Source organism: Nicotiana sylvestris, chromosome 9 (assembly GCF_000393655.2).
Source record: "Nicotiana sylvestris chromosome 9, ASM39365v2, whole genome shotgun sequence".
Classification (NCBI taxonomy): domain Eukaryota; kingdom Viridiplantae; phylum Streptophyta; class Magnoliopsida; order Solanales; family Solanaceae; genus Nicotiana; species Nicotiana sylvestris.
In genome coordinates, this window is record NC_091065.1 from 179,959,950 (window position 1) to 180,032,038 (window position 72,089).

The 72,089-nt window shown below is 39.7% G+C and overlaps 2 protein-coding genes across 2 annotated transcripts; both read left to right on the plus strand.

Annotated features, from left to right (window-relative positions):
* Positions 1 to 25,597: 25,597 nt before the first annotated feature.
* Positions 25,598 to 35,267, plus strand: LOC138878664 (uncharacterized). Its single transcript, XM_070158351.1, has 6 exons — positions 25,598 to 25,744; positions 25,858 to 26,313; positions 26,774 to 26,974; positions 27,192 to 27,311; positions 34,296 to 34,493; positions 34,614 to 35,267. The coding sequence occupies exons 1-6, from the start codon at positions 25,598 to 25,600 to the stop codon at positions 35,265 to 35,267; spliced, it is 1,776 nt and encodes a 591-aa protein (XP_070014452.1).
* A 2,685-nt stretch (positions 35,268 to 37,952) lies between these two features.
* Positions 37,953 to 38,510, plus strand: LOC138878665 (secreted RxLR effector protein 161-like). Its single transcript, XM_070158352.1, has one exon. The coding sequence runs from the start codon at positions 37,953 to 37,955 to the stop codon at positions 38,508 to 38,510; it is 558 nt and encodes a 185-aa protein (XP_070014453.1).
* Positions 38,511 to 72,089: the final 33,579 nt, after the last annotated feature.

The following is a 72,089-nucleotide window of genomic DNA, read 5'->3' on the forward strand; positions in this document are numbered from 1 at the left end:
CCCATCCCTCGTACCAAAGGATGGCTATATTTCGGAGTCGAAAAACTACTAGTTCAACTGCCTCTTTCTCCAGGCATGCATAATCCGAAAGATCCTATGAAGTTGATCTATGAAATCTTGCGGGTCTTCCCTCTGATCTGTCCCCGTGAACTTTGGGGGACTCAAAGCAATAAACTCTCGGACCTTTGAACTCCCAGATCCCTCGGAAGTTCCTGTACTAGCGGATAACCTAGATTGTTGCTGGGTAGCTACTAACTATGCCAACAAATGCACTGCACTTCTCAAGTCCTGATCTGATAGAAGCGGAGGGGGAACTGGATGTGCAGTCTCCCTAGGAATTTCCTCAGGTAGCGGCGGAGCCGGTAATTGCTGGGTAGAAGTCTCTCCCTAGGACTCCGATTAGGCCCCATCTACTGGGGGTACCCTGCTAGTCCCCTCACCTACTACTGTTTCTCTCCTCTGACTAGTCGTAGTCTTCCTAGTTACCGTCATATGTACATGCAAATGTCAACATGCAAGTTTAACTAAAATTTCCTATAACTCAGTGCTACAACACGATTTAGATTTGAAAGAAGGGTAACCAACTTCTAAATGCCCTGTAGCCCCCTGCTTATATAATGTGGTGCACCACACATCTATAAACAAGACCCTACTAGACACGACTTGTAGACTCCCTAGTACAAAACTGCTATGATATCCCTTTTGTCATGCCCCGAGCCTGGGGCGAGACCGCCACTTGGTGCCTAATCTATCCTTGCATACCAACTTGCGACTCAGGAATTCTGGACATATAATGTCATACTTTGTCCAGGGTCCACATTGCAAGAAAATTTGTGAAGCAAAATATAAAACTAAATAGAGACTAATGCTAACTAATTGTCAACATAAAGCTGGGCCGTCAAGGCCATCATAACTACTATAACTGACAAGCCAACAAAATATATGCACAGGGCCTACAAGCCCAACATACTGCACTAACTGACAGGATGTCTACAAGCCTCCACTGATAGATGTAATGTAATCGAAATAGGGCCCCGACCTACCCATAACCTATCTACATATATACACAAGATGTACACCAAACTACTAGACCTGACAACTCTGAAAGACGAGGAGCTTACCGATAAAGCTAAACTCGGGCAACACCTACTGAGGAGGTCTACCCGTCTGTCTGTCTAAACCTGCACACATGAATTGCAGCACCCCCAGAAAGGGACGTCAGTACGAAATAATGTACCGAGTATGTAAGGCAATATACCGAAAGCTGAAACCGAACTGATAATATAATAATTGAAAGCAACTAGGAGTCAAAGAAAATTTGAAGATATGCTCATCTGCTGATACTGACTAAACTCTCTCAATATAGTGAGTAAAATAGCTGTCTGGCCCTATAAGACTCAGTATATATATATATCTACTCTGCCGTAGTAGGCTCGCTCATAGAAACTCCACCATACTATGATCTGTATCTCGAAAACCTAGGCTCACTCATAGGAGCTCGACCATAGTAGGATCTGTATATAACTTACCATCTAATCAGAGGTTGCCTAATTGGGGCCTACCCATCAATCATAGCTCGATGGTTACAAAAATACTGTGTCACACCTCCTTTTCGCCCGCGCCATCGCAAAGGGGCGCAGAGGGAGTTTTTCCAATTAAAGGACAATCGAAACGGGATTTATTATTTAATTCAGAGTCGCCACTTAGGAGATTTATGGTGTCCCAAGTCACCGTTTGGATCCTAAATCGAGGAAAATATTAACTCTGTTTAACAGTCTGCGCACCAGAAATCCGGATAAGGAATTTTGTTAACCCGGGAGAAGGTGTTAGGCATTCCCGAGTTCCGTGGTTCTAGCACGGTCGCTCAACTATCATATTCGGCTTAATTATCTGATTTTTATACAATTATGAACCTATGTGCCAATTTTAACTTAAACCGTTTTTATTATTATAAATATTATTTTAACAAAGAATTGCAACGTTGTGAAAACGTATCTCGAACCCCGTCACATCAATGTACCCGTGGTTATCGACACATTTCGACTCCGCTGAAATTTGAATTTGGGTCACATAAATGTGCACCCGAGTTTAAGAAAGTAAATCATTAAAGGCGCGCCTAAAGCGACTAGCGTATCATCATTTTAGGGAAGGCTGTGCACTTTTGCTAAACGGCCCATCCCGAAGTCTAAAGAATTTTACAAATACTTATAGAGGGCCCCGCAGCTTATGTATTTCATTTGTCGAGGCTCGTCTCATTCATTATTAAAAAAAATATTGCAACGTCATGGAAATGCATCTCGAACCATGTCACAATCAATGTACCCGTGATTGTCGACATATTTCTTCTTCGTTGAGATTGGGATTTGGGTCACATAAATGTGCACCCGGGTTTAAGAAGGTAATGTTATTAAAGTACGCGCCTAACAGTGACTAACGCATTATTACTTTGGGGAAGGCCATGAAATCTGCTAAACAGCCCATCCCGAATTCTATGTATTCATGATATTCTTTTATTGAGGGCCCCGCAGCTTGTGCATTTTATTTGGCGAGTCTTGTCTCCTTTTTTATTTTAAAAAAAAGTAAGCCTGAAGCAACTATAATTTGCTATTTTTATTGTCTCTAAAGTAAAAAAGAAGTCCTAATTAATTTGTTTTAAGATCTACTTCCTTTTTAAGAAAGAAACTTATAATTAATCCGCATCGGGCCTCCAAGGCCTACTCATGGGACAGCCGACTTTCATCTCCAAATCTAAGCACAACTTTCCTAATCAGTTAACTAATTAACAATGGTTACAATTATTAGCTTAATAACACATTACCATTAATTTCCAATCTCGTGTTAACTATTGACCATTGTCTATTACTATCAGATTGAAAATGTGTACCATAACATTATTATTACAACTAAAATATATTACTTGTCTAAACTACAACGATACAAGTTTATGCATTACAAAATATTGTCTAACACTTGTCTAAACTCGCTAATGACAATATTGTCTAAAACTTACATAAATATACGCATTATAAAATATATATATAAAAAAAGAATTTTACGAGAATACATAGATACAAGTTTAATTCTTAACAAAATATGAATAACGGATGCACTCTTAATCAATAACCACATTTAAACCCATACTTGCTGATTTCAGCTCAATTTTATTAGTGCAGGCGAAATGCATGAATTCAAAAAAACACGTTCCTGTTTCAGCTTGCAGCTTGCTTCTTATTTCAAAATTATACTACAAAACAACACTAAACCAATATGACTATTACATAATCATATTCCAAAATCCAAACAGTCCCGGAATCAAGCAGCCCAAACAACTTATAAATAGTCCTAATTATACAGTCGTCTATTATTCATGTAATATAAACAGTCCAAATCCGTGCAGTCCATATCATGTCAACAAGCCAACTAGTTAAAAAAACTAAATAAGTACAACCTTTAACGAACTATAACTACAATTATTCAAATGAACTCAACTCTGGCATAAAACTACATTTTTCACTCCAAGTTTGAACTTACATCAAGGAAATTCGAAGCATGTACCTGGTATTGACAATACAAGAAGAGGAAGAAGAGGATCAGCAGCAGCAGTAGTAACAAACAACAGTTGCAACAGCAAATAACCAGCAGCTATAAACGATTCCAAGTATAGAGCAGAAGTAATTGGAAGAAAGGTTCTAGCTATTTCAGATCCTAAGCGAGGCAATGAAACAGTAGCTATTCTTTTTCAACTTCCCCAAGCTCTCCAAAAATCAATCCCCCTTATCAGTCCTAATCCTCCTCTCTTATAGCCATCCAGACCTGCCCCCTCTTTCAAACTTAACTACCCGACCCCCTTCCACACTAAAAATCTGCATTTTTTCACTTAAAACCCACTAAGGAAAGCTTTTTCCTTATTTTCAGCCCCCATTCCCTCTTGTTCCCCATTACCTTATTAATTTAAGGACATCTAATACCCCGCTAACAAGTCACTAACACTAAAATATTACCCTAACTGTTCCATTCCCAAATCACCCCTGAAACCCCTTAATATTACTGCCCCACTACAATCTATTCATCTACATTAAAACCTTTAACTCTAAAATCTGTTCAAGCTAACAATTATCTAAAACTAATTCTGATTAACAGCTATAACCAACTTACTTCTGACAACTGAATGACTGAGGTTAAATTTCAATTGAAATAAATGAACTGAAATTAAATCAAAACCAAACTAACACAACACAGAACTCAACAGAATCCTTAAAGCTGAAACTGAAAATTGAATCAAAATCAACATGAATGCAGGATCATTGTCAGCCTATTGACAATTCCCTGAAGTTAAGTGTCCACAGATCAGCACACACAACAACCATTTGACGAACTTATTGGTCTACAAACAAGAACGAATTAATCGACGAAAACTAATTAACCGATTGCCTACAACAATTGACAACAATCAATCAGAAATAGATAATCAGGCAATTCAAGCAACATTGACAAGAACAGGGATTTTCAATAAGACTTAACCAATCGTCGAAACTTATTTGAATCGATTAAATAGCCTATAATTATACACAACAACGAGCAGAAACAAATTCGACCAAATAGAAAGGTCTGAGGGAGAAGAATAGAATAATAGACAACAAAAAAAAATTAATATAACAATACCAAACAAATAAACAGACGTTTAAAACATTAAAATAGAATAAAAGGAAAGAAGGAAAAATACCTTAAACGGAACAGAGAACAGGCTGACTTGAATCGACTCGGACTTGAACTTTTAAGGTCAAACGGACCTTAATCGAGTGTTATCAACTGAGAACACTTCAACTAAGGTCAGTTAAACACCCAAATTCCCTTAAACTTCGGACAGAAACCAGTTTTGGTTTTCTAAGGTTCTTACGTTTCGATTTGAGGTTCGAGTGTTTCTAGCCAGATTCGAACCAAACCAACGGTGGTTTGGTCATGAGGGAGGTCAAGGGGTGCCAGTGTGTGAGTTCAGGGCGGATTGGGGTAGGTCCAGGTTTTGCTCGAATCTTCAAATGAAGATTCGAGAAGTTTGAGGACGATTTGAGGTTAAAGGGGTAGGGATCTGTGTTGAGGGTGGTTAGGAGGTTCAGTGGTGTGAATTTCACGGCCATCGGAGCCGGTGCCGCCGGGTTTTCAGGCGAAGGGAATGAGGGCGGCTAGGGTATTAGGGGCGTGTCTGAAGGGTATGAGAGAGATGATGGGGCGAGGGCGGGTTTGGTTTGGGGGGCGGGGGTATGGTTTGGACTTATATACGGGAGGGGGCGTTTGATCTTGGCCGTTGGATCATTCACGATCAACGGCCATGATCACTTCACTAAGGAGGAACGATGTCGTTTGGAGTAGTACTGGGGAGGTCCAGGTATTGGAGTGATGGGTCGGGGGTCGGGTTTGGTCAAGGCTTTGGGACCGTTTGATCATCTGAGATCAACGGTCCAGATTGAAACGCCTGAAACGACGCCGTTTGGTTGAGGCTGGAGACAGGTCTGGGCTAGTTGGGCCAGTTTTGAACGGGTTTGGACGATTTTGTGTTTGGGCTGGGGATTTTTGGCCCAGATCTTGTTTCCTCTCTTTTATTAATTCTCTCTTTATTTTATTCATATTTCTTTTATTCTTTTCATTTATTTTGATTTTTAATTATTTTCTAAAATCATAAACCAAGTTAACTTACTAAAAATACTAATTATCTTTTATAACATTTATCACATACAATTAAATGCCAATTAACAATAAAATCACACAATTCAACATTAAATGCTAAAAATGCAAAGTACATTATTTTTTATGATTTTCATTTTCATAAAACAAATCACTGGTTAATTAATCCTAAATTGTAAATGCAAATGCAACACATATATTTTTGTATTTTTCTTAACTAAAGTAGAAATAAACACGCGCAGACAAAAATACCAATAAATTACAAACAACACAAAACCATTTTATTTGAATTTTTGGGAGTAGTTCTCATAGAGCAAAAATCACGTGCTCACAGCTGCCCCTCTTTGTCCGAAAACACAAAGAGTTTTCGTGCAAAGATAAAGTGAGCGGATACGAACGATTTTTGCCCGTTGGAATACTCCGTGTGAAGCATTTTTTTGAAAAGATTTAACCGAACCTTTGCTTCAAAGGTTTCCTACATATCCCTGGCTAAAAGGGAATCAGGTTAATGTAGTTCGGGAAGTTTTGGTAGCTGAGACTACCATGGGACTGCGATGTTACTGTTACTGCTGTTGCATGCTGTTACCACTGCTTTTCGACCTCCTTATTACACCATTGCTAGAAAGAAAACAAAAGCTAGACTAAACTAGTGATTACAGAATCTTATCTATCTTCGACTTGCTCTTGTAGTCTTCTTTCTGATTTCTGAAATGGGATTCATGCTGGGGGTATTTTTGTTGTGACCCTCCGCATTACTGACTTCTGACTTGCTCTTGGAATGTATTCCTCTGTTCTGCAGGCGGGCTCCTTCATCAACTTAAAATATAACAACCTCCATTCTAACAGGCGGGCTCCTGACTCCTTCAACTTAAAATTTAATAACCTCCATTCTACAGGCGGGCTCCTGACTCTAACAACAACTTAAAAATAATTCAGCCTTCATTCTCCAGGAGGGCTCCTGACTTCATCAGCAACTTTGAAAAATAAATCAGCCTCCATTCTCCAGGCGGGCTCCTGTCTCCAACAACAACTTAAAAATAATTCAGCCTCCATTCTCCAGGCGGGCTCCTGACTCCAAAAATAATTCAGCCTCCGTTCTCCAGGCGGGCTCCTGACTTCAACAACTTCTTAAAATGTAACACCTCCATTCTCCAGGCGGGATCCTGACTTTACAACTTCTTAAAAATACAACACCTCTATTCTCCAGGCGGGCTCCTGACCTCAACAACTTCTTAAAATGTAACACCTCCATTCTCCAGGCGGGCTCCTGACTTCAACAACATATAACAACCTCCCTTCTCCAGGCGGGCTCCTGACTTCGTCAACGACTTAAAAATATAACACTTCCATTCTCCAGGCGGGCTCTTGACTCCTTTAACTTGAATCATCTTCTTTCAACTGCTTCCCTCAAAATGGGTGTCTTATTCCTCCGAAAACTGCTGGGGATAACACCGATATTTTATTCACAAATAAGTTATTTTCCTTCTTCAAAGACTACTTCCTTTTAAACAGGTGCTTTCACTTCCCTGAAACCTGCCAGGAATAACACTGCTGGGGAATTATCTTCCTCCTTTAAGAGTAGTTACTCTCCTCCTTTTAACAATGGTGGGGATGATACTGATTCAAAGACCACTACCTTTAAAACTTTGGGTTATCTGACTTCTTCCAAGATTGCTTTCTTTAAAACTTGTATTGCCCTATCCCATAAACTGCTGGGGATTCCACTTCCTTCAAGACTTGTGTTATCTTCCATCTTCCCCAAGTGGCTATCTGATTTCCAGAAAATTTCCGCAATGAGAGAAAATTTTCTGCCCCAGTTTGATAATCTTCTTTGCGGCCATGTCTTCCCGTTGTCAATACATTTCCTTTCCCTGCTTCAAATCAAAGAAAAATTTGTTAGTTTAAAACGTGGTGAGTGGTCGTGCCACTCCTGCTAAGGATGTTTTTTTTTCTTTTTCCTTTACCTGCTTTGCGTTTTATTACAAAACTTGCTGGGGATGGATTTTCTTTTCTCTTCCTTCCCCGCTCTATGTTGTCCGACCATCGCGGAACTTGGTCGATAATCTGTCGGAGTTGTTCCCGCATCTTGCAAATCTGCGGGGGATCCTCTTGGAATTTGATCCATAACTTTTCAACTGTTGTTTTTTCTGTTTTCCTCCAACTTCCCCTGAAAATTTGGTCCTCTTTGGAATCTAGACCCATTCATCATTTGGTCTTGCGGCAAACTTCTTTTCGCTTTGTCGCCTTATTTTTGGCCCGTCTTATCCACATTCTGCTTTGCACCACTTTGGCGACTGGTAGTAAGCTCTGAAAATCTTTTTTCAAAAACAAACTGCTGGGGGGGGGGGTAAAGTCTTTAAACCAAGAAATGAAAAAGTTATGATTTCAAAAGATAAAAATAAAGAAGAAATTTTTCTTAACCAATGCTGGGGAAAAGGAAAGAAAAGAACTTATCTGAATGATATAACCGATCCCAACGATCATGTCGTGCATTACGGATTAATCAACCTAGTCTATTTGTATTAATCAATCTTTCGGATGGCCTCAACTTGCCGAGGATAAACATGCACTCAACTCTTTGCCAAATGCGGATCCTTTCCGCCAATCTTGTCTTGTCGCCTCATAGTGCCCTTCGAGGGGTTTTCACTAATAAGACTCTCTTGTTTCTCTCAACTCCCATCGTCTTATGGTGCCTGTGAAGGTTTTCACCGATAAGACTCTCTCGTTCTATTTCTCTCATCTTCCGTCGCCTTATGGTGCATGTGAAGGTTTTCACCGATAAGACTCTTTCATTTTATTTTATTTTTCAGCTGGGGATTGGAGTGCTGCCGATATGACTCTCTCTGCTGGGGATTCTTTTCGGTTATCAATTCATTTCCAGTTTATGATCCTCTTCTCTGTTGGGGATCAGAGTGTTATGCATGACTTGGCACTTCTCGGATACTGATCAGGAGGTTTTTTTTTGGACATCAATATGGGTTTTTATGTATGGCCAAAAGGAAAAAGGGTATCAAAAGTTCAAAATAATTTTGATGGGTAAAACAGTACAACTCTTGGAATCAAACTTTCTTTCCAAAATTACAAACACAACTTCTGCCCCAGTTTTTCTGGCTTGGGGAATTATATTTTTTTGTTACACTATGTTACACTATGACCGAGCCGTGAGGCGCCTACGTATCCTTCTTTGAGGAATCAGGTCAAATGTAGTTCCCAATTCCTTTGTTTTTCTTGTGACTTTTCTTTTGTCTTTATTTATCATTATTTTTCTCTTCTCTTTTTCTTTCATTTTCATTACTGATTCCAAAAGAGGAATATTAAAGAATAAATAAGGCTCAAAGGGGGAAGCAAAGGTTAAAGTGTTTGGATAGAAGAAAGAATTGCCTCCGTCATTTCATTCTCCGATAAATGCCAAGTACAAACAAACAACAATTACAATCAAAAGAAATCATACATAATATCTCTTAACTACGTCTGAATTGATAGCGATGTCAACGCATTTCCCTTTGATATCTATTAGACATAAAGCGCCATTGGACAAAACTCTGGTTACAATGAATGACCCTTGCCAATTCGGGGCGAACTTGCCCTTTGCCTCAGCCTGATGTGGGAGGATGCGTTTCAGCACTTGCTGGCCCACTTCAAACTTCCGGGGACGCACATTTTTGTTGTATGCTCTTGCCATTCTCTTTTGATACAACTGGCTATGACACACAACTGCCAATCTCTTTTCATCAATCAGGTTTAACTGCTCCAAATGGGCTTTGACCCACTCGTCATCATCAATCTCAGCCTCAGCGACAATCCGAAGGGATGGAATTTCAACTTCCGCCGGTATCACTGCTTCAGTTCTGTATACCACCAAATAAGGAGTTGCACCTACTGAAGTACGAATAGTAGTGCGATAACCCAACAATGCAAATGGTAATTTCTCATGCCATTGTCTGGATCCTTCTATCATCTTCCTCAGTATCTTCTTTATGTTCTTGTTGGCCGCCTTGACCGCTCCATTCACCTTGGGATGATATGGTGTGGAATTACGGTGTGTAATCTTAAACTGCTGACATACCTCTTTCATCAAATTGCTGTTAAGATTAGCACCATTATCCGTGATGATCACCTTTGGGATTCCAAATCTACAGATGATATGGGCGTGAACAAAATCTACCACTGCCTTCTTGGTTACCAACTTGAAAGTTTTAGCTTCAACCCACTTAGTGAAATAATCGATGGTCATCAGAATGAACCTATGAACGTTGGTAGATGCCGGCTCAATAGGTCCAATGACATCCATGCCCCAGGCAACAAATGGCCATGGTGCTGACATCGTATGCAATTCTGTCGGCAGAGAATGAATCAGATCTCCGTGTATCTGACACTGATGGCATTTTCGCACGAAACTGATACAATCACACTCCATAGTGAGCCAAAAGTACCCTACTCGAAGAATCTTCTTCGCCAATACATATCCACTCATATGTGGCCCACAAACTCCAGCATGTACCTCCGTCATAACTGTCGCAGCTTGACTAGCATCTATATATCTCAGCAATCCCAAATCTGGTGTTCTTTTGTATAACACTCCTCCACTGAGGAAAAATCCATTTGCCAGTCGCCGAATGGCTCTCTTTTGATCTCCGGTGGCCTGCTTCGGGTATATCCCCATCCTGAGGTATTCCTTGACATCATAAAACCATGGCTCGCCATCCATTTCTTCCTCTATCATGTTGCAATAAGCATGCTGATCACGAACCTGGATATGCAACGGGTCAACATGAATTTTGTCTGGGTGGTGCAACATCGATGCTAAAGTGGCCAAAGCATCGGCAACCTCATTGTGAACTCTTGGGATGTGTCTGAACTCCACTGATCGAAATCGCTTGCTCAGATCGTGCAAACATTGTCGATATGGTATGAGCTTCAAATCCCTTATTTCCCATTCACCCTGAATCTGATGCACCAAGAGGTCCGAATCTCCCAAGACCAAGACGTCCTGGACATCTATGTCCGCAGCTAACCTTAAACCCAAAATGCATGCCTCATATTCAGCCATGTTATTGGTAAAATAGAAACGTAGTTGTGCCATAATAGGATAATGATGTTCTGTTTTAGAAATAAGTACCGCTCCTATTCCAACTCTTTTCGCATTTACGGCTCCATCAAAGAAGAGCTTCCAACCTGGTTCCTCAGATAATTCCAACTCATCAACATGCATTACTTCTTCATCAGGAAAATACGTCCTCAAGGGCTCGTATTCTTCATCAACAGGATTCTCGGCCAAGTGATCAGCCAATGCTTGGGCCTTCATGGCCATCCTCATCACATAGACAATGTCAAACTCCGTGAGCAATATTTGCCATTTCGCTAACCTCCCTGTGGGCATTGGCTTCTGGAAAATATACTTCAGTGGATCCAAGTGTGAAATGAGATAAGTAGTATATGATGATAGATAATGCTTCAATTTCTGGGCCACCCAAGTTAGGGCGCAACATGTCTTCTCGAGTTGAGTGTACTTAACCTCATAGCCTGTAAACTTCTTGCTGAGATAATAGATGGCTTGCTCCTTCCTTCCTGTAATGTCGTGTTGCCCTAGTACACAGCCAAACGAATTCTCCAGGACCGTTAGATAAATAATTAACGGTCTTCCCGGCTCATGTGGAACCAACACAGGTGGATTTGATAAGTATCCCTTGATTTGGTCAAATGCCTCCTGGCATTCTGCCGTCCATTCTACCACAGCATCTTTCTTCAGTTGCCAAAAAATGGGCTCACAAGTTGTCGTGAGTTGTGCAATAAACCTGCTGATATAATTCAACCTTCCCAACAAACTCATTACTTCTGTCTTGTTCTTCGGCGGTGGAAAATCTTGGATGGATTTGATCTTTGACGGGTCCAACTCAATGCCTCGCCGACTGACGATGAATCCCAACAACTTTCCAGATGGAACACCCAATGCACATTTGGCTGGGTTGAGCTTAATATCGTACCATCGAAGTCTTTGGAAAAACTTCCTTAGGTCTGCTACGTGGTCTTCTTGATGCTTGGACTTTATGATCACATCGTCCACGTATACCTCAATCTCTTTGTGTATCATGTCATGAAACACAGTAGTCATTGCTCTCATGTACGTTGCCCCAGTGTTATTCAAACTAAATGGCATTACCCGATAGCAATAAGTCCCCCACGGCGTAATGAAAGCCGTCTTTTCTGCGTCTTCTTCATCCATCAGAATCTGATGATACCCCGCATAACAATCTACAAAAGACCCGATCTCACGTCCGACACAGTTATCGATCAAGATATGGATGTTGGGTAATGCAAAGTTATCCTTTGGGCTTGCCCTATTCAAATTGCGGTAGTCGACACACACTCTGATCTTCCCATCTTTCTTCGGCACTAGCACCACATTAGCCAACCAATCAGGATATCGAGTGACCCGAATAACCTTTGCCTGCAGCTGCTTGGTTACCTCTTCTTTAATCTTCACACTCATATCTGTCTTGAACTTCCTCAATTTCTGCTTGACAGGAGGGCATGCCGGATCAATGGGCAATTTATGAACCACTAAATCGGTGCTTAATCCCGGCATGTCATCGTACGACCATGCAAAAATGTCTTTGAATTCAATGAGTGCTTTGACTAGTTCTTCCCTGATATTTGGTTCAATGTGGATGCTTATTTTAGTTTCCCTGATATCGTCTGCATCCCCTAAATTGATGGCTTCTGTGTCATTTAAGTTGGGATTGGGTTTTCTCTTCGAACTGGCTTAATTCTCTGTTTATCTCTTCAAAGGCTTCATCCTCATCGTATTCCGATTCATCATCATAATCGACCTCTTGTACAATTAGTTCGGAATCAGATTGATTTTTTAGACTAGGTTGAAGATCCGTTGTGCATGCCATGTCATTAGAACCAGTATGAAGAGAACTGTTCAGAAAGAGAAAAGAAGAAAACAGAATTAAAACAAAATAAAGAGAGAAAACTTTCACTATATTAAACTACGGGATAACAGAGTTTCACACTTTTGCCGAATACAAAAAATAAAACAAAAACTGGATTACAACTCTAGAATAAACAAGAAAGAAAAATCCAGAGCCTACTACCAAGACTCCCTCCGGGTAGGAAGAGGAGTAGCCGTCCAATTGTTGATATTGGACCTAGGCCCCACAAACTGTATATCTGCCCTATTGGACCCTTCTCTATCTTATATCACGTTGACGTCGGCGAACAGCCTTTCAAAGCCCTCATTCAAATTTCCATCTGGCCCGATCAGTGGTCTGAGAACTTTCGGGACCGACAACCCTCTGATACCTGCTCAGACAAATGATCTGGATAGGCGCGAGATTAGCATGGGAAGGACCCAGACTCTTTTCTTCAACTTGCGGGCCCGTCTCACATCCGCCGCTATAGGCTTGAATCCCAGCCCAAAAGTATCTAGGTTCTTGGGCAAAGAAACTAGCTGGACAATACCCTGCAGATCAACCCCCAAACCTTTTCCTGGTACAAACCCGTTGTTTAACATTTCCGAGGCTATCATGAAGGTCGCAGCTGCGATTCTGGGAAGTGGAAGGCCCCCGCCCTCAGGAATTTTGTCCACCGAGACTGCGTCAAAAACCTGATAAACCCATGGGGCCTTGTCATCGTCGGTTTCTATGAAGGGCACAATGGCATCACTAACGGCGCCTGTACCGTCATCCCCGTGTACCACAATCTCTTGTCTATCCCATTCAAATTTGACCATCTGATGCAGTGTAGAAGGCACTGCTTTGGCTGCGTGGATCCAGGGTCGCCCCAACAGAAAATTATATGACACCGCCACATCTATCACTTGAAATTCCATGGTGAACTCGACTGGACCAATTGTCAATTCCAGCATGATATCACCCACTGTGTCAGTACCACCCCCATCAAAACCTCGGATGCAGACGCTGTTCTTGTGAATCCTATCATCATCAACTTTCAGTTTGTTCAGAGTGGCTAAAGGACAGATATTGGCACTGGACCCATTATCAATCAGTACTCGAGTGACCACCGAGTCTTCGCATTTCGCAGTCAAATAGAGTGCTTTGTTGTGTTCTGTACCCTCTACTGGTAACTCATCGTCAGAAAACGTCACTAGATTTACCTCGAAGATTTTGTGCACTATTTTCTCCAAATGGTTCACTGAGAGCTTGTCCGGAACATGGGTTTCGTTCAGAATCTTCATTAATGTCCGACAATGATCGCTTGAATGGATCAACAAGGATAGCAGTGAAATCTCGGTCGGGGTCTTCCTCAACTGATCTATAATAGAGTAGTCATGTGCCTTCATCTTCTTCAAAAACTCCTCTGCTTCTTCCTCCGTCACTGGCTTCTTTATTGTTATAGGATTGGCCCTTCTCAATTCTGCGGGAGAAAAATACCTTCCCGAACGAGTTAACCCCTGGGCCTCGTATACTTCATCCACAACCTTCTTCCCCTTATGCATCACCATCACTTGACTGTAGCTCCAGGGCACAGCTTTCTCACTTGTTATCGGCAACTGCATTACTGGCATGATAACAACTGGTTCTACGCGGGCCCCCTTCACAACTAACACTGGTGTGCTTGGTACTCCCTGCAGCACTACCTTGACTGGCTCTGACTTCTTCACAACAACAGACGAACCTTTCCCCATTACCATAACTGGCTTTTCATCTACCCTTCCCAACTGTACCACTGCCTTTCCACTGGTCGGCTTTTCGTTTGGACTGGCACGAATCATCATTACCGTTTGTGAGGGTTTCTTGGGCTCCACTCCGTCGTGCACTAGTTCGATCATGTGGGCCTCATGGTGCACCGGCAATGGGTTCTCATTGATTTTGGGTGCCTCTGGTGCCTGAAACTCGATCTTATTTGTGTCAATAAGATTTTGTACGGTAGTCTTCAACTTCCAACACTTCTTAGTATCATGCCCGGGAGCCCCCGAACAATATTCACAGCTTACCGAGTGGTCTAGATTTTTGGGAAGGGGATTTGGCAATTTGGGCTCAACAGGACTCAATAGGCCTAATTCCCTCAATTTGTGGAATAGAGTAGTATAGGTTTCTCCCAACAAAGTGAATGTTCTCTACCTATGCACCCTTTCATTCCTGAAAGCCTGATTTCCGCGGAAGCCTGGCCCTGAAGGATTCTTGTAGGCCCTTGGTGGTGGATATGTATTTTGTGGAGGTGGGATATTTGTTTTGTGGAGGTGGATATGTATTCTGGGGAAACGGCGCACGCCATTGTGGGCGAGCCGGAGGCTGGGTGTAAGTTTGGGCGTGATGGACGCAGAAATGTGGCTCTTGTGGTAGATAATAGGGTTGTGGAGGGTCGTATGGAGTGTGTGGGTAATTTGGGTGATGGGATCTGGGTTGGTAGTGAGGGGAAGGACCTCTGGATCTGGACCAAGTACCTGCTTCGACTGTTGTGACCTCCTCTCTCTTCTTTTTCCTGAGCACACCTCCCATGCCGCTTTGGATAGCCTGAGTTGTGACCTTGATTTCCGAATAGCTCATTATCTTGTTTGACCTGAATCCCTCTTCAACCATACCTCCCATTTTTACTACTTCGTTGAAAGATTTACCAATTGAAGTCACCAGGTGACCAAAGTAAGTTGGCTCCAAAGTTTGTAAGAAGTAGTCCACCATTTCACCTTCCCTCATTGGTGGATCGACTCTTGCTACTTGTTCTCTCCAACGGAATCCGAATTCCCTAAAGCTCTCTCCAGGCTTTTTCTCAAGTTTCAACAGTGTGAGACGGTCAGGGACGATCTCAAGGTTATACTGGAAGTGACCTGCAAATGCTTGTGCTAGATCATCCTAGGTATACCACCTGCTAGGATCCTACCTCGTGTACCATTCCAGTGCGGACCCGCTTAAACTTTGACCAAAATAAGCTATCAGCAGCTCATCCTTTCCACCTGCCCCTCTCATCTTACTACAGAAACCTCGTAGATGTGCCATGGGATCACCATGTCCCTCAAATAGATCAAACTTTGGCATCTTAAAACCTGCCGGCAATTGAAAATCGGGGAAGGGACACATATATTTATAGGCCACACTAACTTGGCTGCCCAATCCATGCATATTCCTGAAGGACTGCTCCAGGCTTTTCACTTTACGAAGCACTTCGTCCTACTCCGGATTCTTAGCCGGCCTCTCAGTTTCCGTCGGGAGCTGAAGGTGAGGGGTGTAAGTGTATGGCTCGGGTGCTTTGAAGGTGAGTTCGGGAGAATAGTATTGGTTGTCGTGAACCTGAAACACTAGTTCATTGGATGATTTTTGCAATGTGGCGGGTGGAGATGCCACGAAAATAGGAACAGTTGGTGGAGGAGGGTTTTGTTTGGGTGGTGGAGCTTGGGGATTATAGGAAGTTTCCCCTGATAGTATTGGGCAATGGGGAAGCTCGCTGATGGACCAGTAGGAGGGTGTTCCGGAGTCCGAGCCGGTGAGAGGGTAGGATTAGGGGGAGGTATTGGTGATGTTTGTCCCCTAGCCCAGGCTAGGTGCATCCCAGCTATCTCTTGTCTCAACCTGTCTACTTCCTCCTTTATCATTTGCATCTCCGTCTTTTCCTCCTCAACACTTTTGTCCGAACCAGACATACTTTTCGGAATGGGCTCTTTAGATCTTGTGTGGTAATGGTAATCTGCCAGAACGTTCTAACGAGCTAACTGTTTCGAAATCTCTGGATCAACAACAAACTTGTTAGCGTTAGAGTTTAACACATATTGCAATTTCACGTTGGGGATGCAATGTTCCTAAGCAGTTTAACCATTTCTATCATGTCTTTGTTCTGACTGCATACGTCATTTCGACTTCTTTTAAGTGCCTCCAAACTTTCCTTTTTTAGTGGTGGTCGAATCTTATGTGGATTGCCTACGTATCATGTCCACGCATGAATCAGACCGTGTGTAGTTCTTACACATAAATGCGAAAGCAAATTTTTAAGCATTTTCCATTTTCTTTACTGAAACATTATAATACAAACTAAACATTTTTTGGAAAGGAGAACAAACCCGAAGTAAAATCAATTACGGACTAAAAAAAACTACTGACACATTTTGATGCAAAAGAGAATATACAGACAGACAACAGACTCTAAAAACAAGAACACTAACTCGAACTATGAATACATTAAAGCTCCAAAAGTTGGTGCCTGCGAGGCATCGTTCGGCCTTGCCGCGGGCTTAGGTGCGAGATCCCTTTCAAGTTGCTCCAGTTCGTATACTGTCCGCTTGACGAAAATCATTACTGCTGACATGAAGGTAGTGCAGGTCATGTCTTCACACATTCAACATCTCCTAATGATGGCATGGGCAATAGTCCCAATCTTGTTCCTGGTTCGACCTTTTTCTATGAGCTGGCGCCTTATCTGATCACTATAGCCCCCCAAAACCTGAGAATCCTGGAGATGCTACCTTTGCAGCTGCCGTATTTCATCTTCCATTCGAGCTAGTAAATCGTAATAGTGTCCACTTTTGATTTCATAAGCTTCATCTTGGTTAGCTGCCTTGTCCTCAAGGGTGGTCATTTTTCCCTTTAGTTTGGCGATGGTTTTTTCATATTCCTTCTTCACCTGCTGCAAGTACTGTGTGCGCTCTTTTGTTATTTTTGCCCATTGTGCCCGGAGCTGTGCTATAGCACCCTCAGATTTCTTCAGGTCATCCCGGCGCTCAATTATTTCCTTCTTTAGTCCGTTAATCAATCTTTCATCTCACCGACTCCTTTGCTGATTGTTAGCATCTATCCTCATTTGTCGGATCTGAGCCTTGAGAGCCTCATTTTCTTGGGCTAACTTGTTCTTCTCTCCTTCATCGGCAACAACCTGCAATCTTTTCTCAAATTTCAGATCCTTGATCTGTTGTTTCAGCTTGCCTACTTTGGCCTGGTATTCACGCTTTTTGGCCAACCAGTCCCACGGTTCTTGTGACGCCTTAACGAACTCTTGAATGTGAGGTTTCTTAGTTGGCCGTTCTAGCTTGTCTCTTACAATGTCTCTCTTCCTATACCAGGCGATATAAGCAGGTGAGACTTCGCCTCTGGATAGGTCGCGCATTCGAGTGTTTACCGTTAAATACTGGCATTCATTCCATATAGAACGAACGGTTTCTTCATGAAATTGTCCATTGGTGCTAACCTCGATTGCATAAACACTGAGATCTTCATCTGGGTGTACCACCTGACACCTCCCTAACTGTCTCATCACCCGGTAAGGCGCATAAGGCTGAATGCCTCAGAGTCCCATTAAGAGGAAGTAAGGACCCGTGGAGGGCATGTACACAATTTCTTCAACAGGAAGCCAACCCAATGTCTACCCTATTTTTGCTGCAGTGATGGCGCGAAGGCAAGATACCCAGTCTTCAGACCCTTCTAGCAATTTGAGCACTGAAACCCTCGTGTTATATCCTTCAATGCAACCTTCGTTTGTAGATCTAGAGCTCATATACTGAGGATGATGACACAAGTGCTCGATCATCCACATTTGCAATAATAAATTGCACCCTTCGAAAAAGTCTGCCCCAGCTTTACAGGCTGTGAGAGCTCGGTATATCTCGGACACTATCATAGGGGTAAGCGTGCTTTTGTTGTTGGTAATTAGGACCTTGACTACTCCAGCCACCTTCAAATCAATATTTCTATCTTTCCGAGGAAACACCGCAATGCCCAAGAACGCTACTATGAAGGCGGACCGCCTATGTTCATCCCATTTTGTCCGATTCCCTCTGCTGCAAACCCCGCTTTCCAGATTGTCAAACCCTCCTATATGCCCATACCTCTGGTATATGAACTGCAGAGTAGAAAAACCTCTATCTAACTCAGAGTACGGGACTCCCTTGCTTATCTTCAGTAGATCCATGAACTTGTGCGAATTGACGGCTCTTGGAGCAATCAGATATTTGTGCCTTAGCCCCTCAGTAATGTCCATATAACCTGCTACCTCTTCTAAGGTTGGGGTGAGTTCAAAATCTGAGAAGTGGAATACACTGTGGGCCGAGTCCCAAAATGTAACCAAAGCCTTTATGATGTCACATCTGGGTCTGACGTTCAACAAACTGGTGAGACCTCCCAGATGTAGTTTGATCTTATCTCGCTCGGACTTTTTCAGATCCTCCTACCATAAGCGCAACTCCAAAGGGATCTTGCTCCTAGCTGTTACCGGCAAACTTGGACCCGGGCTCATTCTGTATGTTGTTTGGGGTGATTAACACTCATTGGACTCAAAGAAAGAATAAATTAAAATTGACACACATTTAAATAAAACTCCGATCTTGTCAATACGGCCTTTTAGCACTTCGAAAAAGATTTAACGGCTGTGTTTACCAACCTGACAAAACCTTGAAAATGACCAAAAGTGGCTATTTTCGCAAAAACAGCCTTCCGACGTCTTTTTAGGGACATTCGGTTATTTTTACAAGAATAGAATCACCGACTTATTTATGACGAAAGATTAAAATTTTTGACATTTTTGGCTATTTTTACAAAAGGGGAGGTTGGACCCGATGAGGGCTGCCTACGTATCTCACATCCTGTGAGAATCAAACCGGCGTAGTTCGGGAAACGAGAATAACCTAATTCTGAAAACAAGACTTGTTTAAATAAATTACACTAAAAAAATATATTTTTTTCATTTTCTCAAAATTTTGGCAGAGTTTGCTATTACACTGCTATTTTTCTTTTTCTCTTTTCCGATATTCCAGTATTTTCAGAAGCCGGTCAGCATGCAAGTCTGCAGCAAATAAATGCGTAAAACAAACAGGATGCAGCAGGATGGTCCTTCTCATTTCAGGTCGCTTGTCCTAGACGGACCCAACCCCTGTGTTGAGTCCCCTAAGTCAAGTGCACATGATGCAAATAAGCGTTCCTACTAGGGATCCGGCATGAGGTTTTGTTATACTAGGTTTATCCTGGGTGTTTGTTCTAGACCTGTCTTACCCGAGCGGACAACTCGAGCCGAGGATGGGAACTGCGTACCGGTAACCAAAAGATCATCCAGTCTTGCAACTCCTCCGAATCCTCGTTCTATTTTGGGATATGACACTAACAGAAAGAAGTCACGACCAGCGTGCACTCCTCAAGAGAGAGAAGAGAGGGATTTCGTAGCAGTTTATATATATAGTTCAGATAATATCAAAGCGGTAAAAGCAACATTTAGCACATTAGGACAAAACATGTAATAAAATCAGATAATAAATAAAGCCAAATATAACAATTTATCTAAGCTCAAATTCTGAACCCTGAACCAGAGATTCTGGGTTATTTCCCCAGCAGAGTGGCCAGAGCTGTCACACATCCTTTTCACCCGCGCCACCGCAAAGGGGTGCAGAGAGAGTTTTTCCAATTAAAGGACAATCGAAACGGGATTTATTATTTAATTCAGAGTCACCACTTGGGAGATTTATGGTGTCCCAAGTCACCAGTTGGATCCCTAATCGAGGAAAAGATTAACTCTGTTTAACAGTCTGTGCACCAGAAATCCGGAAAAGGAATTCTGTTAACCCAGGAGAAGGTGTTAGGCATTCCCGAGTTCCGTGGTTCTAGCACGGTCGCTCAACTATCATATTTGGCTTAATTATCTGATTTTTATACAATTATGAACCTATGTGCAAATTTTAACTTAAACCCTTTTTATTATTATCAATATTATTTTAACAAAGAATTGCAACGTTGTGAAAACGTATCTCGAACCCCGTCACATCAATGTACCCGTGGTTATCGACACATTTCGACTCCGTTGAGATTTGGATTTGGGTCACATAAATGAGCACCCGAGTTTAAGAAAGTAAATCATTAAAGGCGCGCCTAAAGCGACTAACGTATCATCATTTTGGGGAAGGCTATGAACTTTTTCTAAACGGCCCATCCGGAAGTCTAAGGAATTTTACAAATACTTATAGAGGGCCTCGCAGCTTATGTATTTCGTTTGTCGAGGCTCATTTCATTCATTATTAAAAAAAACATTGCAACGTCATGGAAATGCATCTCGAACCACGTCACAATCAATGTACCCGTGATTGTCGACATATTTCGACTTCGTTGAGATTGGGATTTGGGTCACATAAAAGTGCACCCGGGTTTAAGAAGGTAATGTTATTAAAGTACGCGCCTAACAGTGACTAACGCGTTATTACTTTGGGAAAGGCCGTAAAATCTGCTAAACGGACCATCCCAAATTCTATGTATTCATGATATTCCTTTATTGAGGGCACCGCAGCTTGTGCGTTTTATTTGGCGAGTCTCGTGTCCTTTTTTATTTTTTAAAAAAAGTAAGCCTGAAGCAACTATAATTTGCTATTTTTATTGTCTCTAAAGTAAAAAAGAAGTCCTAATTAATTTGTTTTAAGAGCTACTTCCTCTTTAAGAAAGAAACTTATAATTAATCCGCATCGGGCCTCCAAGGCCTACCCGTGGGACAGCCGGCTTTCATCTCCAAATCCAAGCACAACTTTCCTAATCAGTTAACTAATTAACAATGGTTACAATTATTAGCTTAATAACACATTACCATTAATTTCCAATCTCGTGTTAACTATTGACCATTGTCTATTACTATCAGATTGAAAACGTGTACCATAACATTATTATTACAACTAAAATATATTGCTTGTCTAAACTACAACGATACAAGTTTACGCATTACAAAATATTGTCTAAAATTTGTCTAAACTCACTAATGACAATATTGTCTAAAACTTACATAAATATACGCATTATAAAATATATATATATAAAAAAGAATTTTACGAGAATACATAGATACAAGTTTAATTCTTAACAAAATATGAATAACGGATGCACTCTTAATCAATAACCACATTTAAACCCATACTTGCTGATTTCAGCTCAATTTTATTAGTGCAGGCGAAATGCATGAATTCAAAAAAACACGTTCCTGTTTCATCTTGCAGCTTGCTCCTTATTTCAAAATTATACTACAAAACAACACTAAACCAATATGACTATTACATAATCATATTCCAAAATCCAAACAGTCCCGGAATCAAGCAGCCCAAACAACTTATAAATAGTCCTAATTATACAGTCGTCTATTATTCATGTAATATAAACAATCCTAGTTCAAATCCGTGCAGTCCATATCATGTCAACAAGCCAACTAGTTAAAAAAAAACTAAATAAGTACAACCTTTAACGAACTATAACTACAAGTATTCAAATGAACTCAACTCTAGCATAAAACTACATTTTTCACTCCAAGGTTGAACTTACATCAAGGGAATTCGAAGCATGTACCTAGTATTGACAATACAAGAAGAGGAAAAAGAGGATCAACAACAGCAGTAGTAACAAACAGTAGTTGCAACAGCAGTGCAACAACAAATAATCAGCAGCGATAAACGACTCCAAGTATAGAGCAGAAGTAATAGGAAGAAAAGTTCTAGCTATTTCAGATCCTAAGCGAGGCAATGAAACAGTACCTATTCTTTTTCAACTTCCCCAAGCTTTCCAAAAATCAATCCCCTTTTTCAGTCCTAATCCTCCTCTCTTATAGCCATCCAGACCTGCCCCCTCTTTCAAACTTAACTACCCGACCCCCTTCCCCACTAAAAATCTGCATTTTTCCACTTAAAACCCACTAAGGAAAGCTTTTTCCTTATTTTCAGCCCCCATTCTCTCTTGTTCCCCATTACCTTATTAATTTTAAGGACATTTAATACCCAACTAACAAGTCACTAACACTAAAATATTACCCTAACTGTTCCATTCCCAATCACCCCTGAAACCCCTTAATATTACTGCCCACTACAATCTATTCATCTGCATTAAAACCTTTAACTCTAAAATCTGTTCAAGCTAACAATTATCTAAAACTAATTCTGATTAACAGCTATAACCAACTTACTTCTGACAACTGAATGACTGAGGTTAAATTTCAATTGAAACAAATGAACTGAAATTAAATCAAAACCAAACTAACACAACACAGAACTCAATAGAATCCTTAAAGCTGAAACTGAAAATTGAATCAAAATCAACATGAATGCAAGATCATTGTCAGCCTATTGACAATGCCCTGAATTTAAGTGTCCACAGATCAGCACACACAACAACCATTTGACGAACTTATTGGTCTACAAACAAGAATGAATTAATCGACGAAAACTAATTAACCGATTGCCTACAACAATTGACAACAATCAAACAGAAATAGATAATCAGGCAATTCAAGCAACATTGACAAGAACAGGGATTTTCAATAAGACTTAACTAATCGTCGAAGCTTATTCGAATCGATTAAATAGACTATAATTATACACAACAACGAGCAAAAACAAATTCGACCAAATAGAAAGGTCTGAGGGAGAAGAACAGAACAATCGACAAAAATTTTAAAAAAAATTAATATAACAATACCAAACAAATAAACAGACGTTTAAAACATCAAAATAGAATAAAAGAAAAGAAGGAAAAATACATTAAACGGAACAGAGAACAGACGGACTTGACTCGACTCGGACTTGAACTTTTGAGGTCAAACAGACCTTAATCGAGTGTTCTCAACTGAGAACACTTCGACTAAGGTCAGTTAAACACCCAAATCCCCTTAAACTTCGGACAGAAACCAGTTTTGGTTTTCTAGGGTTCTTACATTTCGATTTGGGGTTCGAGTGTTTCTATCCAGATTCGAACCAAACCAACGGTGGTTTGGTCATGAGGGAGGTCAAGGGGTGCCAGGGTGTGAGTTCAGGGCGGATTGGGGTAGGTCCAGATTTTGCTCGAACCTTCAAATGAAGATTCGAGAAACTTGAGGATGATTCGAGGTTAAAGGGGTAGGGATCTGTGTTGAGGGTGGTTAGGAGGTTCAGTGGTGTGAATTTCACGGCTATTGGAGCCGGTGCCGCCGGGTTTTCATGCGAAGGGAACGAGGGCGGCTAGGGTTTTGGGGGCGTCTCTGAAGGGTCTGAGAGAGATGATGGGGCGAGGGGGGTTTGGTTTGGGGGTGGGATATGGTTTGGACTTATATATGGGAGGGGGCGTTTGATCTTGGCCGTTGGATCATTCACGATCAACTGACGGTGATCCGAGTATTGGAGTAGTACTGGGGCGATCCGAGTATTGGAGTGACGGGTCGGGGGTCGGGTTTGGTCAAAGCTTTGGGACCGTTTGATCAGCTGAGATCAACGGTCCAGATTGAAACGCCTGAAACGGCGTCGTTTGGTTGAGGCTGGAGACGGGTCTGGGCTAGTTGGTCCAGTTTTGAACGGGTTTGGACGATTTTGTGTTTGGGCTGGGGATTTTTGGCCCAAATCTTGTTTCCTCTCTTTTATTAATTCTCTCTTTATTTTCTTTCTATTTCTTTTATTCTTTTCATTCATTTTGATTTCTATATTATTTTCTAAAATCATAAACCAAGTTAACTTACTAAAAATACTAATTATCTTTTAATAACATTTATCACATACAATTAAATGCTAATTAACAATAAAATCACACAATTCAACATTAAATGCTAAAAATGCAAAGTACATTATTTTTTATGATTTTCATTTTCATAAAACAAATCACTGGTTAATTAATCCTAAATTTTAAATGCAAATGCAACACATATATTTTTGTATTTTTCTTAACTAAAGTAGAAATAACACGCACCAAAAAAAATACCAATAAATTACAAACAACACAAAACCATTTTATTTTAAATTTTTGGGAGTAGTTCTCATAGAGCAAAAATCACGTGCTCACATACTGTATATATAAACTCTCTGATTTCTTTACTAGAAGAAGAAAATATTCAATTTACAAAATACTCATCATTTGGTTAATAGAAGGATGGTTGGTACCATAACAATGATAAAAAATCAGTAGGCGTAACAAAATTAGGGGTAATAAGGTAAGTGTTCTTCTAGTGTTTAAGAACAACAAAATGACATCAATCAGAAAGCTACTTTCATGCTTTTTTTTTCCAGTAGAGGTTCATGCTTGTAGAGGGTGATCTCCAAAAGTACATGGTATTAACTTACAAAACTAGAAAAATATACGTAACTTGCGAGACTAGCAAAATATAAGTAAATTAGGGGACATGAATTTTTTTTCTTTGTGTCACGTTGTCAAACTCGTGTAATTACGAGATCATGCAAAATGAAGGAAGAGCTTAGCTTTAACATACACGGAGAAGGGAAAAATTCGTATGATATTTTTTGGAAAAGGTTGCACCGTACTCCTTTAGAACCGTAAAATTTTACGTTGCTAATAATTCTCGTTGGATCCTTTTTGGTCGCAAGAATTCATGTTGCTTAATGTAACGTTTAGGATCTGACTGAAGTATTTTTTGAATGAAACTTGTTGAAAAGTTTTGAGGATAGGTAACGTCCCACTTCTTAATTGTAGTGTCTTGATATGGAAAATGTTGGATATTTAATAAAGGTGTAACTAACATATTATGCCACCTAGTAAGAATAAGTGTTGTTGTAAGAATTATCCACCTAATCAAGAATGACTCTTAGTCATTTCTTTAACTAGTTGCCACATTTTGGGTTTCTCATCTTATAGTTTAATTATTAATTTGCTAATATCCTACTACCCGATAATTAACCAATTACCCGCATACTTAAGAATTGTCTCAAATTATTTAAAATTTTACTTATTTTTAATTTACTTTATACATCATACTATCGTGGTCATATGGTACCTTGCATGATACTAGTCCATAAATATCGGGTATTATCGCTCGACCCATAGTTTATCCCAATTCTAAAACCTTCAACAAAACTCATTTTCTTTAATTCGTGTACCCTTTCCTTCATGACACTTACTTATTGCTTGGTATAAATAGCATAAATATGCTAATATCAAGGTAATCTCATCCCCTACTTTATGTCAATTTACTGAAAATAGAACTTTAACGTACGACACAATGCGAGATATAACAATATCTTACTGATTCTGCATTATTGGAAAAGATGGGTGAGAAAGAAGATATTGAAAATATGTTGTCTATTGTTGCTGAAGGGAGTCCGATAGAGGAGTCTGTGTTTGGTTGTGTGAGTGTTTGGGTTCAAGGGGATGTCGAGGGAATGATGATGGAAATGGAGACCTGGTGCCTCAAGGTGACATGGAACTAGTAAGTGCTAAAATGAAGACAATAAAGGGACCTGATCCCTCTGCCTAAGAGGAGTTCTCTACTCCTACTTGGGATAAAACTCCATGCTCTACTAAACAGCCCCTGGAAAATACTAACCCTCATCCTTCCCCTCACATTAATGCAACCACTTTAGATTTTGTATATCCTGAAATGATGTTTCTGTCAGAAGAAGAAGGAGTTGGAAGTGAGGAGGACTATAACAATGTGTATGTAGCCAAGTTCATCGCTGCTAGGAGTGGTGGGACAACTTATAAAATGTCTGTTCTTAAAAGACCCACCATTAGGCAGCAGAAGAAAGTTGCCCTGGAAAATGTTTTAAAGGAAAATAAGGAGAAAAAGAAGAGAAGAAGATTGGTGAAGAGTAGATTAGTTGATGAGAAGGATCTGCCTCCAGCCAATATTGTGGAAGTTGAGGATGAAGAGGTGAATGAGGAACCTGCTTCTCTTGTTCGTAAATCCTCTAAGAAGAATGTGAAACAAAAGAAGGTATCACCAGTAAAGGTTCTGGAAACTGAACTGGGAAGAATGAGTTTGGTGAGAAGGAAAAGCCTGCTGGGAAGGAAAAAAGTGTTGGAAAAAATAAGTCTCACGAGAGAAAGACAAGTGGCAGTGAGGAACCTGATTCCTCAAAGAGGTCCAGAGTTGAAGTGTTTGAGAATGAAAGGAAAGCAAAAAAGTTTTGTGGGGAAGAGTTTTTGATATTGAAATTCTTAACAATTCAGACATGTAGCAATTGGTTGAAATCTGCAAATTCCAAAAGTTGACTCATCTCTTTACTATTCAGAGTCTAAAGGTCTAAGATGAGGAAATTCGTAGTTTCTATGCTGATCTGTTCACTGTGGAGGGTGATATCATCTGCTTGAAGGTCAATAGAGTGGATTTTGTGATTAATGAGGCTGGGCTAGGAGATATTCTTTAGGTGCCTGTTGTAGGGCTCTCAACTGTTGAGGGGGCCTGTCCCCCAAGTTTTAGGAAGCTTATACCAAAGTCTTAGGCTGTTCAGCAAGGGGAACGAGTGCACAAGAAGGCACTGCTTACAGAATACCAACTCATGTTGGAGATGGTGAACAAGGTCCTGCTACCTCGAGCTGAAAGACAATCCATTGCATCGATAGCAGACCTGGTTCTTTTGGAGGCACTGGACGGATACACTGCTATCAAACTGCCCGGGATTCTAATTGAAAACATGAAGAAGGTGACAAACTTCAAGGATGAGAACCATGGGTTTCCATATAGGTTCCTGCTCATAAAGTTTTTGAACGTTTTAAAGTCCCCTTGGGGAGAGAAATTGTAGGAACTCGTAAGCAAATGTTCTCAATGAACACCTTGGAGGAATGCGAATGCATTGATAAAAAGGGGGGAGTTGGCAGCAACTCTACAATTTTTCAGTATATCGATGCTCTGCTAACAAGGAGATAAGGAGGCTGAAGGCCCAGAATACCATTCTTGAGGTAAAGCTTAGTCAAGCCAGCGCGGAACTTGCTTCTAGCAGTGCTCAGGAAGCAGAAGTTGCCTGCTTGACAGTTGAGAATGTAGAGCTAAGGAAATAGGTGGAGAACCTGAAAGAGCAGTTAATCAATGAGCAGAGGGCTGCTAATGCTCGTGTGGATAGTCTCCTCAAGGCTCTTGCTCCTTCGTCCTTCCCTTCCTCTTCCAGTGCCCCTAGATTGTCCCCTTGTCAATGTCCAGTTTGGCAGTCCCTGCCCTATTCTATAGTCATGTTTTGATATATTTTGCCTATGACTATGGTACTTTAGTAATGTTTATTTTGTGGATGTTTTGTAATGATAGTACTACTACTACTATTGCTTTTTTTTTTCTTCTCCTTAAATTTAATGAGCATCTTAGTCTTTTTTATATGCATGTTATACTCTTATGTCCTATTTTTAGCTATGCTTGTGCGCACACAAGTTACATGAGTTAAATTTACTGAACTTTTTTTTCTGTTTACTTGTAAATTCTTTTTATGATGCCAAAATGGGGAAGAAAATTGAAGGGGAGACAATATGGAGATCTGTTTCTCAGAGGGAATCATCAAAAAAGGGAAAATTGATGAGTTGTGTGCTTTTTTGTTTTGATAATTTAACAAACTTCATATGAGAACCAGCTAAAGACCTGATACAAAGCCTCTCCGTGCTCAGAACAACAAGTAAAATATCCTGCACAAAATGAAATCAGCTAAGGGAACAGTAGAGGGAACAAATGGATATCAGTTCCTCCGATCACAGTACAAGCTAACTCTTTTAGCTGTTAAATCTGCTGCACTGTGCACACAACAATGCAGCGGTCACTGTTGAAGCATGTTGTGTACCAGACACTTCCTTGCATCATCCTTGATGACCTCACTTATATATTACCAATATGAAGCAAGGGATTACATACACTTGCAAATCCTAAATCATATTTTACTCTCAAGTGTGCAGTCGCCTTCATTTACTCCAAGGCATTGAAGAACAAAGCAGCAACGTAACAAAGGACCAGATTCCAACATTGAGCACATCGTGTGTCCTTAGTATTTTTGTGTCTTTGTGTATATTATTCACTTGTAACTCCTACTCTGCTTTTTTAGAAGCATCTCGTAGGATACCATTATAAACCATAAATCTTGTGTTTGTGTTTGACTAAAGTTAGTCAAAGTAGTTAGCTTTGTAATAGAGTTATTACAAAAAGGCTTGCAATATAGTTATTGAAAGTAGGCGGGGGATTAAGAGTTTAATTCCTAGGTTACATAGGTTGTAATCTAAAGTTGCTCGGTTTGTGAAGTTGAAATCCTACAAGTGCAGGTCGTAGTTTTTAATCCCGTGAGCTGAGAGTTTTCCACATAAAAATTGTTGTGTTATTTATTTATTTACTGTTGTGTGTGTGTTCTATGAGAATTGATAGAAAATCAAGTTCTCTATACGGTTTGGTGGACTCTTAATTTACAGGAGAATATCATATATTCACACAAGGATAATGATATTATTTTTTTGAGGAAAAGAAGACTGCTTGTCTAGCTGGCTTAAGCAATTTAGGACATGAGAAGGTGGAGCATAAAAGACTAAATTTGGTTATATATGATTAGGTACGTACTTATTTTATTAATCACCGTACCTTAATTATCAGACCTTATAATCATTAATCTTTACGTAGTACTCCCTAGGTATCAACACTTGTATCTTACTGGTAATCTGCTAGACACCCATGTTAAAGACCAAACAAGACCACACTTTGGGATGATTAGAAAACAAAGAAAAGATATTAATCTTTATGCGAATAAATTATCTTACTTTAATTTCCTTTAAACAATTTCCTTAATAGCTAGTTAGTGGTGTGTAGTACATGCATCTAAAAGCAAGTTGTAATTTTATTCCTTAATCTTGCATAATTTATTACATTAGTTATATATTGTTTACATATGGATCAAATGCAAGTGACTATTGACGTACTACACAAAAAAGCTTTCTTGCTTTATGTTTTTTTTTATTTATATTTTAAATAAAGTCAAACCAGTAAAAGAACGGATTATAAAAGTACGCTACTTTATTCGGTATGTGTGTCATTTTATTCCTTCGACTTATGGTAAAATTATAATTAATCTTTGACCCTAGGTGACGCCCAAGGGTCAAATGATAGATCTAGCATTCTAGCAACTTTGTTAGCCCCGAGTTGTGGGATAATAAAGATAAACAGCTTTCGTAACAAATAATTGTTGTGAACATTAACTAAATGATGGAAAATAGTGAACAAGGAATAAGGCTATGAACTGGAAATAGTAAAATATTGTTACCAAAGGCAGATTCAAGATTTGATAACTGTGGGTACTATTATTTTGTAATGCAAACATATCATTAGTAAAAAAAAAAATTGAATTAGGGTATACACTACTAGAAAACTGCCTAAAACCGTCCAGAAATACCAACCGAAAACGGTCAGAAATCTGAAAAAATCAATCGATTTCCGACCGACTTTAATCTGTCGAAAATATATTGGTCGGTAAAAAATAACGACCGAATTCAATCGTAGTTTCGGACCGATTTCGGTTGGTAAATTAATTTTCACAAACAACTCAAAAAGAAAAAATCTGCCGAAAAACAATCGAAATCGGTCAGTATTTTTAATTATGCAATTAAAAAATGTACCATATAGGACTCGAATCAAGGTCTGTACTATGACATGATACTATTCTACTACTAGATTATCGGTACAATTTGGTTTAAGACTTTCTTTTAATTTATTTGTACTCCTTAATTTATTATTATATTTTATTAAAAATATATAATTACCGACCGAAGTATGTCGGTTTTTTAAAATGACTGACTGAAATAACCGACCAATTTTGGTATTTTTTTAATATTAATTTTATATGAAAAATCAATTGATTTCGGTCGGTTTCTTAAAAAATAAATTTTGGGGGATTCTAAAATAGTTTCCTGTATTTTTTGCACCCAAAAAATCCCATGAAGTCGGTTGGTTTCGTAAAAAAATTTAAAAAAAATATTTTGGAAAATTGACTGAATTCAGTTGGGTTTTCGGTCCATTTTTTGACCGATCGAAGTCAGTCGGTTGGTCGTGGTCGGTTTTGGCCCAATTTCTAGTAGTGACATTTAAATGGTTTGATTCTTTTTGAATTAATTTGACTGGTTCGATTCGATTCGATCCACTTTGAATTAATTAAGTTTGATTTGCAAGATTATCGGTACATAAATAAATATGATCACCAAATCGAATAAGTTTTATTCAATTTGATCTAATTATCTCGATTAAAATCCTATTGATAATGTGATTAATTAAAAACCATAATACATAAATAAAATTTTAGCAAATACATTCCTTCAATCTATATATAACTATAATTATATTATCTATTGATGCCATTATTTAAGAATATTTGGAACTCAAGGAAACAACAACATTGGGGGTGATAAAAAGAGACAATGATTAAATTCACATTTAAATAAAATTTTGAAGATCTAACAAAAGAAAAAGGAGCAAATATATAATTTAACAAATAATAAAAATAGAGTTGTACAAAGAGAGAGAAAATAAAAAAGATGAAGAATTAAAAGAGAAAAGTAGCGCAAAAAGAGAACAAAGAAAAGGGAACAAGGACAAATTTATAAACCATGGCACCTAGAATCATTTTGTGACTTAAGGTTTCACCCTTTACTTATATACAAGTTTTTTTTTTGTAATATACTAATACACACATAAAATATTTACCCGAGCATGCGCTTGACGTGACACCCACAATTCCCTACATAGATTCGCGCCTGAATGTCACACTTTTGTGTAACATTATTTATATGAAAGTATGCAACTTCTTCATGACAATGTAAATTTTCGAGAACTTAACGAAAATTTTAAGTTATTCAAGGAGACGTCGTAGGCATAGATTGTTGTCTCACGTGCTTTTTAATTTTAGAGAACCGAAAATCAGTCTTTTTTGATCATCGAAAAATTGTTAAACTAGATCAAATGTTAATTACTTGCAACCACTAAGAACTGAATTTGGTTTTTAAAGAACTTCAAGAATGAAATGTTGAATGTTTATAAAATAATGTTATGGATAGGGCGCAAATATAATTTCTTTAATTTGCTACCTAATTGTAACATTAATTTGATAACCGAAACCATTTATATATGATAAGTATATCCTGCTTATCCTCATTTATATATATATATATATATATATATATATATATATATATATATATATATATATATATATATATATATATATATATATTCAATACTGCAGTTTCTAATTTTTTATTTAGTGCAGTTTGATTGATATAAATATGTTTTCTATATTATCTTTTTCTAAATTGCCACCGTCTTCCTTGTCGATATGTACAATGAAGATGTAAACATTCATTTCATAATTTTGTTATTTAAATGTTAAGTTTGTCTAATTTTCGAGAGTGAGTTACTCATTTTGTTCCACTTTATCTGTCACTATACATATTTGAACAGTCAAAGAGGTTCTTTTTATTTTTATTTTTTATACCGCAGTTACTTCAAAGATTTTGAATTATCATCTATATTGACTTATAACATTTTTTATATAGTTCCTAACATGTTAATTTAATTTTAAAAACCTTGAAGAGATTACATCCAATGGATACCAAAAATTAAATAGTTTAATTCTCGTATTTTGAACCTTTACATAAAATTGTAATGAGGAATTACGTACTAGTTTGATACGGCGAAAATAAGGTACATTACTTGTTAAAATCCATTAAACTTTACGAATAATATAAGAATTTATACTATCGATATATTAAGGTAAATATAGTTTGATTTTATCAATTAGATTTTGTCCTAATTTTTTAGTATAATAAATCTCTCCTCACATTTATATAGATTCAACATCCGGTGTTCAAGAAGACATGCACTGACGATGTAAGAGTTATTGGTCAGTTAAAATATTGTTATAAATAAATTTATTTAATAGCATTAATTGATAAAAAAATAATACATAACGTATTATAACAAATGAAATTATGCCGACGATTATATATATATATATATATATATAAACATAAATCGTTTCAGAAAATTGGCAAGTACAAGACCAATTGAGGACCCCATGTACTACAAAGTTACACACACAAACTGATTTATGACTACTACCTAATAGTCTGATGTTTGCATAGTAATTACAATGGACCATATTGTTAGTGGAAAATAACGTAAATTCGGAGGAAAAGCTTGGGATATATCTTTTTTAATGAGTCGCGCAGTATTGTGATTAAAATTATCCATGATTTTTTCGTACAAGAATATTGCTTCCCACTCTGTGGCAGCCACTTGCCCTACAATATGCCACCAACACCCACAAATGTTTTCTTGTTGAGATTTTATATATGGGGGGAAAGACTTTTTAGGCTCCTACGTATTAAAGAAAACTCGGTTCCTTCCATTCAAACTTGAGATATATGGTTAATATAAGGATAAAGACAAAGCTATTGTTGGACCAAGTAAATGTGAGTTTTGAAGACTGATAAAGGAACTCAGATATCGACCAGGTCCATCCTAATGAAGCACAAATATGGTCAACTCAAGCATGTGAGATGCATCTGAAGGAGATAAACCTAACTTATCAGAAGTGATATCTCATGATCCTAATAAAAAAAGTTGCATATTGGATAAGGAGAAAGGCTCCTTACTCAAAGAGAATACGGTTTAAGAGAAGGATTGAGTTAGAGGCTAAGATCAACTAGAACTCTTCCACCAAGGAAGAGTAGCATCAGAATTCTAGTCAATCTCTATTTACTAACTCCATAAATATCAGTGTTGTTCTCTTTTACAGGTAATGCACACAAACAGAAGTTAAATGTGAATTGAGAGCAAAATAGCAAGGCAATTCTGCAAGCAATTTGTGTGTGATTCAAGCGTGCAAACCTGAAGCTACTTGAACCAAATAAAAGAACCAGTTCCAAGTGTCTGTCTTTTATTCTAGTTCAATTGTAGTAGGTGGTTTTATATTGTACCTTTCAGCTTTATCTAGAAGCAATTGTATTAGGTACTCAAAGTTTTCAAGTTAGAGTTAACTTGAAGTTGTCACAACAGTTGAGGTTGTGTGCTACAACGAGATTAGAGTTAATCCTAAGTTTACAAAAGAGTTTTTGTAAATGCAGTTTTTGGCTCAGTGATTTTAGTTGAGACTTTGGAAAAATCCTACTGGAAAATAGGTCGTGGTTTTTTCACCTTTTGAGCTTGGTGTTTTCCACGTAAAATCTTTGTGTTTTTAATTTCTGTACTTATTATTTCACAACAGTAGTAATTGGAACACATAGAAGAACCAGGTCCTTCTATAACCAGGTTAAGCGAAAAAATTGAACACCACACAAATCACCCCTCCCCCAACTTGTGTGGTATTGAAGTATAAAACATCAATTGTTATCAGAGCGGGTTATCCTTGAAGAGGCTAACACCTTAGGAACAAATCAAGATGAGTGCACCACTTGGAAACTAGGAAGGACAATCCACTGCTTGGCCTCCACTCTTCAATGGCCAGTACGACTGCTGGTGGAAAAATAGAATGAGAGATCATATCATTGGAGAAGACTATGAGCTATGGGACATTGTCATTGACGGTCCTCGGGCTACCACGAAGAAGACTGCTGAAGGAGTAGAAGTGCCAAAAAACAAGAGCTGACTGCACGGCTGAGGACTTGAAAAAGTGGAAAAAGAATGCTAAGTCCAAGAAATGGCTTATGTGTGGACTTGGCCCAGACGAGTACAACAGAATTCAAAGTTGTACTACTGCTAAGAAAATTTGGGACACCTTGCAAGTGATTCACGAATGAACTCCTCAAGTGAAGAGATCAAGAGAAACACTGCTGTATTCTCAATATGAGAATTTCACCATGAAGGAAGGTGAAACCATCCAAGAGATGTATACAAGGTTCACAACACTAACAAATAAACTTAAGTCTCTTGGAAGGATTATCCTTGAAGAAGACAACGTTGCGAAAATTCTGACAAGGGTTTTGCTAGTTACTTGAAAAAGCAAAATCACTGCTATTCAGGAATCAAAGAACATTGCCACTCTTATGTTGGACGAGTTAATTGGAAATCTCACTGCCTATGAACTTAGAAGTCAAACCATTAAGATGGATGCATCCAAGAAGGAAAGAAGCATGGCTCTCAGAATCGCTGAAGGTGCAGATCTAGAGGAGGATGAAATGGCTATGATCACGAGGAATTTCAAGAAGTATCTAATAAGAGTAAAGGGTTGATCAAGAGGTGCAACTTACAACAAACCAAGGGTCCCTGAAAAACAGACCAATGAGGGCTGTTTAAAATGTAGGTAGACTGACCACATGATCAATAACTGTCCTCAATAGGAAATTGAATGGAAGAAGGAAAGGGCTGAACGAAGAAATGTAAAGAAGGAATATGTTCATCCCAAGAAGAACAAAGGATCAACAAAGGCTATGGTTGCTTCCTGGAGAGAGAGCTCAGATGAGGATTTAGAAGATGAAGATGGAGATGAACAAGAATTTATGGCAATTGGAGAATCCGATGAGGAATCTGAGGTAAGTATAATTCATCTAAAAGACAAGATTAAATTTTTGTCAAAAGAAAGGTTGTCCGAGTTGCTTTTGGATTTCATTGATGAATATGAGGATCTAAACAATGAAAAAGAACAGTTGTCTAAGGAGTGTGTGATTTTGAAAGCTAAGTGCAAAAATCTGGAACTTAGGGCTAGTGAACGAGATAGTAAAAATGCTGAGTTAAAGAACCAGGTTCATGAACTTGACACTACTGTCCTAGAGCTAAGATCTAAAAATCTAAAACTGAAATTAGGAACAAGAAAAAAGGAAGATGATCACACACAACTCACTTTAGAAGAAAATGTAGGAAAAATGAAAGATGAGTTGTACAAAAGAGATGCGCGTATAAGAGTCCTAAAGGAGGATCTGAGCAAGGTCAATTATGAGCTAGATAGAACCTGTACATGGAACATGTCCTCCGATGCACTTTTATGTCTACAATAATACCATAGTAGCAATAAGAGATGACTTGGATATGGGACCCCTACACCTAAGTGGGATCCCAAAAGCAAGTACACCACCCTTCCTGAGAACAAAATCTGCACATATTGTGGAAAGACTGGTCACTATAAAAGTGAGTGTACTGCAAAAGAAAAGGCCAGTCAAAAGAACAAAACTTTTGTTCAAGGGAAATATAGATTGTCAGGTTGGACTAAAAGGAATTTAATTCACCATTTTGCCTATAGAAAGGGACCCAAACTAGTTTGGGTTCCTAAGACTAACCCCTGATTTCTTTTTGCAGTTCCAAGTGAAGGGGAGCAGCCAAATATGGTACATGGATAGTGGTTGTTCAAAGCATATGACTGGAAGCAAGAACCAGTTCCTTTCACTTGAGAGCCTAAAAGGAGGTATGTCTCCTTTGGAAATAGCAAGAAAGGTGAGATCAATGGGGTTGGAAAGGTAGGTAAGATAGACTCACATTCCATTGAGAATGTATACTTGATAGATGACTTGAAATATAGCCTAATTAGTGTATCACAACTGCGTGACAGAGGTAACTTGGTAGCATTCATCTCTACCAAATGCTTTATGATAAATCTTACAACTAACAAGATTGTTTTGCAGGGAAAAAGGGTAAACAATACATACATTGTAGATTTGTCCACTCTTTCAGAAAATGAACTCACTTGCTTAAGTGTGTTGGATAATGATCCCCTCCTTTAGCACAAAAGACTTGGACATGCAAGTCTAAGTCAACTCAACAAATTAGTCTCCAAGGACCTGGTGATAGGTCTGCCTAACATCAAGTTTCAGGAAGATAAAGTTTCTAAGGCTTGTGCAAGGGGGAAGCAGGTAAGATCCTCTTTCAAAATTAAGAAAATGGTGAGTGCCACCAGAACGATGGAACTGGTCCATATGGATCTTTGTGGACCAATGAGAACTTTGAGCAGAGGCGATAAGAGATATGTTATGGTGTTTGTTGTTGATTACTCTAGGTTTACTTGGACATTGTTTTTAACATCTAAGGATGACACATTTGACATGTTTACTTCTTTTGTAAGAAAAACTCAGAAACAACTAGGTAATCAACTTGCATCAATTAGGTCTGATCATGGAACTGAATTTGAAAATGCTAAGTTTGCTGAATTTTGTGATGAGCATGGCATAGATCATTATTTTTCTGCCCCTAGGACTCCACAGCAAAATGGAGTAGTTGAAAGAAAGAATAGGACACTTGAAAATATGGCTAGGACTATGTTTCTTTCTAGTAATTTTCCCCTACATCTGGGCAAACGATGTAAACACTGCATGTTATATCATTAATAGGTGCATGACTAGACCTCTTATAGAGAAGACTCCTTATGAGTTACTTAAAGGGAGAAAACCAAATATATCCCATCTTAGGGCATTTGGATGCAAGTGCTTTGTGCACAATAATAGAAATGACTCCCTAGGTAAGTTTGATCCCAGAAGTGATGAGGGAGTATTCTTGGGATATTGTTCACATAGCAAAGCTTACAAAGTGTACAACAAAAGAACTGTGTGTAGAAGAAAGTGGACATGTAATTTTTTATGAAACTAACATTCTTTCTGAGAGACAGGAACATGAATATGAAGCCATTGGGTTGGTAAAGGTTTTAAATGAAGTCACATCACAAGCTGAAGCTGCACCAGAAGAAGGAATAGGTGATGGGAGAAGTTCTTCCATCCAGGGCAACTTGACAGGAGAACTGAACAAAGAAGAACTGAATCTAATTCCCAAATGGAACATTTCCACGAGCCTATTCCTCAGCAACTAAACATGTGAGAAACATCAAACATAAACCAGTTGGTTGTGAAACCTTACAAGTATCAAAGTTCTCATCCCATTGAGAACATAATTACTGATCCAACTTCTGGAATTAAAACTAGATCTCAATTAAAGAATCTGTGTGCTTTTGATGCTTTCTTGTCTCTTATTAAACCTAAAAATGTTGTTGAGGCTTTGGAGGATGCAGACTGGGTAAATGCAATGCAAGATGAACTCAATCAGTTTGAAAGGAGTCAAGTTTGGCATCTGATTCCAAGACCCAAGGATAGATTAGTAAGTGGCACTAAATGGGTCTTCAGAAACAAACTTGATGAAGATGGAACTGTTACAAGGAACAAGACAAGGTTGGTGGTTCAAGGTTATAGCCAAGAGGAAGGCATAAACTATGATAAGACCTTTGCTCCAGTTGCAAGGTTGGAAGCAATAAGACTCCTTATAGCCTTTGCTGCATACATGGAATTTACTCTTCACCAGATGGACGTCAAGAGTGCTTTCCTAAATGGCTACTTAAAAGAAGAAGTGTTTGTCAAACAACCTCCAGGATTTGAAAGCAAGGAGTGTCTGGATCATATATACAAACTAGACAAGGCACTCTATGGTCTCAAGCAGGCTCCTAGAGCATGGTATGAACGACTATCCAAATTCTTGCTTGAACATGGCTACAAGAGAGGTAAAATTGATAGCACTCTATTCTTTAGGGAAAAGGTTAGGAACTTCTTGTAGTACAAATATATGTTGAGGACATAATTTTTGGGGCAACCATTGAAAATCTATGTAAGGAATTTGCTAAACTTATGGGGAGTGAATTTGAAATGAGTATGATGGGTGGGCTTAATTTCTTCCTAGGCTTACAGATTAAATAAAAATCAAATGGAACCATGATCCATCAGCAGAATTATGCAAAAGAGTTGATTAAGAAGTTTAAAATGGAAGAATCAAAGGAAACAGACACTCCTATTGCAACAACCACAAAATTGGACATAGTTGAACCTGGTTCATCTGTTGATCAGAAGTTGTATAGGGGTATGATTGGTTTACTTTTGTATCTTACTGCTAGCAGACTTGACATTGTTTTCATTGTAGGGCTTTATGCTCGATTTCAAGCAAATCCAAAGGAATCCCACTTGACTACTGTCAAGAGAATAATGAGATACTTGAAAGGCACTACTGACCTTTGTCTTTGGTATCCAAAAGGTAGTAACTTTAACCTAGTGGGATATGTTGATGCTGACTATGTAGATTTCCTTGTGGATAGGAAGATAACCTCAGGTATGACACATTTCCTTGGTTCATGTCTTGTGTCATGGGCTACTAAAAAGCAAAATTCAGTGACCTTATCTACTGTTGAAGCTGAGTATGTTGCTGTTGCTTCCTGTTGTGCTCAAGTGCTGTGGATCAAACAACATTTGATGGATTTTGGTATTGAAGTTGGTTGAATCCCTATTTTCTATGATAACACTAGTGCTATTAGTATGACTAAGAACCCGGTTCATCATAAGAGAACTAAGCACATAGATGTTAGACACCATTTTTTAAGGGACAACTATGAGAAAGGACTGATTACTATAGAATTTTGTGCCATTGATAAACAAATTGATGACATTTTCACAAAAGCACTAAGAAGAGAGCACTTTAAAAGGAACAAGTTAGAATTAGGGATGATTAAGATCACCTAATGGGACCAGTTTAGAATGCACAATGGAAAAAAAATTAACTAAAAAAAATATAATTTTTTTGGGTTAGAAAATCTGGAAAGTGTGTAAATATCTAGATTAATCTTTGCTCAGTCTCATACTATAACTAGTATACTCATGTGCCTTGTGTTATATGACTCACTGATCTTTAACAAATTTTCTCTATTTTGGCAAATTGAGGCGTGATCAAGAGGATTCTTAGTGAATAACCTGGTTCATCAGTATTGGTTCATCTGAATAGCGAGGTATGATTTCTACACTCTGCACATTTGAAATATTAATATTGAAATCATGCGCAGAGTCCTACTCGAGTCCAAAATATCAAAAGCCTATCCAATTGATTTTGAACCAGTTTCGTCTTAAACTAGAATCCTCACCGTGTTAAAACACCTAGATTTTAGGGAAGCCTAACCACCTATTGAAACTGAAATGTTAATTAGACTCCTATTTGACTACAAAAAGATGCCATTCTGGGAGGCTACTAAAGGGCTGGTCAATCTTAGTTCACATGCAGATGAACCTGGTTCATCTATTGAGGAGACCCTAGCAGACCTTCTGAAGAAAGTGGGTGCAAGCTATAACACCAAGAAAAGGACAACCCCAACACAAAAAGCTCCCAGCACTGCAAAAACTACCAAGAAAAGGAAGGCTACTTCTCCGACAACTTCTGATATTCCTCTAAAAAAAGGAAGGGCCACAAGGAGTAAGTTGAAGTAGAGTGATGCTGAGTTACAAAAGGCTATAGCAAAAAGCAAGAAGAAAAGAATGGACAAAGGGAAAGCTAAGATTGCAGAGCCTTTTGAGGCTGTTGATGTGGATGTGATGGACCCTGTCCATCAGGATGAACATGTGACTGTAGAGGCTCAGAACCCTAAGCCAAAGAAAACCAAGACTTCTTCAAAAAAGTTTTCATTTGTTTCCAAGGATGCTGAACCTTCTTCTTTGGCTAAAAGAACAAGGTCTGCTGTGAAGCCAAACAAGTTAAGATCATTGAGGAAGAATATTGGAGTAGTGAAGAAGAGGGTGAATCTGACTATGAATAAGATAAGCTAGCCAAGTTTGGCAAATGAAGAATTTTGAAGGGTTGGCTTTTGAAGGATTTGGAGGAACCAAGGATGGTTCGACTGGTTAATGCTCTAGCTGTTCAGGGCTGGAAGGATGTGGTCCTTCAGTTGGATGGCAGGCTGGCGAGAAATGAGATTATTGAGTTCATGGGCAATGCAGAGGTTAAGGATGGCAGCGTTACCAGCCAGGTGAAAGGGGTTAAAGTGACGTTTGATGCAAAAGAGCTGGGTGAAATCCTTGACATTCCTTCTAAACGGTATAATGACTATATGAGGCAAAGATGACCAAGTCTGGACTCCCTTCCTACTGCCCTTACCATTACTAGGTGATTCTGTGATGTCACAGAAGTGAATGAGGCTAAGGTTGTGCATAAGATTGAAATAAAGCCATGCCATAAAGTCCTGTTCGAATTTGTCAATAAGTGTTTGTTCCCTAGGCATGAAAGAAGACACATTGCTAACTATATGGATTTGGTTTTAAAGGAGTGTCTTGAAAGTGGAAGGCAAATCAACTGGTACATTTATTATCAAGCTACTTGATAGGGTTATCAATGGCTCCAAGGCCCGTGCCACTCCTTATGGGTTTATTCTCACTATTGTTCTTTCTTGTTGCAAGGTGCCACTGAAGAAGTGGGAGATGGCCACAAGCAAAGATCATTTTGGAATCAACACTCTGACTGCTTGTGACTATGAGGTCAATGCCATTCCCAATGAACCTGGTTCATCTAAAAAGACACCTATCAAAAGCAATAACAGAGCTCTATTGCAGGAGAGTGGGGCAAAGGATGCCGAGATAGCTAGGCTGAAGTCTCGTTTAGTAGCGGTTGAATCTGAGAGAGATGCTCTTAGAACTGAGCTCACAAAGGAAAATGAGAAGAATGATGAAATTCTTCAAGACATGTTGCACCTTCTCCAAGCCAAGATCCAACCCTCTAGTTCTTCTAAGCCTTAATTTCTTTAGCCTTCATTTCCTGAACCTTGTCTAGACCTTTCAATGACTCAGATTAAGGATTTTTCTTGTTTTGCTCAAGTTTTGACTATTTTTTATTCTTTTTTGTGGATTGTGGCAGAATCATATTCTCTATCAATGAAGTTTGCTATTTTTGCTCTTGTTGACTGTTTATCTTTCTATTAGTTTGTATGAGTCCACCAAACCATAGAGTACCTGGTCCTCTATAAGATTCTGCTGAGAATGCTAATAAAACTGTACGTAAATAAGGCAGAGGATTTTTACATGGAAAAATCCCACACAAGGGGATCAAGAAACCACGACATACACCTGTAGGTTTTTAAAGAACCTATTACAAGCCACTTTGCAATGACTCCTATTGCAAAGTATTTACTCAACTAACTTGTGGTACTCTTACCATAAGCCACTTTGTGACTTTCTAGTTACAAAGGCTTTTTCTAACTTGTGATTCTCTCACCACAAGCCAGTTTGTAACTCTACATTTACAAAGACTTTTCCTTATGACTAAATATAGTCACAACATAAACTCAAGGAGTTTACAGATTTACAAGATGATTCCAAATCAAACGCTTCTAGGTAAGTAGTTTAGGAGATACAATAAGTACAATAACAAGGTTACAACTAAACTAGGACAACAACAAGCTATCTTTTAGGAACTGGTCCGTAGTTGCATTCAACCTTGTTCTTCAAGATTGTGAGGATTGATTTCTCTGTTTTTGCAAGAAGATTGAATGAGAAACTGAAACCTTCAAGTGATGTTTTGTATAAAACTCATTGTGGGTACATCTTGATCACATTACTTGAAATGATGTGATTAATTTATTTGGTTAGAGAATGAGTGGGCGCTAGAGGCAGTGCAGGGCGGCAGAAACAGTGCCGTCAGTCACTTTATTTCCAACTGTATCCAATTGACTTTGTATTGCTATGAGGAAACTACAAGAGTATCAGGTCCTTTTATGGATTCCTAGCTCCTGATGCTGTAGCAGTTCACCTTTAGCTGGAATCCATTAAAGCTTGCAGTAGTCCAAGTAAGTTAGGTTCTCTATCTGGTTCTTAACAGTAAGTTTGTTAGATCATCAAAACATAGGGTAAGAATAGTAAAATCTATCAATTTCCCTCTTTTTGATGATGACAAACTTAACATTTATAGAGTGGAGTTAGAGCAGTAAAAACCGGTTTACGTACCATAGGAACACAGAGTTCCCCCTGTGACTATGCCTTATCGTAACAATTTTCCCCCTGAGTATTATTTTTCCCCTTTTGGCATCATTAAGAAAAAATAACAGCACAAAGAAGTCCATCTAAGCTAATTCATGCCACATATGTTCACACAATCATGATAGAGAATAGAACACAGAAAGATAGTACTGACATAACAAAATGAGGATTGATATTAATAAAGGTTTAATATGCCTCTGCTTTGAAAATGTGAGAGGCAACATTGGACTTGTTAATGGGAGAAGTAGTGTTCCATTCCAACCACACAAAAAAAATAAAACAAAACATCCACCAAACCATCAAAAGAAAGAAAAACATAACAAAAATAACCAGAAACTTGTCACCGAAGAGGTACATAGGGGGCACTAGAAGTAAAAGGCTTGGTAGCTGCAGCAAGTATTTGGAGAACGAGGTCTATTCGGGCGTTTGCCGACTTTTGCTCATTGAGCAGTTCTACTTTCAGGTTCTCTAATTGTGCCCTGAGATCATCATTCTCCTGTGTCAAATGAGTCACTTCATCGTTCGACATCGGAACCCCTCAGGCTTGCTGACCTTCCGGGATAGCATTCCTGGCCTTCAACTGATGAATTTATTCAGCTGCGCTATTCTAGGCATTGATAAGCTGTGAAATAGTTGATGTACTTCCTACCCCCCATACTTTTCCACGCACTCGCACTCTTCCAAAGTCGTTTGTGAAAAAGTCTGTTTCGAGTCCCCACTTTTCCCGTCCCCAGTGGGACTTTAAAGAATTTGAACACTCAAGTAAGCAAGAATCCATAAGGAAGGCCATGATTATCGTCTTTGAAGGTGGAAACCTTTTGCATGTGTTCAATCATGATAGCAGGCAGACTCATAGGAGTAAAACCGTCTAGTTGCTCCATTAGGAATAGGCCAGACTTAGAAGTCACTGACCTCTTTTCAGCTCAAGGAAATAGAACTTTATTAACCAATTCAAACAACAGCTGGTAAACAGGGAGTAGTGCTTTCTTATGGATTTGGTCCCCTTTCTGGTTAGCATTGTCTTTTACCACTGCATTTCTGAAGTTATATTGACACATATCTCTTACACTGGACACACCAGCTGTAGGAACTTTTAAGATCTCTCCAAGCAATTTTACGTCAAAGACGATGTCCGCCCCATTGACCAAAGCACAAACATGGTCAGTATCAACTGGAAAGAGGCTAGCAAAGAAACTTTGTAACTCCTCCTCATACACCTTAGGTACATCAATTTGAAATAGATACACCCAACGTTGAAACTCGACCATTTCCAGAATTTGGCGCATTCCAGCCATCTCAGAGATTGCTGGGTCAAACGTACGACCCAGCAGAACGTTTTGATGCCTCAGGCACTTAGAGCCAAGGCCGACTTCACTTCTCATTTCCTTTACAGAACCAGGTTCTTCAAAAGATTCAGACTTGCATTTCCCGGAATTCTCTCCACTGACTTTGCCTTTTCCCTTGGATTTGACTAGGACATCCTGATCAGACATGGAAAACTCACTCACTACCTCTTTCATCTTAGACATAGATGTTGACCCTTTCTCTATTGAAATAGGCTTTGTCTTTTTCGAAGACCGCCTAACAAGTGAACCAGGTTCCTCTGGGGTTCCCTCTTCCACCTCGACTACAGGGATCGCCTCATCACTTACAGGTACACCATCTTTTACCAACTTTCTTCTTTTCTTCTTACTACTCTTCTTGCTCTTTTGAAGAGAAGAATCGTAGGCCACTCTAACTTGAAGCCTGATAGTCGGTCGTTTGATTTCAGACTCAAGGGTGGACACAACCCTCCTCTTACTTATGAATGCATCAAGAGCCACATTATCTAGGTCTTCTTCATCACTGGATCTCATTTCAGGTGCTTGAATTTCCAGTGGTACAACATCAAATGCAGGAACAACACTGTCCTGGGGATGAGAGCCCTGACATGGGTCCTCTGGAGAGGTATCATGTTCTTCATCTGATGCCCAAGTAGTATCTGCTACTGCATCCCATTCAACAGCTACAATAACCCCTTCTTCCTCCATACTTTGTGTCTCATTTTTCTGAGATGTAATCTCATGCAATACACCATCAGCGGATACCATAAAAATGGTTACAACATTTTTCTCTTCCTCAACCGGTGCTTCCAAAACCATGGAATTGGTGGCGACGATGGCAGAATCCTTTGTGACCTCAGGATTTTGACCTTGTTCTACACTTAGGGTTTGACTGGTGGGAACATCAGACGATGGGGAGAACATAGCAGTAGTTTCAAGGGTTTCTAAATTGGGAAGAGATTGGGAAACTGGGGAAGGTGTGACTATAGCAGCATGAGTAATAGAGGGTGAGGAAGGCTCAGTGAGAACAGAAGGTTCCATAGATTGATCAGTGGTAGTTACAAATAAGGCAGGGAGATCAGAAGTCGTCTCAGCCATTGAAAGAAGTGGTGTGATGATCCTCTTTTTTTGGGTGATTCTAAAGTAAGACTTATGGTTAAGAAGAGCAGAAGAGAGGGTTTTTAAAAGGAGAGGATAATTATGAATAAAGAGGAATAGGCACCGGTTCTTAAATGGCGGTTGGGCGTGGAGAATTCCAATGTTTCAGAGGGAGATGGAACATTTTGAAATGAAGAGACGTGACAGTAGGATCTGAAAAGTTGATGACATGGCAGTTGTATTTTGTACCCTTTTTAAGACGTGTATTAAAGGATGCACAGAACTACTAACCTTTGGTACAAGAACCAGGGTCTTGATTTTTTTTTTGAAAAGAATCAATCCTCTTTTATCATTCATGCACTGCATCTATCGCCTATATAATCATCATGCATGTTTACCTGCAACGGTATTGAAGTGAGTGAGACATGGCCAGAAAATACTTTGAGCCAGTTATTTCTTAAGGGTAAAAGCCAGCTAAAGAGGAATCAGGTTCTCAATTTGGCTTCAACAGCCCTAACTTCACTATGTTTCTTTCAAACTATTCCCTACTTAGCACCTTGGTGAAAATGTCTTCAATTTGATCTTCTATGCTGCAGAACTTCATACATATCAACCCTTTCTCCATACTGTCTCTTAGAAAATGATGTCTCACATCAATATGTTTTGTCCTTTTGTGTTGAACTGGATTCTTTGCCATGTTGAGTGCACTAATGTTGTCACATAGAAGATGCACACTCTCAGTGAGTACCCCAAAGTCCTCCAGTTGCTGCTTGATCCATAGGAGCTGAGCATAGCAGGATGCTACAACTACATATTCAGCTTCAGCTGTTGAAAGAGCCACTGAACTTTGCTTCCTTGTACCCCAAGAGATAAGACATGAACCTAAGAAGTGAGCATTTCAGAAGTGCTTTTCCTGTCAAGATAACCTACATAGTCTGCATCAGCATACCCAATCAGATTAAAACTATCACCTGATGGATAATACAACACCAGGTCATGTGTTCCTTTGAGATATCTCAGTATTCTTTTGGCAGCCTTCAAGTGAGATTCCTTGGGATTTGATTGAAACTATGCACACAACCCCACACTGAAAACAATATCAGGTCGATTGGCAGTGAGATAGAGGAGATACCCAATAATGCCTCTATACATGGTTTGATTCACAGGAGATCCAGTTTCATCCATGTCCAGTCGAGTGGCAGTTGCAATGAGAGTGTCTATCACATTTGATGCTTCCATGTCAAACCTTTTCAAGAGCTCCCTGATGTATTTTTGTTGAAAAATGGATATACCCTTTAGGTACTATTTTACTTGAAGACCCAAGAAGAAGTTTAGTTCCCTCATCATGCTCATTTCAAATTCACTTCCCATGAGTTTTGAAAATTCTTCACACAGAGAGTCAGTTGTTGCTCCAAAAATGACATCATCAACATAAACCTGAATAATGAGAAGGTTCCTTCCTTGTTTCTTTAAGAAAAGAGTATTGTCAATTTTCCCTCTCTTAAAACCATTTTCCAAGAGGAACTTTGACAGTCTTTCATACCAAGCTCGAGGAGCCTGCTTTAGCTCGTACATAGCTTTGTCCAGTTTAAACACATATTTAGGGTGCTCATGACATTCAAACCCTGGGGGTTGCTTCACATAGACTTCTTCCTTACGGAGTCCATTTAAAAATGCACTCTTGACATCCATTTTGTTACAAGGTGAATTCCATATTAGATGCAAAAGCGATTAGAATTATAATAGTTTCCATGCGAGCACTGGAGCAAACGTTTCATCATAGTCAATCCCTTCCTCCTGATTGTAGTCTTGGACCACTAGCCTAGCCTTGTTCCTTGTGGTAATTCCATGTTCATCGAGCTTGGTTCTGAATACCCACCTGGTTCCTATAATGGTTCGATCTGGGGGTCTAGGTACCAAGTGACACACATTGTTTCTCTCAAACTGATGCAGCTCGTCTTGCATGACTATTATCCAATATACATCTTTCAGGGCTTTCTTGATATTTTGGGTTCTATCTAGGGGAGAAAGGCTGAGAAGGCAAGTGAATTTCTGGCTCTTGACCTGGTCTGTACTCCAGAATCTAGAGGAGTGATAATATTGTCTATTGGATGAGAGCTTTGGTGTCTCCAGTTACACGCCTGAGGTTCATTCTGAGAAGAGGAAGGTATGTTTGGCTGATTTTCCTCTATCTTTCTCTCAAGTGCTAGTGAAGTTCCATGAACTGCATCAACCACTCTTTCTTCAGCTTCAATGGTTGTAATTGAAGTGCTTGGTTCTGTTGATGATGAGGCAGTGTTTTCTTCACTTGGCTCCTTTACTTGACTCATCATATCTGCCTTTCCGTTTGTCATGTTAATGACTTCACCAGGAACTAGTGAGGGTTCTCCATCTTGATCTTCCTCAACACTCTTCTCAAATGATAGATAAGATTCATCAAAAATAATATGGATACTTTCCTCAACACATTGAGTCCGCTTGTTATATATCTTGTAAGCCTTGCTTTGAGAAGAGTAGCCTAGAAATATTCCTTCGTCACTCTTGGCATCAAATTTACCAAGCTGATCCTTTCCATTGTTGAGAACATAGCATTTGCATCCAAATGTTCTTAGATAAGTCATCTTGGGTTTTCTTCCATTCAACAATTCATACGGGGTTTTGTTCAGAAGTGATATGATCATGCACCTGTTCACTAAGTAGCAGGCAGTGTTGATAGCTTTAGCCCAGAAGTTCTTTGCAATTCCACTGTCAATAAGTATTGTTCTTGCTATTTCTTCCAGAGTTCTGTTCTTCCTTTCTACTACTCCATTTTGTTGGGGAGTTCTGGGAGCTGAGAAATTGTGAGTGATGCCATTTTCATTACAAAATTCATCAAATTTGACATTGTCAAATTCTGTCCCATGATCTGATCTAATGTATACAACTCTAGACTCCATTTCACCCGGATTTTCTTCACAAAGGCTTCAAACACTTCAACAGTTTCATCTTTGTTTTGAGAAACAGAGTCCATGTGAATCTGGAATAGTCATCCACGATTATGAAAGTGTATCTTTTTCCTCCTCTGCTTTGCACTCTCATAGGTCCACATAGATCCATATGCAGAAGCTCTAGTGGCTTTGAAGTGCTCACATCTCTTTTAGACCTAAAAAGAGGACTTCACATGTTTTCCTCTAGCACAGGCATCACAGACTTTTTGCATCTTAAATTGTGACATAGGAAGACCATAGACCAGGTCCTTCTGAATTAGTTTGTTCAAAAGGGAAAAGTTTGCATGGCCCAGTCTTCTGTGCCATAGTTCAGCATCATCATCAACAGCTTTCAGACACCTCAGATCACTACTCTGTAAGGATTCGAAATCAGCAACATAGATGTTCTTGTATCTTTTGACCACCAGTACTATTTTACCAGTCACAAGGTCAGCGACTGTACATATTTTGGACAAGAATTCCACCTAGTTTCCTTTATCACAAGTTTGAGAAACACTCAGGATATTGTACTTAAGCCCATTGACATAGTACACATTTTCAATAAAATGAGTGAGTGACATCCCAAATTTTCCAACTCCAATAATGTACTCCTTTTTACTATTGCCAAATGATACGCTACCTCCTTGCATGGCTTTTAGTGAAAGAAAATCTGTGGTGTTCCCAGTCATGTGTTTTGAACACCCATTATTCATGAACCATTGTTGACCACTTCCTTTCACTGTTCCCTACACAAGAGATTAGGAGTTAGTTTTAGGAACCCAAACAAGTTTGGTTCCCTTGTAGTAAGCAAGGTGATGAATAAGAGTTCTCTTAGTCCATGCAGGTAATATGCATTTTTTGTGAGTGGAACCTGGTCCCTCTTTTATAGTCACTGTTTCAGCAAATACTTTGTCTTTCCAAACTGATTGATTCTTGGCCTCGACACCTTTCTTGAAGCTCCCAGTGTTCCCACATCGGGCATGAGGCCAGTTATCAGAGACAGTGACGTACTTGATGTGAGGGTTGTGAGGAGTTTTCCCCCTTTAGAGCCCTGCTCCCTGCCTTTTTTCACAATCATTAGTAAGCAAAGCAGTGGTAGCTTCTGAGGACCAGGTCCACTTTAGGGACTTTTCAAGATCATTCTTTACTCTTTCCAGATTAGTTTAGAGAAGCCCGCTTTTCTCAATTTCAGCACACATCCTAAATCTCATAGCTTTCACCTCATTTTCATGCCTAATGTGTTCCTCACTTGCTATCTCCTTTCCCTTTTCAGAACTTTCAGGTTTTGACTTAGTCCATGGTTTCACTATGGTTTCCCTTTGGTCTGCAATTTCTGCCAACAGATCACTCTTTTCTTTTTTGAGGATTTCAATGGTTTTCTTATGGTCAGTAACTACAGCCACTAAGTCATCTCTAGTTTGTTCAGATTCTCCTAATTCTAAGATCAAAGAATCCCTATCCTCCACAAGACTATGAAAGGAAGTGATTAATACATCAGCTAAAGATATGAGTTTTTTGGAGAATAGGATTTCAGATTTCTCTGAACATCTCTGGAATTTACCTCTTTGTTGCCATTGTCTTCATCATCATCTGATTAAGCTATCAAAGCAAAAGTTGAGTCATATCCAATCTCCTCGCCTTCAACTGCCATCATGGAACTATCACCAGTATTAGGTTCATTTTCAGACTGTTTTACTTGTGTAGTTCCCTTATGAGCTGTTTGCAAAGCTTCCCATATCTCATTGGCAGTGTCGCAGATGGAGATTCTATTGTACCCTTTAGGTCCCATTACACATACTAGAATTTTTTTGGCACGCAAATTCTTCTCCACAGCTTTCTTGTCTGCTTCAGTGTACTCTTTGATGGTTTTTGTCATTGAAAATTAATTCCTCTAGCACCTTGGTTGGAGCATAAGGATCATTGCAAATGATATCCCATAGATCACAATCCTCAGCCATGATAAAATCGTGCATTCTAGCTTTCCACTACCAATAGCATTGTCCATTAAACTTGGTGGGTCGGTATAAGGATTGACCTTCTTCAAAATTTGGTGGAGCCGCCATGAAGATCCTTCCTAGGTGTTAGCCTGATAGGAGGAACCTGTTCTGATACCAATTATTAGTTTGTATGATTCCACCAAACCGTATAGTACCTGGTCCTCCACAAGATTCTGCTGAGAATGCTAATAAAATAGTACATAAATAAGGAAGAGGATTTTTACGTGGAAAAATCCCACACAAGGGGATCAAAAAACCACGACCTACACCTGTAGGCTTTTAACTTCACTAACTTGTAAATAACCTATTACAAGCCACTTTGCAATGACTCCTATTGCAAAGGATTTACTCAACTAACTTGTGGTACTCTTACCACAAGCCACTTTGTGACTTCCTAGTTACAAAGGCTTTTTCTAACTTGTAATGCTCTCACCACAAGCCAGTTTGTAACTCTACAATTACAAAGACTTTTCCTTATGACTAAATCTAGTCACAACATAAACTCAAGGAGTTTACGGATTTACAAGATGATTCCAAATCAAACGCTTCTAGGTAAGCAATTTAGGAGATACAATAAGAACAATAACAAGGTTACAACTCAACTAGGACAACAACAAGCTATCTTTTAGGAACTGGTCCGTAGTTGCGTTCAACCTTGTTCTTCAAGCTTGTGAGGATTGATTTCTCTGTTTTTGCAAGAAGCTTGAATGAGAAACTAAAACCTTCAAGTGATGTTTTGTGTAAAACTCATTGTAGGTACATCTTAATCACATCAGTTGAAATGATGTGAGTACTTTATTTGGTTAGAGTGAGTGGGCGCTAGAGACAGTGCAGTGCGGCAGAAACAGTGCCATCAGTCACTTCATTTCCAGCTGTGTCCAATTGACTTTGTACTGCTATGAGGAAACCACAAGAGTATCAGGTCCTTTTGTCGGTTCCTAGCTCCTGATGCTGTAGTAGTTCACCTTTAGCTGGAATTCGTTAAAGTTTGCAGTAGTCCAAGTAGGTCAGGTTCCCTATCTGGTTATTAATTAACAGTAAATTTGTTAGATCATTAAAACATAAGGCAAGAATATTTAAACTTTATCAATTTTCTTGATAGTTTGAATATGTATGGTTGATTACTAATGATTAATCCATGATTGCACTTGCAGTTGCCCCAGTGGCCATGAGTAATTTTTAAAATTTTGGGAATCACACTATGTTTATGCAACTTTTCGATAATTCCAAAAAGGAAAGAGATATTGTGCATTATATTCTGAATAGCTATTGAACAGGAAGAGGATTTAATTAACTTCCCTTTGTTGAAAAATTATAACGTGAGGTAAAGTAGAATTTTTATGTCATATATAAACTGTTGAATTAATTTCCTTAATATAGAAACTTTTCGTATAGTGAGGAAGGGGCTCAGAAGTTACTGTCACGAGTATATGAATCCCCATTATTTATTTTAGTTTTTTTTTATCCCTTTATCGACTCAAATCGGGTTATGAAATGTCATTTTAACCTGATCTACTTTTACCTTCTTTTTCTATCTTAAGAAATGATTCCACGCGGATTACATTTCCATCTTTGGAAGTGTGTCATTTTTGTAAATTGCCTAGTCTTGTACTCTTACCTTACGTACAGATCGAGAAGCTTACGTTCACAAGGAGAGAGTCAGAACTTAAATTTTATGGATTCTAAATTCTAATATAGCGACATCAATTCAGTATCTGACTTTTGAATTTACTTTTTGTATATTTAATGAATTTTTAATATAAATATAAAATTTGGATAAACGTTATTGGATTCGACCGAATTCGTATAAACGTTATTGGATTCGACCGAATTCGTATAAACTAAACTTCTAGCTCTGCTCCGCCTACATTTAAGTTGATCATGATTAAGACATTCACCTAAGGAATGCCATGCATCAAAGTGGAATCAGACCCTCAACATGCATGTAAAAAACAATTAAAAGCACAGAGGATAGCCGCATATCGTAAAGGAGAGTAGCTTTTACAAGTAATTTTTAATTATAAGGTTCACATTACTCCAATCCCATTTGCTGAGAACGTTGGAACGACCTACTTATCTGAGTCACTACACATTATAAACAACATTTTGAGATCATTTTTCATAATTCATTAAGCTGCTTCACCGAATCTTAGCAACTCTTAGTTTGCCATAATCGAATATATATGTTAAGAGGAAGAAAAAACAACAGGATTTGCATCTAACTTAATTTCGAATATTTTAACTCACAAGGTGAAGATTGTCCAAGATCATATAAAATACTACAATTTCTATTTTCGAGTTTCAGCTAATTAGAGACTCTAACACTCTTTTTGTACGCTCCGTACGTTAATAACTAGATATCTAGATAGCAGGTAATATAATGAATTAGATAAACCAACAATTTGGGATCGGCTCGAGCAGAAAAATGGACAAATAGTCACTTTTCAGTCTGATAATCAACAATTAGCTAGCGTTTTAGAACCATTCAAAATCTAGGAGCATGGTTTCACGTAAACTCATGCATGGTACCCGTTTATAAAGTTTGTCTATTAAGAAATTATATAGCACAATTTTATACATTATATACATATGACTTATGCAATGCACATAGTTGTATATCATGAAGGTATACAACAGTAAGAATAGTTGGTTCACATTGTTTTATAATATTAAGGTATATAACATGTGAATCGTATATCTTGAAGGTATACGCTGGTATTTACATACCTTTTGGGTATTTTGTAAATATTTTCGGGTGATTTGCACAAGTAGGACACTTTGGTGTCACTCTTGATCTTTTGGCCCCATTTGTTCTATGGGCACAACTTCAAGTTTAACAAGTGTTGTCCATTTCTTGCCCATGTGCTACACTTTTAACTTTTGACCTTAAAGGTTTATCCATAGGGCAAGCGGCGGCCAAAAAATTAAGACCAATTATTTTCAAGGTTATTGGGTTTAATTTTCTTGGACATTTTTTCTAAATAGATATAAAATGTAATATTTTTTAAAATCGATATTTCGCATGCAAAAATTATACCGTGTAAACATGCACAGTAATGTTTTTGTTATATATGAACCATTGAATTAATCCCCTTAATATAACAAAAGTTCTGGTGTAGTTGTAAAAGGGATCAAAAGTTACCATACGACACAAGTATAAATCTCAATTATATTAGGATTGAAATAATCAGGTGTCATGATGCGAAAGTGAGTGAAGCAAATCTTCAACGACGATAAATCAGATAACAAAAGAGAAATATACCAAAAGAGACACAATCATTTAACGTGGTTTGATCAATTGACCTACATCCAAATACGGAGATGAGTAATTCACTATATAAAAGAGAGTATAAAAGATCGAGAGAACAACCTCACTAAGAGGCACACACAAATTGTCACACCTCTTTTTTACTCCCTTAACCCTCTTGAAATAAATAAAAGAGATTTAAAAAGCTCAAAAGTGTTTTCAAATTGAAAGTGACAAAATCATTTATTTAAAAGGGATTTCTCAAAGTCGCCACTTGGCATATAATCTCAGTGTGCTAAGTCACCATTTAAAATCAATTTTCCCTTAAAAACACATTTGACTCTAAACCTCACTACACCAGAAATTCTAGGTAAGGGGATTCATTTGACTCGGGGAGAAGGTGTTAGGTATTTTTCGAGTCCCGTAACTAGTACAGTTGCATACTTGATCCAGTTGGCTTTTAGAAATACCCAGATTGAGGTAGAAACACACAAAAAATAAAAATAAACACAGAAGAGGCTCGAGGTTGTCCCCACCTAATAAAGAAAAATAAAAATATTAAAATCCTTAACTAACCTACACTACACTTCCTCCACGGTGTTCGTTATGGCCTCCAAAATATTTACAAGCTCGATGGGGAATTCCCCGGATAAATTTATCTAAGGGAACAATCTCTCGCCCCAAAAACTAAAAAAACGTCCTAATATTGCCTATCCAAATGTGGTCGACCTAAACATGCTACTAACGAATAATGTAGTGAAGTAAAAATGAACTAAAATAAAATAAAAAGGAAAGTTTGTTTCATGGCCATGTTCTTTAACTTTCATTTCATGTACTTTACCAAACCCGATCCTAAAGCATGCAAATAGATTTAATCACTAATGGCTTTGGCCTTTCCCCAACATCCATGACCCATTAGAATCCATCATTCAATATTTATTCAAGCAAACAAACAGACGTAATAAGAATCTATGCACATAAGCATTTCAATCACAGAAGACTAAGAATTACAGAAATCTAAAAATAGTAAAATAAAGAGAGCAAACCAGAATTGTTGGGAAGGACCCTCTAAAGATTTTCCTACATCTCAAATAGTTAATATGAAAGAAAATGAATAAGGAACCAAGATTCAAACATTTTACCCAAAGAGACCCATTTTTAACCATGATTTTTCAAACGAAGCAATCCAAACATTTTTACACAATGCCAAAGATATTAAGGAAACCAATATGAAAAAGAAATCGTGAATCTCAGTTTTGAATCGTATACCAAATTATAAGGAAGGAAACACTATTCTAGCACTAAAAGAAAGAAAATAGGAAGAATAACTTGAGTCAAGAAGTACAATTCATGTTTCAAAGCAGTCAAATTCAATCATGAATTCAGACAGTGATATGTAAATCTTTAAGCAAATTTCCACCCATTTCTAGCAACTTCAGAAGATACAAAGGAAACCTTCTTATACATATTCTATGAATTGTTTTCAAACTAAAAGAAATATTCTCAACTAAACAAGATGTGTCCAAAACAACACGTGGAATTGTTCACTTCTGCCAAGGGCTTAGTTAAAGCAATAAAATAAGGCAGCGAGTATGAAACTTTGACTCTGTTTCTTTCAAATCCTAGTACTATTCTGCATTATCGATTTGTGATCTAAACTAATTAAGCTATAGTGAAGGAAAAATCAATAGCAAAAAAATTAAACAAAGAGACATGCCGATATCGGCAATTTCCAGCCAAGAACAATTAATTCAAACTTAAAGATTTAACACAAGAAGCATAGATAACACAAAATCATGTTAAAGTGAAATAACATTGGCTCATATGATCAGTCCAAAACTAAGAATTCACAAACACGTAAGGTCACTAAAATAGGAGAGAAGGATGTTAATGAACCTGAGATGTGCTTTCCTTTAATGTATGGCAGATTAGTAGGTTCAGAGCTCCAAATTCGAATTTCAGGCACAAAAAATAGCAACCAAAATTGAACGGAAACGCGGAACCTCGACAGGAACCGTGAACCAGTGAATTTGACCTCAATGAAAGCGTTAGACAGAAACTCGAAACCTCGAGACACACCTCGATCGATGCTTCGATCAGCTTCAAACCTCAAATAATCTCCAAGTCTCAGAAACTAAAGATCAAAGAGAAAAGGGGCTCCAATCTTTGTGTGTTGTATGATCTTTAAATGAAAGAGTTTTTGAGTAGAAAAACTAAAATCAAACTACATTCCTTAAACTAAAATCAAACTACATTCCTTTTGTATTTTATATTATAGGAATTGAAAAAAAAACTTGAAAAATCAACCAAAAAAATATTCCGACCAGAGCTGAATTGAGAAGAGTCGATTGGTTTAGTTTTAATTCAATTTCTCCTTTGAAATTCTCGATTTTTCTATACCTAAAGCCCTATAAATTGTGTCAAGAGTCCCCTCGCCCTTAATTATGTTTTTGTGTCTGTTGGTGCCTCGGGTCCCTTAGGGTTAGAAGTGGTTATATTTAGGATTTTATATAGGTGTGGAGAAATAACAAGGGCCATTGGATGAGAAATAATGGAAGGTTGAGATTTAAAAATAGAAAATGGGCAGGTTAGGGGATACAACGGGTTTGGCGGGTCAGCAGGGTGTGGGTTGAGGGATTGGGCATAGGATTAGTCCGATTTGGACTAGGGAAGTTGTAACGACCCGATCGGTCGTTTTATGAATTGCCGCTCCGTTTTCCTCATTTCTGCTTCTTCATATGTTGTTTAGCTGTATTTCATTGCATCATGATGGTAAGTTTGGGTTCGGAGTGGTTTTGTAGAGAAATGAGACACTTAGTCTCTTAAGTTGGCCTTTTGTTAGAAAAGTCAACCGAAAGTTGACTTGTGAGTAAACAATCTTGGAATTGGGTTTTTATGATTTGGATAGCTTTGAAAGGTGATTTGAGACTTAGGAGCATGATCGAAATGGGTTTTGGAGGTCTGGGGTAGATGTAGGCTTGTATTGGCTAAATTGGAATTTTGGAATTTTTCGATTGATAGTGGAAATTTTGATATAAGAGTCGGAATGGAATTTCGGAAATTGGAGTAGGTCCGTGGTGTCATTTTTGACGTGTGTGCAAAATTTTAGGTCATTCGGACGAGGTTTGATAGACGTTTTGATCGAAAGTGGAATTTAGAAGTTTTGGAGTTCCTTAGGCTTGAATCCGAGGGAGATTTGGCGTTTCAGCGTTGTTTTGAGTGTTTCAAAGATTGATATAAGTTTGAATAGTGGTATATGACTTGTTCGTACTTTTGGTTGAAGTCCCGGAGGATTCAGGATGATTTCGGATGGTTATCGGGAAGTTTGGGAGTTGGAGTTTGCAGCTGAAGCTGCGGAGTTCCTGCATAACCGCACATGCGGATTGGGGATCGCAGGTGCGGGCGTGCAGAAGCGTAGGGAGGACCGCACCGCAGATGCGTCCAGGACTATGAAGGACAGGAGCCGCAGATGCGGAGTGTGGAACGCACCTGCGAAGGCACAGGTGCAGGCATTTTAGCGCAGGTGCAATTTTGGGCGGATAAGTGGATTCTACAGGTGCACACCTAGGACCGCAGGTGCGAGTATTTGACCACAGGTGTGGTATCGCTGGGCAGAATATATAAATAGATGCCTTCGCGAATTTTTGCTAAGTTTCACCATTTTTGAAGATGGGAAGAGAGCTAGGGCTGTGATTGTTCAAGGAAATTGAAGGGTTTCAGTTGGGTAAGCTTCTTAAGACTTATTATTTGTGTTTATGGCCATTTTTCCATTGCTTAATCATGGTATTAGTGGGAAATTAAGGAGGAAAGTTGGTAGATTAGGGCTTGAAATTTGAGACTTTGATTTTAGGATTTGAGGGGTCGTTTGTGGTCGAATTTTGATGTATTTGGTATGTATGAACTTGTGAGAGTGTAAAGATTCTAGTTTTATGAATTTTATCGGAATCCGAGCCGTGGGCCCGGGGGTCGGGTTTGGCCAATTTCGGGATTTTTGAGTTAAATTTGTAGTTTTTGTATGGGTTTCATTTCTGTGGCATATATTAATGGTTATATATTGATTTTGGTTAGATTCGGGGCATTTGGAGGCTGAATCGAGAGGCAAACACATCGCGGGCTAGAGTTTGGCTTGGCTTGAGGTAAGTAACTCTTCCAAACTTGGTTCTGAGGGTTCAAAACCCCGACTATGTGTTCTATGATTACTATTGAGGTGACGCAAATGCCAAGTGACGGGCGTGTGGGCGTGCACCGTGAGAAATGCGACCTGGATCATTCCAGAGTACAGTTTAGTGACTCTTTCTTGCTGATATCTGTATTGTACTTATGTGATTAAGTTATGTAGCTGCAAATCATGCTAATTATTATGTTAAGGCTTCACGCCAATACTGTTGAGACCCTAGAGGTCATTTCTTGTTGTCATGTCATTAACTTCATTTATATTCTATACTCAGTCTTGTTCATGCATATTATATCATGCCTCAGTCTCGATTCTTGCTATTTGACATATCATATCATTTTTCGGGCTAGTATCATGATATTTTGAGCCATGTGTGTGAGACCGGAGAGTATTGACTGAGTGAGGCCGAAAGCCTGATATTGATTGACATTATAGGATCGGGCTACATGCCGCAGCGAGATATTGATCATGCCTTCGCTGGCATTGATATAGCGCTTGGGCTAAGAGAAGCCCCTTCAGAGTCTTTAAAGCCCCAATGAGCGCAGTTGATGATATTGAGGGATGGATCTTCCCTGGACATGGATCTTGTCCGAAGTATTGGTATGTAGATGGATCTTCTTCATGAGGCTGGATTGGCCTATTTCCTCGATACTGGGTGAATTATAGTCAGTGATGTATATATTCCAGGATGGATCTTTCTTCGGCCGAATGGTCCATATACGGTACCGGGTGGTTAAGCACAGTGAGTGGAAGTATTAGATGTAACATTGATCATGCTATCAGTGCATTGGTACTTAGAGGTTCCTAAGCTTTATATTATGTATTGTTCATACTGTGTTTAGAAATGCGGTCTGGATCATTCTAAAGTACCGTTTAATGACTCTTTCTTGCTGATATCTGTGTTGTACTTATGTGATTAAGTTATGTAGCTACAAATCATGATAATTATCATGTTAAGGCTTCACGCCAATACTGTTGAGACCCTAGAGGTCATTTCTTGTTGTCATGTCATTAACTTCATTTATATTCTATACTCAGTCCTGTTCATGCATATTATATCATGCCTCAGTCTCGATTCTTGCTATTTGACATATCATATCATTGTTCGGGCTAGTATCATGACATTTTGAGTCCATGTGTGTGAGACCGGAGAGTATTGACTGAGTGAGGCCGAAAGCCTGATATTGATTGACATTATGGGATCGGGCTGCACGCCACAGCGAGATATTGATCATGCCTTCACCGGCATTGATATAGCGCTTGGGCTAAGAGAAGCCTCTTCGGAGTCTTTAAAGCCCCAGTGAGCGCAGTTGATGATATTGAGGGATGGATCTTCTCTGGACATGGATCTTGTCCGAAGTATTGGTATGTAGATGGATCTTCTTCATGAGGCTAGATTGGACTGTTTCCTCGGTACTGGGTGAATTATAGTCAGTGATGTATATATTCCAGGATGGATCTTTCTTAGGTGGAATGGTCCATATACAGTACTGAGTGGTTAAGCACTGTGAGTGGAAGTATTATACGTTACATTAATCATGTTATATATGCATTGGTACTTAGAGGTTCCTGAGCTTTATACTCTGTATTGTTCATACTGTGTTTAAGCACTGCTGAGAATTTTCTTGAACTGTAAGCATGTCTACTTTTCTGTACCATTAAATGTTGCTACCTGTTGAGGTTTGGTTCGTTACTACCGTCAGTCCATAGTTTTGACTTGTTACTTACTGAGTTGGTATAGTCACGTTACCCCCCCCCCCCCCGTGTGCAGATCCAGGTATCTCAGGGCACGGTAGCGGTTGCTAATCTTACCAGTTGGAGAGTTTTCTCTAGATATTGCGAGGTAGCTGCCTGGCGACCACAGTTCCACCTTTTCATTCCTTATCTTCCTTGTAGTATTTTTATTGGTTTTTCTCAGATTATGTAGTCTTGGTTATTTCAAACGATTGTAGTATTTTGCTCATGACTTAGTGACACCCGAGGTCAGGCTTATATTTCTTTCCGCTGGATTTGATTTCTACTTTTATCTTTTTGGATTTTTGTTAAAATATGATTTTTCTTAAGTTTAAATTGAAAAATAGAGTGAATGGGTAATAGTTGGCTGGCCTAGTATCACAATAGGCGCCATCACGACCGGGGCAGTTTTTGGGTCGTGACAGTAGTATCCAAAATTGGGCTCAAATTGGCTATATTTATCTCTTATATTGGTTTCTCCTTCAAAATAAAAAATACTATAGAAATGAATTTAAATTTAAATAATTAAAAATAGACTAATTATAATGTGAAACTATTTTTGATATTTTTAATGATTATATTAGAATAAAAAATAAGAAAAAGTAGCTAAAAGTTATGATAAAGCAAAAATAAACATCACTATCGAAGTACTAATGACCTTATACTAAAAATAAAAAATATAATATGATGAGAAATGTTATAAATAAAATTATTTTTGGGTTTTTTTGATTTTTAAATACTAAAATAATAAATATAAAAGTAAAAATAATATAAATTAGAATCCTAGGAAGAATAAACTTAATTAAATATGTATAAAATATTAAAGTAGCTTGAAAACGTGATGGGTCAAAAATTATATGCTTACAGGTGCCCCTCTTTGCTAGGGAAACACGAAGTGTTTTTGAGCAAAGAATCAAGTAAGTGACGTAATTGATTTTTGACTCGATACTTTGTGACGACCCGGCCAGTCATCTCATGAGTTATCGCTCCGTTTCCCCCATTTATGCTTCTTTATGCTTCGTTATCCGTATTTTGTGGTAACATGTTGGCCGGATCAAGTCGGGAATGAGTTTGGTGAAGTTTGAGACACTTAGTCTTTTTTAAGGGAGTTTAAGTTGGAAAAATCAACCGGATGTTGACTTACGTGTTAGAGGGGTCGGATGTGAGTTCCGATGGTTCGGTTATTTTTGGGAGGTGATTTATGACTTAGGAGTATGATCGGAATGGGTTTTGGAGGTATGGAGTAGAATTAGGCTTGAATTGACGAAGTTGATATTTTGGCGATTTCTGGTTGATAGGCGAGATTTTGATATAGGGGTTGGAATGGAATTCCGAGAGTTGCATTAGCTCCGTTGTGTTATTTGGGATGTGTGTGTAGATTTTCAGGTCATTTGGACGTGGTTTGGTTGGGTTTTTGATCAAAAGCTTATTTTGGAAGATTTTAGAAACTTAGGCTTGAATCTGAGATGTTTTAATTGATTTGATATTGTTTGAAGTGTTTTGACGATTGGAACAAGTTTGTATAAGGTATCGGGTTATGTTTGTGCTTTTGGTCGAGGTCCCGTGGGCCTCGGGGTGATTTCGGATGGTTAACGGAGAGGTTGGAAAATTATTGCAACTGCTGAAGTTTTGCTGCTTCTGGTGTTTTCGCACCTGCGGTTTGGGGACCGTAGGTGCGGCACCGCACGTGCGGAAGATGAGCCGCAGAAGTGGTTTTGGAAGAGTTTGTCAAGAACCGTAGATGCGGTTGAGGGGCCGCATCTGCGAAGCCGCAGGTACAGAAGGCCGATCGCAGATGCAGATTTGGACAGGTTAAGTGAATTCTGCAGAAGCGGATGACGGGCTGCAATTGCAATACTACAAAACCGGGTTTTGACCGCAGATGCGGATATCCCTGGGCAGAATTTATATATGTCTTCCTTTGCGATTTTTGAAGGGTTTTACCATTTTTAAACACGGATTCGGGAGCTTTGGGCGATTTTGAAGAGAGAAATCAAGGAGACTTCGTTAAGGTAAGGATTTTGGACCTAAAACACATTTCTATGGTAGTATTTCATGGATTAAGGCGGTAATTAAAGGAATTAAAGGGCTAAAAATTGAGGATTAGGGCTTGAGTTTAAGAAGCCTTTGAAGGAGGATTTGAGGGGTCATTTGGACTCCGATTTTAGTGTTCTTGATATGCATAGACTCGTGGGGAGACGAGGAATCTATTGCTGTAAAAATTTCTGAATTTTGAGACGTGGGACCGGGGGTCGGGTTTTGGTAATTTCGGATTTTTTGGTATTTTTCGATTGTTTTCGCTTGGGCTTCGTTCCTTTGGCATATTTTGACGTCCTCATTCTGATTTTGGATAGATTCGACATGCGTGGAGGCCGATTCGAGGGGCAAAGGTGTCGCGGAGTAGTATTTCACCGGTTTGAGGTAAGTAACCATTGTAAATCTGGAACTGAGGCTACAAAACCCCGGTAATTGACTTTTTGATAAAAGCGGTGGCGCACATGCTAGGTGACGAGCGTGTGGGCGCGCACCGGTAGGGATTGTGACTTGGTCCGTCCCGTAGCGACTATTAAGCCGCGTATTTGATTTGGAAATATTATGTTATCCCGTGTTTTGGATATTTATATTGTATTATGGGCTGTATGCCATGTTTGGGGCCTTGTGCCGACCTGTAGCAACCCTTAGAGGCATTTTGACTAATTTCCTCACTTTACTTGCTAGAAGCAAACCCTCAGTCCTGTTTTACCTGCTTAAATGTTTAAAACTGGTTTTATTACTCTACCCCTAATTGTGAGGACAGTTTGGGCTGAGTTCCCTAATTTCCATTGTTGTGCCCGAGAGGCTGTTAGGTTAAAGACTGGGAGAGGTTGAGAACCCAATTGTGAGGATATATATATACTTACATGGATCGGGTTGCACGCCGTAGCAATATACATATGGATCGGGCTGCACGCCTCAGCGATACTTATATGGATCGGGTTGCATGTCGCAGCGATATACATATATTGAGACGTTTGGGCTGTAGGAGCCCCTCCGGAGTCTGTACACCCCTAGTGAGTGTAGTCGACTATAAATTACGGATCGGGCTGCACGCCACAATGGTTACTATGATTTCTATTATTATGAGATACTAATGAGCCGAATGCTGAATGTGAGTACTGTGTGACGAGAATCGAGTCTCGAGTGACTGAGAGACTGCCCGAGGGGCCATATTCTGAGTGATTACTTACCTGAGAGGCATTGTTATGATGTTTTCACTGATTTCACTCTTCTTTTAAATAAGCCTCTGTTAGATATACCGCTAAGTATTTGATTCCAAATGTTTAAACTGGAAATGTGATTTTATAACAAAAACTGAATTTAAGCTGTAAAGATGACCTGATATTTTGTTGATTATCTATTATGTATTATTGAACTGCTCGTCACTGCTTTCAGTCCTTATTTACTCTAGTTACTTATTGAGTTGGCGTACTCACGTTACTCCCTACACCTTGTGTGCAGATCCAGGTGCCCGAGTGGTCGAGTGAGGGCTTTCGGCTATTTCAATATTTGACAGAGACTTTGAGGTAGCTGCATGGCGTCCGCAGCCCCGTTCTCTCCCTCCTATCTTATTATTTTTCTACATTTCCTATACTATTGATGTATTAGGTATTCATACTTGTATTAGAGGCTCTAGACTTGTGACACTAGATTGTTGGGGTTGTGTAGTTATTGTAATTTTGACCTTCTGCATATTTTTGTTGTTTAACGCTTATAATGACATCAATATTTAAAACTTGTTTTAGAAAATGGCTTAAATGTTAAAGGAAAATGGGTTGTGGTTAGTTGATTAGTTGGATTGCCTAGTAATGTGATAGGTGCCATCATGACCGGTAGTTAGGGTCGTGACAAGTTGGTATCAGAGCCTAGGTTACATAGGTCTCGCGAGTCATGAGCTGGTTTAGTAGAGTCTCGCGGATCGGTACGGAGATATTTGTATTTATCCTCGAGAGGCTGCAAAACCTTTAGGAAAAACTTCATATTCTTGAAGTTTTTGTTGTGTGAACTTGTTGATCCGAGTACTAAACTTCTGTTTATTCCATTCTCTCACAGATGGTGAGGACACGTGCTACCGAGCGGGGTGGACGACTGTCAGTTCCACTAGCTAGGGCCATTAGAGGCCGAGGTCGCGGTCGAGGCCGTGGCAGGGGTGGAGCAGCTAGAGCAGCACCGGCAGATCCACCAGCTGCCCCAGTTCCCGATCAGGTCCCAGTTGTGGACGCTACAGCAGCACCAGCCCAGGAACCAGCTGTGCCTATTGTGATTCCAAGCCTTCAGGAGGCTTTAGCTCAGATCTTATCAGTGTGTACCGGTTTGGCTTAAACGGTCTCAGTTACTACAGCCGCAGCTACTTCTCAGGTAGAGGGAAGCACCCAGACTCCCGTTGCTCACATACCTAAGTAGATTGTGCAGGGACTCCAAACACTGGGGGCACCTTCAGCCCAGTCGGTTGCACTATCTCAGGAGTTTGTGGTACTAGTTATGCCGGATGACGAGCAACGTCGACTTGAGAGGTTTGGTAGACTCCAGTCTCCGACATTCAGCGGTGCAGAGGGTGAGGATGCCCAGGGTTTCTTGGATAAGTGTCAGCGGATGCTTCGTACAACAAGGATTCTTGAGACTAGTGGTATGGCATTTACTACCTTTTAGTTTTCTGGGGCTGCCTTCACTTGGTGGGAGGCGCATGAGAGGCGTAGGCCTGTTGGTGCAACGCCCTTACTTGGCAGCAGTTCTCTGTTCTCTTCCTGGAGAAGTATGTACCACAGTCGCGCCGAGAGGAGCTGCACAGGCAGTTTGAGCAGTTGCGTCAGGGGGAGATGACAGTGATGTAGTATAAGATGCGGTTCTCTGAGTTAGCCCGTCATGCAGTTTGGATGGTTCCCACAGACCAAAAGAGGGTCAGGAGGTTTGTTGATGGCCTCACGTACCAGCTTCGGATTCTCAAGACTAGAGATAGGGTGACAGGTGCTACCTTCGAGGAGGTTGTTGATATCGCCCGCGAGATTGAGAGGGTTCACCGGTAGGAGCGAGGGGAGAGGGAGGCCAAGAGGCCTCGGGGATCTGGTAGATTTAGTAGTGCTCCTTCGAGGGATCAGTTCCAGCAAGGCAGAGGTCGTTCATTTAGGCAGGCTCATTCAGCTCGCCCAGGTTACCGTGGGGCATCATCACGTCATGGCTTTCATAGTTCTCATTAGGGCCACTCATCACTTAGTGCTCTCCCAGCTCAAAGCTCGCCTCGTGCTCCATCAGTCTAGGGTTCTTCCATGCCAGGTCCTTCTACTGGTCACTCCGGTGCCAGGGGTTCCCTTCAGTCCCCACCTCCAACACTGGGGAGTTGTTATAAGTGTGGAGAGTTTGGACATATGAGGAGGTAGTGTCCTCATCTTAATGATAGTCAGTCTCAGCAAAAGGGTTAGCCCTTGACTTTTTCTCCAGTTACTTCATCACCCGCCCAGCCAGCTAGGGGTGGAGGTCAGGCAGCTAGAGGCCACCCTACAGGGGGAGGTCGATCAGGTGGTGGACAGGCTCGTTTCTATGCCCTCCCAAGCAGACCAGATGTTGTTGCTTCAGATGCCGTGATTTCAGGTATTGTTTCAGTCTGCCACAGAGATGTCTCTGTATTATTTGATCCCGGTTCCACCTTTTCTTACGTGTTATCATACTTTGCCCTTTATTTTGATATGCCTCGTGAGTCTCTTGTTTCACCTATTCATGTATCTACTTTGGTGGGCGATATTGTTGTTGTAGACCATGTGTATCGGTCGTGTGTGGTGACTATTAGGGGTCTGGAGACCCGAGTAGATCTTTTAGTATTATGTATGGTGGATTTCGATATCAATTTGGGCATGGATTGGCTATCTCCATGTCGTGCTATTCTGGACTGTTATGCTAAGATAGTCACATTGGCTATACCGGGTGTGCCATGGATTGAGTGGCGAGGCTTGACCAATTATGTTCCCAGCAGAGTGGTCTCATTCTTGAAGGCCCAGCGTATGGTTAGGAAGGGATGCCTTTCGTATCAAGCCTTCGTGAGGGATGTTGGAGTTGAGGCTCTCAATATTGATTCTGTCCCAATTGTGAGGGATTTTCCAGATGTGTTTCCTGCAGACCTGCCAGGCATGCCACCGGATAAGGATATTGATTTCGCTATTGATCTAGTGCCGAGCACTCAGCCCATTTTTATTCCGCCGTATCGTATGGCACCAGCGGAGTTGAAGGAGTAGCTTTAGGAACTCCTTGATAAAGGGTTTATTCGGCCTAGTGCATCACCTTGGGGTGCGCCGGTTCTGTTTGTGAAGAAAAATGATTGCACAATGGGGATATGCATTGATTATAGGCAATTGAATAAGGTAACAATTAAGAACAAGTATCCCTTGCCTCACATTGATGATTTATTCGACCAGCTTCAGGGAGTGAGAGTGTTCTCCAAGATTGATCTCCGTTCGAGCTATCACCAGTTGAAGATCAGGGATTCAGATATTCTTAAGACGGCTTTTAGGACTCGATATGGTCATTATAAGTTCTTGGTGATGTCTTTTGGGATGACCAATGCCCCAGCAGTGTTGATGCATTTGATGAGTTCCGGCCTTATCTTGATTCGTTTGTCATAGTCTTCATTGATGATATTCTGGTGTATTCGCGTAGTCAGGAGGAGCACGCAGAGAATTTGAGAGTTGTGTTACAGAGATTGAGGGAGGAGAAGCTTTATGCAAAATTCTCCAAATATGAGTTCTGGATCAGTTCAATGGCTTTCTTGGGGCACGTGGTGTCCAACGAGGGTATTCAGGTTGATCCGAAGAAGATAGAGGCGGTTTAGAGTTGGCCTAGATCGTCCTCAGCTACAGAGATTCGTATATTTCTTGGTTTTCCAGGCTATTATCGCCGGTTTGTTTAGGGGTTCTCATCTATCGCATCGCCCTTGACCAAGTTAACTCAGAGAGTGCTTCATTTGTATGGTCGGACGAGTGTGAGGAGAGTTTTTGGAAGCTCAAGACAGCGTTGACTACAGCTCTAGTGTTAGTTTTTCTATTAGCTTCAGGTTCATATACCGTGTATTGTGATGCTTCGAAAGTTGGGATTGGTTGTGTGTTGATGTAGGAGGGTAGAGTTATTGCTTATGTTTCTTGTCATTTGAAGCCCCATGAGAAGAACTACCCCATTTATGATTTGAAGCTGGCTACCATAGTTCACGCATTGAAGATTTGAAGACATTACTTGTATGGTGTATCTTGTGAGGTGTTCACTGATCATCACAGTCTTCAGCATTTGTTCAAGCAAAAAGATCTTAATTTGAGGTAGCGTAGATGGTTGAAGTTTCTTAAAGATTATGAGATCACTATATTGTACCATCCGAGAAAGGCCAATGTGGTGGCCAATGCTTTGAGCCAAAAGGCAGTGAGTATGGGGAGTTTGGCATATATTCCAGTTGGGGATAGACCTCTTGCAGTTGATGTTCAGGCCTTGGCCAATCGGTTTGTGAGGTTAGATATTTCGGAGCCCAGTCGGGTGTTGGCTTGTGTGTTTTCTCGGTCTTCCTTATATGAGTGCATCAGAGAGCACCAGTATGATGATCTGCATTTTCTTGTCCTTAGAGACAGAGTTCAGCATGATGATGCTAGAGATGTGACCATTAGTGATGATAGGGTGTTGAGGATGCATGGCCGGATTTGCGTGCCCAATGTGGATGAGCTTCGGGAGTTGATTCTGGAGGAGGCCCATAGCTCTTAGTATTCCATTCATCAGGTGCCGCGAAGATGTATCAGGATGTGAGGTAGCACTATTGGTGGAGAAGAATGAATAAAGATATCGTGGGATTTGTAGTTCGGTGTCTCAATTGTCAGCAGGTGAAATATGAGCATCAGAGACCGGGTGGCTTACTTCAGCAGATGGATATTCCCGAGTGGAAGTGGGAGAGGATCACTATGGACTTTGTTGTTGGGCTTCCATGGACTTTAAGGAAGTTCGATGCTATTTGGGTGATTGTGGATCGGTTGACCAAGTCTGCGCACTTCATTCCTGTGTGTACTACCTATTCTTCAGAGCGGTTGGTAGGGATCTATATTAGGGAGATTGTTCGTTTGTATGATGTCCCAGTTTCCATCATTTTAGATAGAGGCACTCAATTTACTTCGCAGTTTTGGAGGTCTGTGCAGCAAGAGTTGGGTACTCAGGTTGAGTTGAGCACATCTTTTTACTCTCAGACGGACGGACAGTCCGAGCGCACTATTCATATATTGGAGGACATGTTGCATGCTTGTGTCATTGATTTCGGAGGGCCATTAGATCAGTTTCTATCGCTTGCAGAGTTTGCCTATAACAACAACTACCAGTCGAGTATTCAGATGGCTCCATATGAGGCTTTGTATGAGAGGCGGTGTAGATCTCTAGTTGGTTGGTTTGAGCCCAGTGAGGCTAGGCTATTGGGGACTGATTTGGTGCAGGATGCTTTGGAGAAGGTGAAGGTGATTCAGGAGAGGCTTCGTACAGCGCAGTCGAGGCAAAAGAGTTATGCTGATATGAAGGTTCGAGATGTGTCCTACATGGTTGGTGAGAAGGCTGTGTTGAAGGTTTCACCCATGAAGGGTGTTATGAGATTCGGGAAGAAAGTGAAATTGAGTCCTCAGTTCATTGGGCCTTTTGAGGTGCTTCGGAGGATTGGGGAGGTGGCTTATGAGCTTGCTTTGCCACCCAGCTTGTCGAGTGTGCATCTGGTGTTTCATGTTTCTATGCTCTGGAAGTATATTAGGGATCCGTCTCATGTTTTGGATTTCAGCATGGTTCAGTTAGATGATGATCTGACCTATGATGTGGAGCCAGTAGCTATTTTCGGTCGTCAGGTTCGGAAGTTGAGGTCAAAGGATATAGCTTCAGTGAAAGTGCAGTGGAGCGGTCGGCCCATGGAGGAGGCTACCTGGGAGACCGAGCGGGAGATGCGGAGCAGATATCCCCACCTATTTGAGGCCTCAGGTATGTTTCTTGACTCGTTCGAGGACGAACGTTTGTTTAAGTTGGGGAGGATGTGACGACCCGGCCAGTCGTCCCATGAGTTACCGCTTCGTTTCCCCCATTTATGCTTCGTTATCCGTGTTTTGTGGTATCGGGTTGGCCGGATGGAGTCCGGAATGAGTTTGGTGAAGTTTGAGACACTTAGTCTTTTTTAAGGGAGTTTAAGTTGGAAAAGTTAACCGGATGTTGACTTACGTGTTAGAGGGCTCGGATGTGAGTTCTGATGGTTCGGTTAGTTTTGGGAGGTGATTTATGACTTAGGAGTATGATCGGAATGGGCTTTGGAGGTATGGAATAGAATTAGGCTTGAATTGGCGAAGTTGATATTTTGGCGATTTCCGGTTGATAGGCGAGATTTTGATATAGGGGTCGGAATGGAATTCCGAGAGTTGCAGTAGCTCCGTTGTGTTATTTGAGATGTGTGTGTAAATTTTCAGGTCATTTGGGCGTGGTTTGGTTGAGTTTTTGATCAAAAGCATATTTCGAAAGATTTTAGAAACTTAGGCTTGAATCCGAGGTGTTTTAATTGATTTGATGTTGTTTGAAGTGTTTTGATGATTGGAACAAGTTTGTATAAGGTATCGGGTTATGTTTGTGCTTTTGGTCGTGGTCCCGGGGGCCTCAGGGTAATTTCTAATGGTTAACAGAGAAGTTGAAAAATTATTGCAATTGCTGAAGTTTGCTGCTTCAGGTGTTTACGCACTTGCGGTTTGGGGACCGTAGGTGTGGCACCGCACGTGTGGTAGATGAGCCGCAGAAGCGGTTTTGGAAGAGTTTGTCAGGAACCGCAGATGCGGTTGAGGGTCCGCATCTGCGAAGCCGCAGGTGCGGAAAGCCGATCGCAAATGCAAATCTAGGCCGGTTAAGTGAATTCCACAGAAGTAGATGAGGGGCCGCAATTACGGTACCGCAAAAGCGGGTTTTGACCGCAGATGTGCGTATCCCTGGGCAGAATGTATTTATGTCTTCCTTCGCGATTTTTGAAGGGTTTCACAAGTTTTAAACACGGATTCGGGAGCTTTGGGCAATTTTGAAGAGAGAAATCAAGGAGACTTTGTTAAGGTAAGGATTTTGGACCTAAAACACATTTCTATGGTAGTATTTCATGGATTAAGGCGGTAATTAAAGGAATTAAAGGGCTAAAAATGGAGGATTAGGGCTTGAGTTTAAGAAGCCATTGAAGGAGGATTTGAGGGGTCATTTGGACTCCGATTTTAGTGTTCTTGATATGCACAGACTCCTGGGAAGACGAGGAATCTATTGATGTAAAAATTTCTGAATTTCGAGATGTGGACCTGGGGGTCGGGTTTTGGTAATTTCGTGATTTTTGGTATTTTTCGATTGTTTTCGCTTAGGCTTCGTTCCCTTGTCATATTTTGACGTCCTCGTTTTGATTTTGGATAGATTCAACGTACGTGGAGGCCGATTCGAGGGGCAAAGGCGTCACAGAGTAGTATTTCACCGGTTTGAGGTAAGTAACCATTGTAAATCTGGAACTGAGGGTACAAAACCCCGGTAATTGACTTGTTTTGATAAAAACGGTGGCGCACATGCTAGGTGACGAGCGTGTGGGCACGCACCGGTAGGGTTTGTGACTTGGTCCATCCCGTAGTGACTATTAAACCGCGTATTTGATATTTTATCCCGTATTGTGGATATTTATATTGTATTATGGGTTGTATGCCATGTTTGGGGCCTTGTGCCGACCAGTAGAAACCCTTAGGGGCATTTTGACTAATTTCCTCACTTTACATGCTAGAAACGAACCCTCAGTCATGTTTTACCTTCTTAAATGTTTAAAACTGGTTTTATGACTCTACCCCTAATTGTGAGGACTGTTTGGGCTGAGTTCCCTAATTTCCATTGTTGTGCCCGAGAGGCTGTGAGGTTAAAGACTGGGAGAGGTTGAGAACCCAATTGTGAGGATATCTATATACTTACATGGATCGGGCTGCACGCCGCAGCGATACTTATATGGATCGTGATGCACGCTGCAGCGATATACATATATTGGATCGGGCTGCACGCCGCAACAATATGATGCTTGGGCTGTAGGAGCCCCTCCGGAGTTTGTACACCCCCAGTGAGCGTAGTCGACTATAAATTATGGATCGAGCTGCACGTTGCAGTGGATACTATGATTTCTATTATTATGAGATACTAATGAGCAGAGTGCTGAAGGTGAGTACTGTGTGACGAGAGTCGAGTCACGAGTGACTGAGAGGCTGCCCGAGGGGCCATATTCTGAGTGATTCCTTGCCCGGGAGGCCTTGTTCTGATGTTTTCACTGATTTCACTCTTCTTTTAAATAAGCCTATATTAGATATACCGCTAAGTATTTGATTCCAAATGATTAAACTGGAAATCTGATTTTATAACGAAAACTGAATTTAAGCTGTAAAGATGACCTGATATTCTGTTGATTATCCAGTTATGTATTTTTGAACTGCTCGTCACTGCTTTCAGTCCTTATTTACTCTAGTTACTTACTTAGTTGGCATACTAATATTACTCCCTGCACCTTGTGTGCAGATCCAGGTGCCCGAGAGGTCGCGTGAGGGCTTTCAGCTGTTTTAGTATTTGAAGGAGACTTCGAGGTAGCTGCATGGCGTCCACGGCCCTATTCTCTCCCTCCTATCTTATTATTTTTCCGCGGTTCCTAGACTATTGATGTATTAGGTATTCAGACTTGTATTAGAGGCTCTAGACTCGTGACACTAGATTGTTGGGGCTGTGTAGTTATTGTTATTTTGACCTTCCACATATTTCTATTGTTTAACGCATATAATGACTTCAGTATTTAAAACTCGTGTTAGAAAATGGCTTAAATGTTAAAGGAAAATGGGTTGTGGTTAGTTGATTGGTTGGATTGCCTAGTAATATGATAGGCGCTATCACGACCGGTAGTTGGGGTTGTGACATACTTATTCAAAAGAAAATATTGACAAAAAGAATGTGGCCGAGTCAAGTGAAGTGTCGTCGATGTTCCAGTCCGCGGTTTCTTGAATCTCTATTTGAATTTTCAACATAAAACACAAAATCAACTATATTCATCAGGTGGGCATCCTGCTGACTTGAACTTGAAGAAACCTTGAGGTTGACCCTATTTTTCATGCAGGCATCCTGCTGCTTGCACTTGGAATAAACTTGAATTTGGAGTAGACCTGAGCTTGCATACCTTGTTCTTTAGGCGGGCTCGTGCTACTTTTGATTTGAACTGAAAAAATTGGAGGTTAACCCTTTTCTTCAGGCGGGTTCCTGGTGCTTTTGACTTGAACTTGAAAACTGAAAATCGGCCCAGTACTTCATGCGGGCCCCTGATAATTCTGACTTGAACTGTAAATTGAAAGCTGACCATGTTCTTTAGGTGAGCTTCTAGTACTTCTGAATTTTAAATGGAAATTGACAGTTGACCCTGTTCTTAAACTTAAAAAGTAAAAGTTGACCATGTTCTTCAGGCAGGATCCTGCTGCTTGAACTAAAATTTGACCTTGTTCTTCAGGCGGGCTCTTGGTGCTTCTCTGATTTGAACTTAAAATAGATTTTCAAAATATCGACCCTCGTTCTCCAGGTTGGTGCCTGCAATCAAAACAAACAAAACGAACAAATTTTTTTGCCCCAGTTTGCACTAGGAAGATTTGTGAGTTGTTAGAAAACCTGTAAATCACCTACGCTATTGATGAAGGATGATATGATGAGAGTAAATTAATGACTCGACTAGGATGTGTGTCTCCCGTGAGATTCAGCTTAAGGAGAACTATAAACTAAGCTTGACTAAACTAAAAATTGACCCTATTCTCCAGGCGGAATCCCTGAACTCAAGAAAAACTAGAGATTAAAAACTTAAGAAAATGAACAACTGACCCTATTCTCCAAGCGGGATCCTTGAACTTTAAGAAAAACTTAAGACTAACAACTTAAGGAAACTAAAAACTGATCCTATTCTCCAAGCGGGACCCCTGAACTTTAAGAAAAACTAAAGACTAAAAACTTAAGGAAACTAAAAACTGATCTTATTCTCCAGGGGGGACCCCTGAACTAAAGGAATGCTAAAGATTAAGAAATTAAGAAAATTGAAAAGTGACACTATTCTCCTGGTGGGACCCCTGAACTTCAGGAAAAACTAAGGATTAATAACTTAAAGAAACTAAAAATTGACCCTATTCACCAGGCAGGACCCCTGAACTTAACGAAAACTAAAGATTAACAACTTAAGAAAACTAAAAGTTGACCCTATTCTCCAGGAGGGACCCCTGAACGTAAGGAAAACTAAAGATTAACAACTTAAGAAAACTAAAATTGACCAAATTCTATAGGCACGACCCCTGAACTCAAGTTAGACTAAAGACTAACAACTTAAGAAAACTGAAAACTAACCCTATTCTTCAGGCGGAAGCCCTGAACTAAAGGAAAACTAAAGATTAACAACTTAAGAAAACTGAAATTGACCCTATTCTACAGGCGGAACTCCTGAACTAAAGGAAAACAA

Bases quoted from the DNA above. Each gene is read 5' to 3' on its own strand.
- LOC138878664 (XM_070158351.1), top strand. From the start codon at position 25,598: ATGGGTGAGAAAGAAGATATTGAAAATATGTTGTCTATTGTTGCTGAA. The intron at 27,312-34,295 runs GTAGAGCTAAGG...ACTGCTATTCAG, and splicing joins CCTGCTTGACAGTTGAGAAT to GAATCAAAGAACATTGCCAC. The intron at 34,494-34,613 runs GTAAAGGGTTGA...TGTCCTCAATAG, and splicing joins TCAAGAAGTATCTAATAAGA to GAAATTGAATGGAAGAAGGA.
- LOC138878665 (XM_070158352.1), top strand. From the start codon at position 37,953: ATGATCCATCAGCAGAATTATGCAAAAGAGTTGATTAAGAAGTTTAAA.